Raw genomic sequence first — 72,089 nt, forward strand, 5'->3', positions numbered from 1 at the left:
GTTTATCCCAGGAATGCAAGGATTCTTCAATATACGCAAATAAATCAATGTGATACACCATATTAACAAACTGAAGGAGAAAAACCATATGATCATCTCAATAGATGCAGAAAAAGCTTTCAACAAAATTCAACACCCAATTATGATAAAAACCCTCCAGAAAGTAGGCATAGAGGGAACTTTCCTCAACATATTAAAGGCCATATATGACAAACCCACAGCCAACATAGTCCTCAATGGTGGAAAACTGACACCATTTCCACTAAGATCAGGAACAACCCAAGGTTGCCCACTCTCACCACTATTATTCAACACAGTTTTGGAAGTTTTAGGCACAGCAATCAGAGAAGAAAAAGAAATAAGAGGAATCCAAATTGGAAAAGAAGATGCAAAACTGTCACTCTTTGCAGATGACATGATACTATCCCTAGAGAATCCTAAAGACACTAACAGAAAACTACTAGAACTAATCAATGAATTTGGTAAAATAGCAGGATACAAAATAATGCACAGCAATGTCTTGCATTCCTATACACTAATAATGAAAAATCTGAAAGAGAAATTATCAAAACACTGCCATTTACCATTGCAACAAAAAGAATAAAATACCTAGGAATAAACCTACCTAAGGAGACAAAAGACTTGTATGCAGAAAAGTATAAGACACTGATGAAAAAAATTAAAGATGACACCAACAGATGGAGAAATATACCATGTTCTTGGATTGGAAGAATCAACATTGTGAAAATGACTATACTACCCAAAGCAATCTACAGATTCCCTGTCAAACTACCACTGGCATTTCTCACAGAACTAGAAAAAAAAGTTGCACAATTTGTATGGAGACACAAAAGACCCTGAATAGCCAAAGCAATCCTGAGAAAGAAAAACAGAGCTGGAGGAATCAGGCTCCCTGACTTCACACTATACTACAAAGCTACAGTAATCAAGACAGTATGGTACTGGCACAAATACGGGAATATAGATCTATGGAACAGGATAGAAAGCCCAGAGATAAACCCACACACATATGATCACCTTATTTCTGATAAAGGAGGCAAGAATATACAATGGCAAAAAGAGTCTCTTCGATATGTGGTGCTGGGAAATCTGGACTGCTACATGTAAAAAGAATGATATTAGAACACTCCCTAACATCATACACAAAAATAAACTCAAAATGGATTAACGACCTAAATGTAAGTCAGACAGTATTAACCTCTTAGAGGAAAACATAGGCAGAACACTCTATGACATACATCACAGCAAGATCCTTTTTGACCCACCTCCTAGAGAAAGGGAAGTAAAAACAAAAATAAACAAATGGGGCCTAATGAAACTTAAAAGCTTTTGCACAGCAAAGGAAACCATAAACAAGATGAACAGACAACCGTCAGAATGAGAGAAAATATTTGCAAATGAAGCAACGGACAAAGGATTAATCTCCAAAATTTACAAGCAGCTCATGCAGCTCAATAACAAAAAAACAAACAACCCAATCCAAAAATGGGCAGAAGACCTAAATAGACACTTCTCCAAAGAAGGTATACCGATTGCCAACAAACACATGAAAGGATGCTCGACATCACTAATCATTAGAGAAATGCAAATCAAAGCTACAATGAGGTATCACCTCACACCAGTCAGAATGGCCGTCATCAAAAAATCTACAAACAATAAATGCTAGAGAGGGTGTGGAGAAAAGGGAACCCTCTTGCACTGCTGGTGGGAATGTAAATGGATTCAGCCACTATGGAGCACAGTATGCAGGTTCCTTAAAAAACTAAAAATAAAGCTACCATACGACTCAGCAATCCCACTACTGGGCATATACCCTGAGAAAACCATAATTCATAAAAAGTCATGTACCAAAATGTTCATTGCAGCTCTATTTACAATAGCCAGAACATTGAAGCAACCTAAGTGTCCATCAACAGATGAATGGATAAAGAAGATGTGGCACATATACACAATGGAATATTATTCAGCCACAAAAAGAAATGAAATTGAGTTATTTGTAGTGAGGTGGATGGATCTAGAGTCTGTCATACAGCGTGAAGTATGTCAGAAAGTGAAAAACAAATATCGTATGCTAACAGATATATGTGGAATCTAAAAAAAAAGAAAAAAATGGTTCTGAAGAACCTAGGGGCAGGACAGGAATAAAGACTCAGACGTAGAGAATGGAGTTGAGGACACAGGGAGGAGGAAGTGTAGGCTGGGACGAAGTGAGAGAGTAACATGGACATATATACACTACCAAATGTAAAATAGATAGCTAGTGGGAAGCAGCCGCATAGTACAGGGAGATCAGCTCGGTGCTTTGTGACCACCTGGAGGGGTGGGATAGGGAGGGTGGGGGGAGGTGCAAGAGGGAGGAGATATGGGGATATAGGTATATATATACCTGTTATATAGCCGAAACTATATAGCAGAAACTAACACACCATTGTAAAGCAATATAGCAGAAACTAACACACCATTGTAAAGCAATTATACTCCTAAAGATGTTAAAAAAAAAATAGCAGAAACTAACACACCATTGTAAAGCAATTATACTCCTAAAGATGTTAAAAAAAAAAGAAAGAAAGAAAGAAAGCAGAGAAAAATCAAACCCAGCATCACAAGGGTGATGGTGAATAGAGAAAAATAACACAGGGTTATGGAGGAAGAGAAACAGTACCAAGAAGCCCAATGGCTGGCAACGTCTCCTAGGTGAGTCCTGGACATCTGAAGTTGCTGGCACTTCATGACAACATACAGATCTTCACAGGCACCAGCAATTCATGCATTGGTCCCTGATGAGCAGAGCAAAGAGGGCACAGGTTAGTCCCATGTGAGTGATTCAGAAGGATGCCATGTTCCTTGGGTATGTTGCCAAAATATGTGGAAAGCCTTCTGAGAACCCAGAGCCACTTCTGCACATCTGGGGATGCAAATTAGACTCCCTGAAACCACCAGTACAAACTCACGCCACATCTCGAGAGGCATTGTGGTAGAGTTGGTGGTGCCCTGTGTTATGCTTCAGAGGAGCTGAGTTCAAGCCTCAGGTCTGGTACGTACTAGCTGTGTGACATTTGTTGCCCATTAAACATCTCTAAACCTCAGTTTCCTCATCTATAATAATAATTATTAGCTTTGCATCCTCCTCCTTCACAAGTTTCTTATAAGAATCTAGTGGAATAATAAATGTGAAAGTGCTTTATAAAACTACAGAAGTCTCCACATTGTAAGGTATTATTAGAGATTTTGAAGTCCTGGTCAGGAAAATTGTAAAGTGAGGAACTAGGGATGGTAAACATGCTAAGGGCAAATTTTTTTAACCATGCTCATCTAAAGAAGAACCACAAAAGAATAGATCTATCCCCTTGAATAAGATGGTGCAGACAGAGAGAAAGCTGAACCCTATCATGTTGCCACCTTTTACATCAAGGGGAACAATTTTTAAATATTAAAGAGTAGGGTTAATATTTTTTGAGAAAGAATCAAAGCCCAAGAGAGCTGAGGGAATTATGAGATCTCTTCCCTGGGACTTCATGTTAAACAAATTATTTCTCAGCCCCCCTCCAAAAATAAACTTAGACATTTGATCCTAGGACTAATGTCAGGAGAGCATAGAAGAATCATTTTTGTGTCATTTGGGCCCTCCAGGAATCAGACTCTTGAGATGCAGTTAGGAGTGCAAGAGGTTTAGAGATTTGCAGATGCCTGGGGAGAGGAAGCCGTTTGGGGCAGGGAGTACCTAAAACCACGATGCAGATCTGACAAAGCCTCAGCCAACCTAGCAGGGAGCTCTGGACCACAGATTCCTCATTAAAGGAATTCTGATCGGCAGAGATGGCCAGACCTTACTACTTCCACTATGCTCAGTCATTGGCTAGGGGCTGCCCAGGAAGAGTGTGGCCTCAGCTCAAAAGCTGAGCTGGATCCTGAAGGGCTAACAGTTGGGGAGCATCAGCTAACTGCACTCTTCACGGTTGATCCACACCTTCTTTCATGAAAGGAGATAGAGCAGCGCACCTCCACAGCTGCTACAATATTGAATAAGGGAGATGCCAGAAGACTGAAGATGTTCAGGGTTTTTTTTAAGGTGACCTCTAGAAAGTCTAGGCTGGATACTGAGCAAAACTACTGTTTGTGAGCACTTACAACGGGCAGTGGAGATCAGTAAGGGTCAGTAGGGGTTCACCAAGAAAATCCCGTGATAGCTCATCTCACTGTTTTTTACATTACTAGTCTGGCATACTCACGTCAGGAGAACGCTGGTGATATAGTACCAGATTTCAGTAAGATATTTATCAAAATCTAAGGCTATATCCTTATCATCAAGATGGAAATATGAGAACTGGGTAATAGTTTAGTTGGGCACATTCTGATATTCTAAAGCAATCATATCCATGGAGATCAATTAATAAGACCTATGTTAGCAGTTAATGTTTTAAATTCAAAGATCCAAAACCAGGATTTGTGTCTTCCTCCAACGCCAGCTCATCTTCCTCATTCTCGGCACCTATCAATGGTATTATATTTTCCTAGACAGCCAGATTTGAAAACTCTGAGTTTCCGTGGATTTTTGCTTCTCCCTTATTCTCTTCATTGACTCAGTTTCCAAGTCATGGAGACCATGCTTCTTATTACCCCTCACATTTATCCCTTTGCTTTCATTCCTACTGCCATGTCCTTGGTCTCGGGCACCATTTCTTCAAACCGACTCCATGTCATGCCCAGTGTCCTTCACACATTAATCCATCCCACATCATTCACATTGACCTTCCCTGCCACTCCAAACCACTGGCCTCCTAGCCAAGGCCCCTTCAGTGGGGTCCTTCATTTATGCCTCACCATTTGCCCACGTGTCCCACCCCTGGGATCAAACAAATCAAAATACTTCTTTTATTGTTTCTCCTCCTGGCAGTCGGCTGCCTTGCAGATTTCTTCAGTGCTGAGCCACAGATTTTTTTAATCTTCAGTGTTTCTGAAATTAGGAAGCCCCTTATACTCAAAGTCACAAGAAAACTGTCAGCCTCGGAATTAAAGAAGAAGTTATAAAAGGCTCGTTGCTGCCTGTGACTGAGAATTTTGCAATGTGTAGAAGGGATTAGTTCATCTAATTGTCATTGCAGCTGTATATTAACTTGGATCCCTAATTTTTACTTAAAATGAGGCAGCATATGCTATAAACTGCTCTGGAGGCTTGAGGCAAAAGAGATAAAAAATCTCTGCCCTGGTGGAGTATACATCATGAAAAATTGTTGCTAGGTTCTGAAAAATCTGTCCCAGGGGCTGGTTGACTCTTAAGGAAGCTCTTTAACTTCTAGTGACAAATAACTCAATTATGGGAAAAAGTGAAACTATGGTTCCAACCAAATAAGTCATGCAAGCAAAACCTGATATATTTTGTGTGGCAGAAAAGCATTTGAAGACAGTAACCTGTGTTTTTTTACCCTTGTATTTTCCTCTTTCTGCCCCTCCCATCCCCTACCAATTCAAGCAGACAGTCCCTTTCTCATTCCGTCAGGGGGAGAATGTGGCAAGTTAGAAAGTAAATATGGCCTCTTGGTGGACTAGGAATGCAAGAGTAAGGGAGTGGCAAAACCCCAGAAAGGAAGTGACACTCAAGGTTCATCTAAAGGCGTGGTGGGCGGTCTTGCAGGCTGAAGCATGAGCCCCAAGTAGAGTTTGAAGGGATTAAGAAGCAACTTGGACTAATCGTAACAGGCCCCATGGCGGGCAGTGGTACCAAACATCTCCACCCAGTGGCTGAATGTTGAGTAAATCTCACCGAACCACAATGAAATTCCAGAAGAGAAGGGAAGAACTCAAGAAATAACCATGCTAAGACTTCCCACCAATCCAGAATGGAAGGCTCAAAATAAAAATTAGGATGAATTATAAAATGTAAAGGTACGTCTTCACATCTGAACGTATAGACTGAAAATCTTACCTGCTATACTTGCCATATCACTAAAGGTACCAAAGAGACTAAGAATCATGAGAACATTATGAAAAGCAGCAAGTCCCCTGAAATGAGCAACTCAGTATACGTTCAGACTCTGAATGTGAAAAACACAACCAAAATTTGGTCATGATTCAAAAATGGGAAGTAGCATATATTTAAAGTTATAGGGATAATTTAGAGCACTTTTTAATGGATACTTGATATAGTGTTTCTTATATTTTTCCTCTAAAACGCTGCTATTTAAATTGATGGTAGATCTTACAATTCATGGCATTTTGGAAGTGAGGAAAAAAATCTGGTTTCCATCATTTTCAGGAGTTTCAGCTGTCAAAATCCTACCCGTCAGCAACCAAAGTGTCAAAAATAAGGGATTTGTTAAATAAATTGTATGACATCTATATAATGGAATGCAGTACTTATAAATGGTCTCATGGAAGAATATTTAATGACATGAGAAAAAGTTAAAGTTAACTAAGTTTTTAAAAAAACCTCGTGTGTATGTGTGTGTGTGTGTGTGTGTGTGTGTGTGTGTGTGTGTGATCTACAGGTCTGCCTCCAAGGTGCCTCTCAAGCCCTCCAACCTTTAATGTTGTCCTTCAACCTAATAGCCAAATGGCACACCTGAGATCTCATCTCATACAACTCTTATGGGAGGTCTATCAGGTCCTCATATGGGCGACCAATCATTCGAGTTTTCCCAAGATTAAGGGGTTACCTGAGATTCCAGGACTAACACCAACAGCCCTGGGCAAACTGGAACAGTTAGTAACTTTAGTCAGTGCCATTCCTACAACGTGTTGCTGTACTGTCCATGAGCAACTTGCCTGGGCTCTTAGCTCCCCTGCTGCTGAGATCACCTGCAGGACCTAAATTAAAACCTTGAGGTAACAGTAAGTACAATATATATTTTGTTAAATCACATTGAATCTGGAACACCATTTGCAGCACTTTCCCCAGGGATCTGTACTTAGCCCTGTACCTTTTTTTCAGTATTTCTGTACTTTTTATCAATGCAAAAGACCCCGTTAAGAAGACGAAAGACAAGTTACCACCTGGGAGAAAATATTTGCAAGCCACATAACCAACACAGAACTAGTATCTAGAATACATAAAGAATTCTCACAACTCCACGATAAAAAAAAAAAAAGCATGACGTTTGACTGAGGAGCATATACAGCTAGCTAATAAGCACATGCTTAACCATCAGAGAACTGCCCGTACCCTGCTCTTCCCATCAATCTTTAGCAAAACTCCCCAATTCTCCTGAGACCATGCCCAGTTTTTTTTCCTTCTCCCAACCCAAGCCTGCCTTCCCTGATTTGGTCCTCTCTACATATTCCTAAATTAGCACTGCCATCTGCTCCATGCTATGGACCTTTTCTTGGTGTCATGAGGAAGGCCATCCTGGGGCAGTCATATCCCACCAAGTCAGGCCGGCCACTGAGAAGGGAGGTCAGGCAGTAAAGGAAGAGGGACTTTCAGGCAAGGAGGAGAGGGACAGACACAGCTGGGTGCAGGCAGAAGGATCTTTCTGGTCCTCCCCTTATCATGCCAGAGGCCACCGGGTCCTTTCCCCTCCTTTCTTCTCAGATTGCGTTTGTCTGTTCCCTAAGGAGTAAAAAGCCTTCACCTTTCAAATCAGTATCAAATGTGTCCCTTAATGGCCGGCAAAATGACTTCTAGTTATTTCACAGCCAAATATGGCTGGTTAAGGGACAGGCCAAATTATCTACCGCAGGGGGCCGGGGAGGGGCTGGTGTGCGTGTGTTTGTGTGTGTGTGTGTGTGATCCATAGGGACAGATACACCCAGAATTAAAACAGTGGAGGGCGGAGACCTTCAAGATCCTTTGACACTCCCAGGTGGAAACCAGGTCGGACATACATCCTGCATGGACCTTTCCTGCCCAGCCAGGATATCCTGTGTTTGTCAAAAAGACTGCACAGGGAGGCCCTGGCCATTGTCCTTCCCGAAATCTGCTAGTCAGCCCCTCCCGAGGCTGCAGCAGCCGCCCCAGGGCAGAGGAAGAGTAACTCTGGAAACGGTGTTATCAGCATCCTCCATGGACTTCCTCACCTCCTCCCCAGCCTCGTTAGCCCCAAGCTCCTTAGCATCCTCAAACAGAAACCTGGGAAGCTGGGATGGGGTCAGCGCCCTGAAGCCAGCCCTCTCTCTTTTGCCAAGACCTGCCTCTGCACAGCCCTAAGTGGGCAGCCAAGGGCTGCAGCTGGAGTCCCGAGCCCATGATGGAGCCGCGGCTGGGGCCTGAAGCTGCAGCCCTCCACCCGGGCTGGCCAGCCCTGCTGCTGTGGGTCTCAGGCCTGAGCTACTCTGTCTCCTCGCCGGCTTCTCCCTCTCCTACTCTGGTGCCCCGAGTCAGAACCAGCTACAATTTTGGAAGGACTTTCCTCGGTCTTGATAAATGTAATGCCTGCATCGGGACATCTATTTGCAAGAAGTTCTTTAAAGAAGAAATAAGGTCAGAATCTCAATCAGATAACTCTGAGGGGCAAAATTCTGTTCCCTTCATGTGATGATGTCCAGGAGTTTCTTGAAATCAAGTCAGGATGTAATTTATGAATTTATGGGTGGGAGCTGAAGCAAAGCCATTTAATCATAGTGGGAATGAGTTAAAGTTGGGATGGGAAGGGGGTAAGGTGTGAAGCCAAATTCCAGTTCTAAATGCTAAATCCAAAGTTTCCTTTGGAAATGGGAGCTTAAAGTTTTAAAGTTTTCTATGAATGGCGTAGCCTGGGACTATTGAGTTTACCAAGTTCATTTCTCTTAGTGGGAAGGAAATAAAATTTATAGACAGCTTACTATGTGACAGACAATTTAAAGCTGTTTTTATTTTCTCCTCACAACAATCCTGGCAGTTAGTGTTTTGCACTCATGATTCAGATAGTGAACTGAGACCTAGCAAGGTTCAGTGACTTGCCCAAGGTCACCACCTCATAAGTGGCAGATCTGGAATTCAAACCGAGGCAGTTTGCTCCAAAGTTTCTGAACAAGTTTTCTGCTATGAGATGTTGCCTTGATCAGAGGAAAACCTAAGTTCAGTAAATCTCAATGCACCTGGCTCTCACCAAAGAATAGTACCACACTCTGGAATTCAGGCCTGCCAACGCAGTCAATGTGTTGGCCTTTACTTGGCCTTTACTATGGCCAAGACCCAGCACGTGCTGTAATGGCATTGCTATAACTCTGGTCATTGCCCTCCGGGATATCAGGAAAGGGGAACGGTGTTACAAATAACAATAAGGCTTGATCTGATGCAGGCCAGAAGTGAAGTGTAAGGGACCTCGGGGAGGTCCAGGGAGAGGATATTAATTCCAAATGGGGACTGGAGAAAGGCTTCTCCAGGGGAAGGTGTTCTGAGCAAGACCTTGAAGGATGAGCTGAAATTTAGTGGGAGGAGAGGGGCTTAAGTTAGAAGGATCAGCTTGAGCAAAGGCCCAGCGGTGTGGGAAGAGGTGAGAAGTCTTAGTGGCTGGAGCATGGGGCACATGTGGAGGCATGGCAGCAGGAGGAGGTTGGAAGGGTCAGATGGGGCCAGGGGCCTTGAATGCCATACCAAGGAATTGGGACTTAACCTGTGAGCCAGTGGTCTCCAGCCTTTTCAATAGACCCTTTGTAATAGGCCTCTTCTCTTATGCCTTCCCCCAAGGCCCTGCCTCTGGCTTGTAAGATTTGATGACTAAGCAGAAGGCATTCATTTACGATAATTTTATTTCCAATCTGTATTAACCAAAGACATATTTGAGTATTCTACTAAGTTACTAAACAGAAATAACAAATAGAAAATACCAACAAAAAGAACTTCTTTTGTGAGATGGTAGATGTTATAGGGAGTGGATGTGAACTTTTCCTATTAGACATATTTAAAAAATTTTTATTGGAGTATAGTTGATTTACAATGTTGTGTTAGTTTCAGGTGTACAGCAAAGTGAATCAGTTATACATATACATATATCCACTCTTTTTTAGATTCTTTTCCCATATAGGTCATTACAGAGTATTGAGTTCCCTGTGGTATACAATAGGTCCTTATTAGTTATCTATTTTATATATAGTAGTGTGTACATGTCCTATTAGACCATTTTTTAAGGCATTTTGAATGTTAAAAAGTTGAAAGACCTCCAACTGAGGAAGCTGTACAGCAGGCAATGGTGAGGATGTTAAGTAGGGTGGGGACAAGATGAGGCCTGTATTTTGGAAAGATCTTCTGGAAAGCAGTGTGCAGAACAGCCTGGTGATGCTGGCAGGGGCTGTCAGACCAGTTCTCCTAGTCCAAGAGAAAGATCATTGGGAACAAAGCAGGGCAGGAAGGATGCAAGTCAGTTCAGCTAGAGAATCATTTTGTTGATCAACTCGATGTGACAGGAAATGAAGATGTTGGAAATGAACTCAAGATTTCCCACCTAAGAAATGGGATGGAGAGGACCAAAAACACAGGGGAAGTGGCACTGATTCCTTGGAGAAAGAAGGCAGTAAGAATATGGACATATTTTAAGATAAGAGGGAGGGAAATTAAGGGATTCAACTGAGGAAGAGCTCCAGATTCATATCCTCCTCCAGATAAATAAACAAGAGTGTATGAATATTACAGTCGGCTCTTCAAGTGGAAAGAAATGAGGTTTTTCTCATCAGTCAGGTAATGACCATATTCAGGAAGCATTTCCCCAAACAGGTTTGTGTTCCAGTTGAGTTCAGGATATTACTTCAGCTCCCTCAGAATTCATTTTCCACGTGCGCCCGCCTGAAAGGGAAGTGTGCAGATCCAAGCAGGGAAACACCAGGCGGGGCAGGTTGAGGTTTGGAATGCTTCACGTTGAGAAATCACATCCTCAGCGCAAGGAAGCAGCGAGAGGTAGTGAGTGGCTCTGGGAACGTGGACTTGTTATAGCCTTTTCTCTACATTGTAAATAGTATTTTCCTTATTTTAAAAGTGATATCTTTTTATTTTAGAATTTTCAGGAAATATTGATTAAAGAAAGCACAAAATAAAAATCACAGACAATTCCTCAAAATGTTTAGTTAACATTTTGGTATATGATCCTTACCACCTTTTTTCTAAGTATGGATTAAAATTTTTTCAACAAAAATGTGATCATATTATGCATACTCTTTTGGAAACTTTTATTTAACCATGTATCGGAACACCTTTCCACATTAACTATTCTTCTCCACAATTTGATTTTTAGTGGTTTCATGGTATTCGATTGCATCAAACAACCATAATTTATTTAACTAATCAACTATTGTGGGGTAACAAGGGTTTTTTTTTTCACTTTTCATTATTATAAACAGTGCTATGTTGAAGATCCCTGTGGCTAGACTTTTATGCACATCAGTGATTAATTCCTGTAACAAATTCCTAAAGGTGAAATTTCTGGGTCAAAAAATACAGTGAATTTTTAGGATTATGAGATATATATATATATCTCTGATATATATATATGATATATATATATGAGATATATATATATATCTCCAAGTATATTGGAGATATATATATCTCCAAATGGAGACTTCTACCTATAGAGTTTACTTTTTGCACACTCAGAAGTGTTTACTATTACTATTATTTTTATTATGGATTTCTTCTCAGTTGAGCCCTTTTTGCAGGCTTCTTGCCCATTTGTATTTCTTCTTTGCTAAATTGTCTACAAGTTCACATCCTTTGCCTCTCTTTCCAATGGTGTGTTTGCTCATCGTTTTTGTTCATCTCCAAACATTTCTCCACTTTTAAAACTGGTCATAATGCTACCTTAGGAGAAAGCCCATCCAAAACTTTCAGATGTTAGGCTGAAATGCTATAGCCAGGCAAGCATTAGAACTCCAGTCCTGGTCCTCAATAAGGATTGGACAATGCTTGTTGTTCAGCAACAAACAGAGGGTGAGCTCCCCGGGCTGGCTGGGTAGGCTGAAGACACATGACTGGTGGAAGGATGTCACCTTTCCTTCTTTCCCTATCTTTTCTTTGGCAAGAATGGTAATCATGAATCTGATGCTTCCCATACACAACCAATGATCTTTGACCATTAGAATGTTTTCAGTACCAGTTTTCCATGCATTACATGTTGACTTTCAAATCATGAATGAAAAAGTTAAGGGAAGCTAGAAAAATGAGTCAACCTGATTTACATATTCTTCCTACTGAATATATCCTTATATATAAAATTCTAAGTGACCACCCCAACTGGCAAGTTCTACCAGGATCTGATTGATCAGTATTTGCATACGTGCGAGTAACAGGTAAGGTGAAAGTGTGGGGTATGGGGTACTTAATGGCAGTATTTCTGATCAGAATCACTCCTAAGGATTCCTCGGCTCTTACGAGGATGGACGTCTTACCTTGCCTTCCTTACTGTACCCAAATGGCCTTACATCCTCACCCCCCATTCCCAAAGTCTTCAAGAATGTTTAAATACTTCTGAGTGGTGGAGGACTCACAGCAAAATAAGTAAATCATTAAACTTTATTTTGCCTTCCCTTCTCCCTTGCCCTTGTCTTTCTCCTTCACCTCAGAAGGTGATAGTAATTACTGCTTTAACTCACTTCCTCAAATGAATTCAGAGATCTTGAGAGCTTCGGGGCCCCAGAGCTTAAGGCAAAAATATCCATCTACACATTCAATCCTCCATACATGCACCCATCCATCCATCCATTCACCCATTCATCCAAGCACCCCTCTAGGCATTCTTCCACCCAACCTTCTCTCTGTGCATCCCATTCATCCATCCCTCCATGTATTCCTCTACTCACTTAACCATCTGTTCATTCAAATACCCATCCAACCATCCATCCATCCAACTAAAATCATTGGGTACTAACTTGGAACCAAGCACTCTGCTAGGCACTTAGTTACAAAGTTGAAGGAGGCCCAGTCCTGGCCCTGAAGGAAGACAGAGACATGAACCAATGATTAAAGCAGAGTATGAGGACTATACACAATGTCCTACACAGGATGTCATGGGAGCATGTGGGAGGGAACCTATCTCAGACTGGGGGGATGAGGGAGTGAGAATCAGAAGAGATGATACCTGTCTGGGGTTTAATGGGTCCGGTAGGGATTATCCAGGGAGGAAAGAGAAAGTGTCTCAGATAAAGGGATCAGCATATAACAAGATGAGTGGAGGCTCAGAGGCCCAAAACAGTATAGCTTAGCCAAGGATGGTCAGTGGTTTGGTGAGACCAACGCAAGCTTGTGAGGGGAGCAGCAGGAGATGGGCTTAGGAAGAGCCTTGTGAAGTATGAACTGTATCCTGAGAGCTTTGGAAAGATGCTGGATATTTTAAGTGTCCTGAGGGGTAGAGGAGAGGGAAGAGAGGCACGAAATATTTAGGGAGGCGTGGCTACAAACTTAGTGTTTAACTGGATGCAAACACAAGAAATATACATTCTCGTTCCAATGTTGTCACTCTCCCCTACACCCCCAGCCTGCTCTCCATGTTGAGGAGCTTGCAGGGATGGGACCACATGACATTTATTCTTCCTTCCAGCTCTGGGAAACTATGGTCTTGCTTGTCCATCTTTTAACCCAGTGAGGAACTCAGCCAGGCTCACTACAAACATGCCCATGATGTCAGTTCAGAAGGAAGATTAGAACTCTGCCTCTATTTTGTGGTTTTCCAAATTCTAGGATATTAACATTTTAGTGAATAAACAGCAGGGCCCATTTTCTCACTGACATTCTTCAGTTTAATAAAGTAGGTAATCAAAGTTGTAAGAATATTCATTTGTTTCCCATTCAGCATCCTAAAGTTATTACCATTTGGAAAGGGGGAGAAGTGTGGCCTATAAACCTGTTTATTTGTCCTCAATTGGTCCTCATGGGACACCTCAAGCCATGGCTGGACATGCACCGGGATCCACTACAGTCACCTGCCAAGTCAGTGCTGTCCTTTCAGTAGAGCCTCCTGAGAAGGTGGGGACAGAAAAAGAGGACAATGAGGTTATCCCACAGGGTAGGGCATCCGTCTCCATGCCATCCCCACAAACTGGGAGACAGAGACCCCTGAGATCTGTCCTCCCCTGCCACTAATTTTCTATGATTATTCAGACAAGTCATCTTCAATTTTCTCATCCTCAAAATATAATGGACAAAGTGAGAGAGTGGCATGGACATATATACACTACCAAGTGTAAAATAGATAGCTAGTGGGAAGCAGCCGCATAGCACAGGGAGATCAGCTCGGTGCTTTGTGACCACCTAGAGGGGTGGGATAGGGAGGGTGGGAGGGAGGGAGACGCAAGAGGGAAGAGATATGGGAACATATGTATAGCTGATTCACTTTGTTATACAGCAGAAACTAACACACCATTGCAAAGCAATTATACTCCAATAAAGATGTTTAAAAAAATAGATAACCAACAAAGACCTACTGTATAGCGCAGAGAACTAATAACCTATAAGGAAAAAGAATCTGGAAAAGAATTAAATATATATATATATATACACACACACACACATATATATATATATATATATAAAATGGAAGGGGGACAGGGACAAAATCATCTTTAAGGACCCTGCTAGCTATAACTCCTAATAATGTTACCCGTCTGTTACCAAGCACAAATTCATAAAATAGATGATAGAGGACTAAGTAGCAGCAAAGTGGTTTAGAGTACAAGCTCTGGAGCCCTGAAGGTTACTTCCTCCAGTTCCTGGCTGTGTGACTTGTAGCAAATCACTGAACTTCTCTGTGCCTCAGTTTCCTCATCTGCATGGTAATAGCAGTGCTGACCTCATAGGTTTGTTGAAAGGTTTAACTGACTTAATGCACATACAGAGTTCAGCAAAGTGACTGCTAAAGTGATTCATAATGTGTATCGCTGTTATTGTTATCAAAGAGAGCCACCTAGTTGTAAATCCTTAGTCACAGGCCCTTGGGGAGGGGTGGTTTGAACCCCCATGAACAAGAGTAGCTACAGGAAACAGGCCTGCCTCGGAGGCCTAGGCCCTTCCTTATTCTCCCAGTGGGGAGGATCATTTCCCATGGTTGTCCTAAAAATTCCAATAGAGTTGATTCCTTGCAAGTTTTCGGTGTCTGGTCTTTCTAAACAGATCTGTGGCAATGTCCTTGAATGGAATTCTTTGTGCCTACTTCCACTGCAGTTTGAATGGTCCTGCATTGCAGAAGGTACTTACTGACAGTTTCTTAGAGCACCTTCTTTGAAAAGCTTTCAGTCTAAGAGTCTTAGTTACCCTAAGAGGGTAACTGTATCATATAAGTGAGAAAACAATACAATGTAGGGTTTGGAGCTAGTTCCTCCAAAACTCATTATCATGAGGTCGCCCAGTAATGCCCAATAATAAGAATTTAAAGATTCTTATTGAAATTAAATTAAAAGCAACAAGGTCCTACTGTATAGCACAGGGAACTATATTCAATATCCTGTGATGAACCATAATAGAAAAGAATATGGAAAAGAATGTATATACACGTATAACTGAATCACTTTGCTGTACAACAGAAATTAACACAACATTGTAAACCAACTATACTACAATAAAATAAATTAAAAAAATAAATTAAATGTATAACATATAAGCCTAATTTTCATTTGCAGTATAACCCTCAATTATTAATAATAATGAAGAGACACATTTTCTTAGTACTTTTTCATACATTAATCAGAAGGAGATTGAACATTCTTCCCTGATGGAACTGTCGGCACACAGATGGAGGAATGACTGGAGAAAAGGGTCAAGGTGGTGCCTAGAAAATCAGCAAATGGTAATAGGCCAGTGCCTCTCCCCTGGGGAGGATTCCATTGTGTGGAATCACACCTCCTGGATCCCACATAGCTTTGAATTTGGTGACCCTTTAGCAGCCACTGTTCCCTGACACTTGGTTGGTACTGATAACTTATCTGTGGACTGAGAGCAAAATTGATGGGGCTTTTTGGGGTTGGATATGAAGAGGCAGTGCCCTCCCCAGTTCAGGACCAGAAGCCTCTTCACGAACTGTGGTTTCAAGACCCAGCCGTTGTTCACAGAGTGGGCCTTTGCTAGAACCAGTGCAGCGAAGCAGGAAGATCATGGGTTTTTCTAACAGGCAGCCCTGAGTTTGCATCCCTGCTTAGCAACATATTATCTGAACTTGCAAGGCACTTAAGCTCCGCAAGCCTCAGTTTCCACATCTGTAAAGTGGGGATGGGTTATTAGGAGAATCAAAGGTACCAGCATATGTAAAGCTGCTGCCTTCATGTGGAGTAGAAGTTCAGAAAGCCATGGCTAGCCCTTCTGTGCCATTTGGATGAAAAAGATAAAAGTTTGGTTTCGGTATGCAGATCCCTCACCTTTTCTGACATCACATATACACTTCCCTAAGTTTGAGGAAACACAAATAGTCCTCTCACAGGAGAGCTTGGAGCTTCCCAGTCTAAGGAGAAGAAATGGATCAGAGCAGATGTTCTCCCCCATCTCCCTGTCCCCGGGCTCTGCTGGCTCTGGCAGTGTGGCTCGTCCCTGCTTAGTCCCTGTTCCCTCTCTCCAGCTCCCAGGCTGATCCCCAAAGGGCTATTCTTCCAGGTTTGACAACTGGCTGGCCTCACGCCTTGGACTGATTCCCGACGACTTGCCTTCTTACCCTGTAAATTACTCGGATGATTTCAAAACCTGGCGCCCCGTGGAGATCTCAAGGCTGGTCAGCAAACACCAAAACGAGATCTCGGACAGGAGAATCTGTGCCTCCGCAGCTGCCCCAAAGACCTGCAGCATTGAGCGCGTTCTGCGGAAAACAGGGAGGTTCCAGAAATGGCTGCAGGCCAAGCGCCTCACACCGGACCTGGTGCAGGTGAGAGTACTGGCCCTGGGGGTGGGGAGAGGGTGCAGAATCCGTTCCCAGCTCACATCTCAGTCTGGGCAAAAGGAACTGTAGTCTGTCTAAAGTGGGACAAAACAATGTCATGTAACAGCATGGCTTGTGACAAGACAGGAACTAAACAGGTTTAGTTATAGGGACCCTTCCCATTGTCATTCTCCATTCTCTCTGATATGACTCTCAGCGACTCTTTGGAAAACAGTTCCCAGCTCCCACCTCTGGTCTGAAGGACGGATGACCCTCACCAGCCTTGCCCCCACCCCACCACAATGTTTGCCAACCCCTAAACGGTGACCGTTCTTAGAAGCTCCCATATGCATCCCGTTTCATGATCCAGAGACCCCACTTTGAAAATCAGCTTCCTCTTTGATCTCCCACCATGAAGAAGAACCAAACCTGAGTCACTGCAAAAGCAGACTCTGATAACACAGCTCCCTCCTCCCATCTGAGAGCTCCTACCCACTCCCACGAGTAGGCTGCCTTCAGAACTTCAGCACGTTGCCAGTGCCATCTTATCCTGCATTTGTCCCCTCCTGCACTATCGCCCCTGTATCGTGTTTTTCATCCGGACCAGCACAGTCATGTAACTCCACACACATCCAGCTGGCCCCTTGGGGCAGAAGATGCTGCCTCAAAGGATTGAGGAGCCGCTCACCTTCAGCAAAGATGAGAGAGGAGAGGCTCACCTCAGTCTCCCTGTCATGATGAGGCTGGAGGATTTAGCATCCCTCAGGGGCATGCCAAGTCTGTTTCTTGGACTCTCCAGGCCATTAGCCCTTTCATATGGGCACATAAGGCTGCCTGGGTAACTTCTGAGCACTAACAGACCTTCCTTTTGGTCTCTTTGAGATGAGCAACCCAGAACAAAGCAGAATCACTGGTCCCTGCATATCTCGACCACGTGGCAAGACCATGTGGCTTTACTCTAAAGTCGTGTGGAAACTGCCTTGAAATCAAGAGGCATCGAGCTGCTGGTGACATGGCCATCATCTGATATTGAGCTTTCCAATGTGGTCCTTTTGTACTCTGCACTTTATGAATCTCACTGGCATGGAGTGGGGAGAAAATAAGCCAGAGGAAGTCAAACTATGGCCAGGTTGGGGAGGTGGTGGCAGGACCCAACCTAAGGGTCTTGGAGTTGGTGTGGGAAACTGGAAGTGGAGGCTCAGGTGGGAAGAACCTTATGGGAGCTTCTCAACACTGGGCAGAACCAGAAGACAGAGGACAGATATCAAAGCCCACACCATGGTACACACCCTAGGTGCAATGCCCCTGTGCCTCTCTTTCTGCAGACAGAGCCTCCATGCACTGGCCTGGGTACCCACCATCTGCCATTCTCAGGCTGACCACAGCTAATACTGAGGCATGGGAAGGACTAATATGAGACCTCCTCTGCTTTGCCTCAAATACGTGCTCAGGAGCAAATAGAAGGCCCCAGGAAGAGCAAAACAAGATATACAAGGGTTTGTTTCAGAACCCCTTGAAAATCCCATCACTTCTTCCTGCACCCATTGCTGTCTGGTCCCACGCTGACAGGCACATTTCCCCCAAGGCACCGGCCCTGGATACCTCCACCTGGGACCTAGCAAATGTACCAAAGGACAGAACATCCTGGTGCACAAGATACACTTGAGATTCCACAGAAAGTGGCTAAACTGGCCTTGGGCTTTGAACTAAGGAAGACTCCCTCTTTCCTTCATTTTCTAGACACTTCCATAATACAGTGGGGATTATCCCAGGAGGCCTAGGAAGTCCAAAGCAACCTGCCCAGTACATTTAATGCCATCTACCTTGATGAGTATAGACATTGTGGTAGGGGCAAAGGATCCCTGGGGTCTGGAAACTGTGGTTGAGTCCTGACTCTGCCACTAACAGCTGTGGCAGAACATGAAGGAGCTCAGAGACCCAGGAAGAGCAGAGAGCTTCTGGTTCCTGTTCATCCATGTGACAAAGATGAATCAGACACAAGCTCTGCCCCCCAGGATCATGTGGCCCAATGGTGAGGACAGACAAGAACACAAACCACCACAAAGTGCTGTAGTGGATGTTATGATAACAGCCTATATGGGGACAAAGGACAGACTATTGACTTGGATCCTTCACTCACTGACCAGTTGACATTGCATTTAAGTCTAGGACTTCCCCACTCTGCCCTGACATTCGTCCTCCAAAACTGTGCTGGGGGGAGGTGTCTGGATCATCTCAAAGGCCCTCCCAGTTCTGACATTCTTTGATTTCACATGACTCTACTTCATTTAGTTAAGAAATCCTAATTGCATGCCTACTATCACCAGACACTGTGCTGGGTGCCTTGATTCCCTGTTTCTCAAAAGGCAGCAAATAGTGCCTGCTTTACCAGATTCATTCATACTAGTGAGCTTATAGATATGAAGATGTTTTAGAAAAAGTCCATCACCATAGATACGTATGGCAGTGTTGTTGTAATAAGTGGGTCCCTTTCTTCAATTTCTTGTGCTAAAACTTGCTCTACCAATTTTGTCATCGTGCATTAACATACAGCTAAACAAGCTTTCCTTCTTTCCTTTTCTTTTTTTAACATCTTTATTAGAGTATAATTGCTTTACAATGTTGTGTTAGTTTCTGCTGTATAACAAAGTGAATCTGCTATATGTATACATATATCCCCATATCCCCTCCCACTTGCGTCTCCCTCCCACCCTTCCTATCCCACCCTTCTAGGTGGTCACAAAGCACCGAGCTGATCTCCCTGTGCTATGCAGTTGCTTCCCACTAGCTATCTATTTTACATTTGGTAGCGTATATATGCCCACGCCACTCTCTCACTTTGTCCCGGCTTACCCGTCCCCCTCCCCGTATCCTCAAGTCCATTCTCTATGTCTACCTCTTTAATCCTGTCCTGCCCCTAGATTCTTCAAAACCTTTTTTTTTTTTTAGATTCCATATATATGTGTTAGCATACAGTATTTGTCTTTCTCTTTCTGACTTACTTCACTCTGTATGACAGTCTCTAGGTTCATCCACCTCACTACAAATAACTCAATTTCGTTTCTTTTTATGGCTGAGTAATATTCCATTGTATATATGTGCCACATCTTCTTTATCCTTTCATCTGTCGATGGACACTTAGGTTGCTTCCATGTCCTGGCGATTGTAAATAGAGCTGCAATGAACATTGTGGTACATGACTCTTTGAATTATGGTTTTCTCAGGGTATATGCCCAGTAGTGGGATTGCTGGGTCAAATGGTAGTTCTATTTTTAGATTTTTAAGGAACCTCCATACTGTTCTCCATAGTGGCTGTACCAATTTATATTCCCACCAACAGTGCAAGAGGGTCCCCCTTTCTCCACACCCTCTCCAACATTTACTGTTTGTAGATTTTTTGATGATGACCATTCTGACTGGTGTAAGGTGATACCACATTGTGGTTTTGATTTGCATTTCTCTAATTATTAGTGATGTTGAGCATCCCTTCATGTGTTTGTTGGCAATCTGTATATTTTCTTTGGAGAAATGTTTGTTTAGGTCTTCTGCCCATTTTTCAATTGGGTTGTTTGTTTTTTTGATATTGAGCTGCATGACCTACTTGTATATTTGGAGGTTAATCCTTTGTCAGTTGCTTCATTTGCAAATATTTTCTCCCATTCTGAGGGTTGTCTTTTCGTCCTGTTTATGGTTTCCCTTGCTGTGCAAAACTTAAGTTTCATTAGGTCCCATTTGTTTATTTTTGTTTTTATTTCCATTTCTCTAGGAGGTGGGTCAAAAAAGGTCTTGCTGTGATGTATGTCATAGAGTGTTCTGCCTATGTTTCTTCTAAGAGTTTTATAGTGTCTGGCCTTACATTTAGGTCTTTAATCCATTTGAGTTTATTTTTGTATACGTTGTTAGGGAGTGTTCTAATTTCATTGTTTTACATGCAGTTGTCCAGTTTTCCCTGCACCACTTATTGAAGAGGCTGTCTTTTCTCCATCGTGTATTCTTGCCTCCTTTATCCACGATAACGTGACCATATGTGCGTGGGTTTATCTCTGGGTTTTCTATCCTGTTCTGTTGATCTATATTTCTATTTTTGTGCCAGTATCATACTGTCTTGATTACTGTAGCTTTGTAGTATAGGCTGAAGTCAGGGAGCCTGATTCCCCAGCTCTGTTTTTCTTTCTCAAGATTGCTTTGGCTATTCAGGGTCTTTTGTGTTTCCATACAAATTGTGAAATTTTTTTGTTCTAGTTCTGTGAAAAATGCCAGTGGTAGCTTGATAGGGACAGCATTGAATCTGTAGATTGCTTTGGGTAGTATAGTCATTTTCACAATGTTGATTCTTCCAATCCAGGAACATGATATATCTCTCCATATCTTTGTATCACCTTTAATTTCTTTCATAAGCGCCTTAAAGTTTTCTGCATACAGGTCTTTTGTCTCCTTAGGTAGGTTTATTCCTAGGTATTTTATTCTTTTTGTTGCAATGGTAAATGGGAGTGTTTCCCTAATTTCTATTTTAGATTTTTCATCATTAGTGTATAGGAATGCAAGAGATTTCTGTGCATTAATTTTGTATCCTGCTACTTTACCAAATTCATTGATTAGCTCTAGTAGTTTTCTGGTAGCATCTTTGGGATTCTCTAGGTATAGGATCACGTCATCTGCAAACAGTGACAGTTTTACTTCTTCTTTGTTGATTTAGATTCCTTTTATTTCTTTTTCTTCTCTAACTGCTGTGGCTAAAACTTCCAAAACTATGTTGAATAATAGTGGTGAGAGTGGGCAACCTTGTCTTGTACCTGATCTTAGTGGAAATGGTTTCACTTTTTTCACCATTGAGAACGAGGTTGGCTGTGGGTTTCTCATATATGGCCTTTATTATGTTAAGGTAAGTTCCCTCTATGCCTACTTTCTGCAGGGTTTTTATCATAATTGGGTGTTGAATTTTGTTGAAAGCTTTTTCTGCATCTATTGAGATGATCATATGGTTTTTCTCCTTCAGTTTGTTAATATGGTGTATCACATTGATTTATTTGCGTATATTGAAGAATCCTTGCATTCCTGGGATAAACCCCACTTGGTCATGGTGTATGATTCTTTTAATGTTCTGTTGGATTCTGTTTGCTAGTATTTTGTTGAGGACTTTTGCACCTATGTTTGTCAGTGATATTGACCTGTAGTTTTCTTTTTTTGTGACATCTTTGTCTGGTTTTGGTATCAGGGTGATGTTGGCCTCATAGAATGAGTTTGGGAGTGTTCCTCCCTCTGCTATATTCTGGAAGAGTTTGAGAAGGATAGGTGTTAGCTCATCTCTAAATGTTTGGTAGAAGTCACCTGTGGAGCCATCTGGTCCTGGGCTTTTGTTTGTTGGAAGATTTTTAATCACAGTTTCAATTTCAGTGCTTGGGATTGTTCTGTTTATATTTTCTATTTCTTCCTGATTCAGTCTCAGAAGGTTGTGCTTTTCTAAGAATTTGTCCATTTCGTCCAGGTTGTCCATTTTATTGGCATATAGTTGCTTGTAGTAGTCTCTCATGATCCTTTGTATTTCTGCAGTGTTGTTGTTACTTCTCCTTTTTCATTTCTAATTCTATCGATTTGAGTCTTCTCCCTTTTTTTCTTGATGACTCTGGCTAATGGTTTATCAATTTTGTTTATCTTCTCAAAGAACCAGCTTTTAGTTTTATTGATCTTTGCTATTGTTTCCTTCATTTCTTTTTCATTTATTTCTGATCTGATCTTTATGATTTCTTTCCTTCTGCTAACCTTGGGTTTTTTTGTTCTTCTTTCTCTAATTGCTTTAGGTGTAAAATTAGGTTGTTTATTTGAGATGTTTCTTGTTTCTTGAGGTAGGATTGTATTGCTATAAACTTCCCTCTTAGAACTGCTTTTGTAGCTTCCCATAGGTTTTGGGTCGTCGTGTTTTCTTTGTCATTTGTTTCTAGGTATTTTTTGATTTCCTCTTTGATTGCTTCAGTGATCTCTTGGTTATTAAGTAGTATATGTTTAGCCTTCATGTGTTTGTATTTCTTACAGATTTTTTTCCTGTAATTAATATCTAGTCTCATAGCGTTCTTGTCAAGAAAGATACTTGATATGATTTCAATTTCCTTAAATTTCCCAAGGCTTGATTTGTGACCCAAGATATGATCTATCCTGAAGAATGTTCCATGAGCACTTGAGAAGAAAGAGTATTCTGTTGTTTTTGGATGGAATGTCCTATAAATATCAATTAAGTCCATCTTGTTTAATGTATCATTTACAGCTTGTGTTTCCTTATTTATTTTCATTTTGGATGATCTGTCCATTGGTGAAAGTGGGATGTTAAAGTCTCCTATTATGACTGTGTTATTGTCGATTTCTCCTTTTATGGCTGTTAGCATTTGCCTTTATGTGTTGAGGTGCTCCTATGTTGGGTGCATAAATATTTACAATTGTTATATCTTCTTCTTGGATTGATCCCTTGATCATTATGTAGTGTCCTTTGTCTCTTGTAATAGTGTCTATTTTAACGTCTATTCTGTGTGATATGAGAATTGTTACTCAGCTTTCTTTGATTTCCATTTTGCATGGAGTATCTTTTTCCATCCCCTCCCTTTCAGTCTGTATGTGTCCCTAGGTCTGAAGTAGGTCTCTTGTAGGCAGCATATATACAGGTCTTGTTTTTGTATCCGTTCACCCAGTCTATGTCTTTTGGTTGAAGCATTTAATCCATTTACATTTAAGCTAATTATCAATATGTATGTTCCTATTACCATTTTCCTAATTGTTTGGGGTTTGTTTTTCTACGTCTTTTCCTTCTCTTGTGTTTCCTGACTAGAGAAGTTCCTTTAGCATTTGGTTTGGTGGTGCTAAAGCTGGTTTGGTGGTGCTGAGCTCTCTCAGCTTTTGCTTGTCTGTAAAGGTTTTAATTTCTTCGTCGAATCTGAATGAGATCCTTGCTGTAGAGTAATCTTGGTTGTAGGTTTTTCCCTTTCATCACTTTAAATATGTCCTGCCAGTCCCTTCTGGCTTGCAGAGTTTCTGCTGAAAGATCAGCTGTTAACCTTAGGAGATTCCCTTGTATGTTATTTGTTGTTTTTCCCTTGCTGCTTTTAATATTTTTTCTTTGTATTTAATTTTTGATAGTTTGATTAATATGTGTCTTGGCATGTTTCTCCTTGGATTTATCCTGTATGGGTCTCTCTAGGCTTCTTGGACTTGATTGACTATTTCCTTTCTCGTGTTTGGGAAATTTTCAACTATAATCTCTTCAAATATTTTCTCAGACCATTTCTTTCTCTCTTCTTCTTCTGGGACCCCTATAATTTGAATGTTGGTGCATTTAATATTGTCCCAGAGGTCTCTGAGACTGTCCTCAATTCTCTTCATTCTTTTTTCTTTATTTTGCTCTGTGGTAGTTATTTCCACTATTTTATCTTCCAGGTCACTTATCCGTTCTTCTGCCTCAGTTATTCTGCTATTGATCCGTTCTAGTGAATTTTAAATTTCATTTATTGTGTTGTTCATCATTCTATGTTTGCTCTTTAGTTCTTCTAGGTCCTTGTTAAATGTTTCCTGTATTTTCTCCATTCTGTTCCCAAGATTTTGGATCATCTTTACTATCATTACTCTGAATTCTTTTTCAGGTAGACTGCCTATTTCCTCTTCATTTGTTTGGTCTGGTGGGTTTTTACCTTGCTCCTTCATCTGCTGTGTTTTCTCTGTGTTCTCATTTTGCTTAACTTACTGTGTTTGGGGTCTGCTTTTCGCAGGCTGCAGTTTTGTAGTTCCCATTGTTTTTGGTGTCTGCCCACAGTGGGTGAGGTTGGTTCGGTGGCTTGTGTAGAATTCCTGGTGGAGGGGACTGGTGCCTGTGTTCTGGTGGGTGGCACTGAAACTTGTCTTTCTGGTGGGCAGGGCCATGTCCAGTGGTGTGTTTTGGGGTGTCTGTGAACTTAGTACTATTTTAGGCAGCCTCTCTGCTAATGGGTGGGGTTGTGTTCCTGTCTTGCCAGTTGTTTGGCATGGGGCATCCAGCACTGGAGCTTACTGGCTGTTGGGTGGAGCTGGGTCTTAGCGTTGAGATGGAGAGCTCTGGGAGAGCTCTTGGCGATTGATATTACATGGGGCTGGGAGGTCTCTGGTGGTCCAATGTCCTGAACTCAGTTCTCTCACCTCAGAGGCTCATGCCTGACATGAGGCCGGAGTATCTAGACCTTGTCAGCCACATGGCTCAGAAGAAAAGGGAGAAAAAAAGAAAGAAAAAATATAATAATGATAAATTTAAAAAATTTTAATTAAAAAAATTATTTAAATATAAAATAATAATAATAAAGAAGAGAGCAACCAAACCAATAAACAAATCCACCAATGATAACAAGTGCTAAACGCTAAACTAAGATAAATATAAATCAGAGACAAATCAGTCATAGACAGCAAACCCCAAGTCTACAGTTGCTCCCAAAGTCCACAGCCTCAATTTTGGGATGATTCGTTGTCTATTCAGGTATTCCACAGATGCAGGGTACATCAGGTTGATAGTGGGAATTTAATATGCTGCTCCTGAGGTTGCATGGAGAAGTTTCCCTTTCTCTTCTTTGTTTGCCCAGCTCCTGGGGTTCAGCTTTGGTTTTGACCCCACCTCTGCGTGTAGGTCGCCCTCAGGCATCTGTTCCCGCCCAGACAGGACGGGGTTAAAGCAGCAGCTGATTAGGGGGCTCTTGCTCATTCAGGTGGCAGGGGAGGGAGGGGTATTGTAGTTATAATTGGAATGCAGGGTGAGCCTGCTGTGGCAGAGGCCAGCATGATGTTGCAACAGCCTGAGGCACACCGTGTTCTCTCCCGGGGAATTTGTCCATGGATCATGGGACCCTGGCAATGGCGGGCTGCACAGGCTCCTAGGGATGGTGGGGGGTGTGGCCAGTGCTTGCACTCAGGATTCTTGGTGGCTGCAGCAGCAGCGTTAGCGTTTCATGCCCGTCTCTGGTGTCCAAGCTGATAGCCGTGACTCACGCCCATTACTGGAGCTTGTTTAGGCAGTGCTCTGAATCCCCTCTCCTTGCGCACCCTGAAACAATGTTCTCTTGCCCCTTCAGCAGCTCCAGACTTTTCCCCGGACTCCCTCCCGGCTAGCCGTGGTGCACTGGCCCCTTCAGGCTGTGTTCACGCAGCCAACCCCAGTCCTCTCCCTGCGATCAGACCTCCGAAGCCCGAGCCTCAACTCCCAGCCCCGCCCGCCCCCGGCGGGTGAGCAGACAAGCCTCTCAGGCTGGTGAGTGCCGGTCGGCACCGATCCTCTGTGCGGGAATCTCTCCGCTTTGCCCTCCGCACCCCGGTTGCTGTGCTCTCCCCCGAGGCTCCGAAGCTCCCCCCCTTCACCACCCGCAGTCTCCGCCCGCGAAGCGGCTTCCTAGTGTGTGGAAACCTTTCCTCCTTCACAGCTCCCTCCCACTGGTGCAGGACCCGTCCCTATTCTTTTGTCTCTGTTTATTCTCTTTTCTTTTGCCCTACCCAGGTACGTGGGGGGTTTCTTGCCTTTTGGGAGGTCTGAGGTCTTCTGCCAGCGTTCAGTAGGTGTTCTATAGGAGTTGTTCCACGTGTAGATGTATTTCTGGTGTATCTGTGGGGAGGAAGGTGATCTCCATGTCTTACTCCTCCGCCGTCTTGAAGGTACTCCTTTTCCTTTTTTCTACTAAAAAGGCATCCATTAACAGCACCTTGTTTAGACACAGCCAAAATCATAACCATTTTCTTTCTTTTCGTTTTTTTGAGGGGGGGATCTCCTAGTCCATCTTTTCATCCCCACCAGAGAGTTTTCCTTTCCTTATAAAAACCAGAAAAATTTCAGTAGCCATTTTATAAACTCTGGACAAACCCATGCTTCTTTCATCCACCACCTCAAGGTCATTGCCATCCAATTATGGCACTGTCTCTTCACCCTCCTGTCCTTTCCAGAGACCCTTTGCCCTTAGGATCCCACAGCAAGCACAAGGTGCTCTGTATCCTTTCCCTCCCAGACCTTATCCAGGCAGTACCCAAATTCCTGCTCTTTTCTTCTTAGCAAAACTCACCTATCAAGTGCTTTCAAATAGACCCAGCATCACCAAAGGTGGGGAGAAAAGAAAGTCACCCATCCAATCAAGAGAGATGAAAACAAGTGTTCAAACAAAAACTTGTATACATTGACTGTCGGTCCGGCTTATGAATAAAGAAAGTCAACTTGGATGAGAAGCCCCAGTGATTACTAACAGAATCTGAGCCAGCCAGTTCATGGCTTCCCCTCCTGCATGACCAAGTGCAGCTTTGTATTAAGGACACTCTCTTGAGCCACAGGCAATACACTGTAGCAAGGGGCTGCCAAGGAAGTGGGACAGGACCAGGAATCAGCAAGAGGGTGAAACAATGCAGTGTGTGTGCGTGTGTGTGTGTGTGTGTGTGTGTGTAACACGCTAATAAAACTGTGACTTTTCTCCTCTAAAAGCTGTGTCGTTCTAATGGGAATATCTCACAGCCTAAATTACTAGCCCACAAATAGAACCACAGCCAAGAACAGCACCCAGGGTTTGTCATGATGTGCTTGTTCGCAAAACCACAAAGAAGGCTTCCTCTGCTATTACGCCAGGCACAAAGAGGCAACCCCCCTCAGAAGCACGTGGCTAATCAGAGGAAAACACATCTCCTCCATCGTGTCCCCCTCCCATCCCCTCAACTGCCAGCTGCTATTGACATTGTTCTATACACAGATCCCATTTCTTCCTCAATTGGGAACCGGCTTGATGACCATGGAGATTTTCCTCCCACTAGATGGTGGTATAGAGTGTTCAGGGAGCTTTGTTTAAACCAGGATGCCTGGCAATTTTACTTCCTTGGTCTCATTCACATAAATACAATAAGGGAAATAAGCAAAGTAACCAAAATGCATGCTAACCATTATATCAGAATATAATTTTAGAGGTAACTGCTAAACGAATAATAAAATTCCCCTTTGGTTTGAATTTAATTCAAAAATATTTAAGGGGTGTTTGCAGGACATATGCTATGCCCTAGGAGGGTATAAGGCTGTCAAGACAAGGTCCCTGCACTCTGAGAGATGACACCCCAATGGGGGAGACAGACCAGATTTGATTAGTTCTGATACAAGACAGGTTATGATAAAGTGTTTGAATGAAGATGGAAATTTTATATTGTAGTCACAGCTAGTTTTCAGACTATAAATATTTTAATCCTTCACAAACTACCAGGTCAAAGACCCTTCCAAAAAGTTGCATTCATTTTTTTACAAAAATGACATGGCTATATTGATGCCGAAAGGAGAACAGCTGATGGGTAGATGTACCATTTTCATACTTATCTAACTGACATGGAAATCAAAGCTGAAATGGAAGAGGAAATTTAAGCAACTAAAAGCGCCGTCACACAGAGCAATATTCGCAGGACATCAGCGCACACTCTCTGGCTGAACGGCCTTCGGAAAGCAGGGCCCCTTTGTGACTATGAGATCGCGAGACTTGGCTCTCCGCGACCGTGGGGATGTAGTAGTGCTTCTTTTTTGTTGCCCATGCGAGTTTCTGGAGGCAACCCACCAACCCAGAGTCCACTTTCTCCTTTCCATCATATAATTGTTGAGAGTTGAAACAAATAAGACTTTGAATCACGGGATATGTTTAGACTTAAAACCACCGAGACTTCGTCACCTCAGCATTTGTGGCAAAGGGATCCTTTGGAAGAAGACAGTGGCTAAATTATGAATCTACAGGTCTCCATTGTATCCTACGCTCATAGAAAAATGACTCATAGATCACCCAGCCTGTCCTCGAAAATGACTCCTAAATTATTCTTGATGGATCTCACGAGTGAAAAGGAGACAATGAAAGGTTTCCCCAGCCTTGACACAGACAAGTTGGAAAAGAAAAAGGAGGCAAGAGAAGACTCAGGGAAGGTATACATGAGATGAGTTGCCAGTGGTTCCTTCTCAATGAGTCTCAAATGCAGAACAGAGGCAGCTCCCAGCCAAAGCATTACTGAAGCCTGGGCAGTCACCAGGATGGACCATCTAGAGCAGACTTAGCCTTCACAGGGCTCTCCACTTTCCCTGAACTTAGATGTTAGCCAACCAAGCACCTTCTTAAATAAATCAAGCCACCCTTTGTTCTTTGATTTCTTTCCTTGCTATCTCGCTATCCCTATCGTGATGTACTCTGGGACAAATGCTTTTGCTATAGCATGACTTGGCTCAGAGTCCTGGGGTTTGGCTATGCCTCTACGTGTGTCCACATAATATGCAGTAAGCAGAGGTTAAGCTATATGGTATATATATCTATAAAGATATTCACTTGAAAAAATTAATGATAGAAATAATTGATATATTGGTCACATTCTAAAAACTGTTTATTAGGCCACAAAAACATTCAATACATTTTATTTATTTATTTTTGGCTGCGTTGCGTCTTCGTTTCTGTGCGAGGGCTTTCTCTAGTTGCGGGGAGCGGGGACCACTCTTCATCGCGGTGCGCGGGCCTCTCACTATCGCGGTCTCTCTTGTTACGGAGCACAAGCTCCAGACGCGCAGGCTCAGTAGTTGTGTCTCACGGGCCTAGTTGCTCCACGGCATGTGGGATCCTCCCAGACCAGGGCTCGAACCCGTGTCCCCTGCATTGGCAGGCTGATTCTCAACCACTGCGCCACCAGGGAAGCCCCTCAATGCATTTTAAAAAGTAGAGATACCGAAGGCTTTTTTCTCTGATTAAAAGGCAATAAAATCAGACATAAACAATAATGAAACGGGGAAGCCCCAAAACCTACCAAACCTGGCATTTAAAAACATTATCTTTTGAACCACAGAGCAAAAAACTGAAATAGTAATCATATCAAGAAAATAACAATGATTAAAAACTCTACATATCCCTAATCTATGATTTGCTTTGCCAAATCACTGCTCAGAGGATAACTGGAAGCCAATCCAGTGTTGTGTCAGGCAGCTCTCAATACAAATTTGGTCATTAATGGGGAGGAATAAGACAAAAAACATAAAACTGGGGATCTGCATGTCAATTTGGTCCTAACATGAGACAGCAGACCACAGAGCAATAGGTCAATTTGTTAAAGATCAAAATAGATTACTACCCACTGAACCACACATATGTCATAGATTCTTGGAGTTCACAGAACCTCGAAAGCCCACCAGTTCAAATTCTCACACTATTTCCATTCTTTGTCCTACCATACAGTGACAGGAAACTCACTACCTTCAGAAACAACATGTTCCTTCTTTGAACCAAACGGATCATTAGGAAATGCATCTCAAATCTGTCTTCTTGTAGCTTTCACTAATTTTAACTATTAAGTTATTTCTACTCCTTGGTGTTAAACGTAACATTTCCCCCTCCCATACATTCACCTCCTAAATCCTGGTTTTGCAATCTAAACATTCCCAATTCTCTTTGCTATCTTGGTCATTCCCCTCCTACTGGTACATGTGAAAAGTTGTGTCAGCCAAAACCCCTTCTGCAGCTAGATTTTAGTTTTCAAGAACAGAACCTTTTATTTATCCCGTTAAGTATGATCTTCTCAGATTAAATCCATTACTCCAGCCTGTCACCTTGATTGTGTTACTTACAGTCACTACCAACCCAACTACATATCACGTTCAATTTTGATGAACACGACTTTTATCTAGGTCCTAGTCATTAATAAAAATATTAAATAGAACAGGACCAAAGAGAAAGCCTTCTTACTCTATGTGGATGAATCCGTTCACTGTTAGGTAAACTCAGTTAACCAATTACTAATCATCTTAATTTTCTATGCCATCAAAATCTTAATTCACAGTCTCCTTTAAGAGTTATCATGAGGGACTTCCCTGATAACCACTTCCCAGTGGTTAAGAATCTGCCTGCCAATGAAGGGGACACGGGTTCGATCCCTGGGGCAGGAAGATCCCACATGCCACGGAGCAACTAAGGCCATGTGCCACAACTACTGAGCCTGCAGTCTAGAGCCCACGAGCCACAACTACAGAGCCCACGAGCCACAACTACTGAAACCCATGCGCTTAGAACCCATGCTCCGCTACAAGAGAAGCCACCGCAATGAGAAGCCCACGCGCACCGCAACGAAGAGTAGCCCCCACTCACTGAAACTAGAGGAAAGCCTGCACACAGCAATGAAGACCCAATCCAGACAAAAAAAAAAAAAAGAGTTACCCTAAGACTTACCATTGAATTCCTCACTAAAGTCTATATATTCTAAGTCTATTGCATTTCTATGGTTAAAAATCAAATAACCATGTCAAAGAAAAAATAGTCTAGAATGATTCAGTTAAATGAATCCTCAGTAACTACTTAAGATCATCACTTCCTCTTCTAGAGGTGCACAAATCATCCTATTAATACCCTGTCTTAGAATATTTCCTATGATCCAGTAATTTGTAAAATCTACCCTTTTGCTCCTTTGAATATCAGAAATGGATTTTCATGCCTTTTCTGTTCTCTGCATTCACTGCCCAAGATTCAGTGATATTGTTTGCAAGGTCTCTGTGAATCTTCCAGGTGGGAAAACTCATTCCAAACAATGGAAGCTTCCTTTACGCATTTTGGCTTCCCATACCTGTTCGCCACCGTTTTGCTCCACCCTTTTCAGATCAAAATCCCAATACCTGTCAAAGAAGACAAGCAAACATTAAGAATGAAAATTGGGGGCTTCCCTGGTGGCGCAGTGGTTGAGAATCTGCCTGCCAATGCAGGGGACACAGGTTTGAGCCCTGGTCTGGGAAGATCCCACATGCTGCGTAGCAACTGGGCCCGTGAGCCACAACTACTGAGCCTACGTGTCTGGAGCCTGTGCTCCACAACAAGAGAGGCCGCGACAGTGAGAGGCCCACACACCGCAATGAAGAGTGGCTCCTGCTTGCCGCAACTAGAGAAAGCCCTCACGCAGAAACGAAGACCCAACACAGCCATAAATAAATAAATTTTAAAATTCACGACATATGTCAATATTTAAAAAGGAAAAAGAATGAAAATTGGGCCTTTATTTTGTTACCCACCAAGATTCTCCCCATGGCCCTACTCAAAACGTCTTTAGTTTCTTTTCACTCTATTCTTTGTAAAATAGAGTTCTTTTCAAAGTTTTTCAAAGTGTAAGTTACATATTTAAATGCACAAATCTAACATGCAGAGCTAGATAAATTTTTATACATGTATTCATTCATGTAACCACCATCCACATCAATATACTGAACACTTCCAGCCCCTCAGAAGGCTCTTTCATGTGCCCTCCCTAAAAAGACTGCCTCTAGGGTGACCAACCATCTGAATTTCTTGAGACTATCCCTGTTTTAGCACTGAAAGTCCCACATCCTGGGAAACCCCTCAGTCCCAGGCAAACTGGAGCAGTTGATCTCCTCACCCCCTCCCAATGGTAACCACTATTTCGACCTAAATCACCATAAATTACTTTTATTTGGTTTTGAACTGCATTTAAATGGAATCACACAGTATGTCCTCAACATGTTATGCTACTTAACCATGTTGTTGCATGACCAGTAGTTTGTTTTTTCATTGCAGTAGAATATTCCACGATGTGTGTGATGATGTCACAATTTATTCATCCTATCATTGATGAACAAACATCCTTATTTATGTCAGTTGGTGAACGTAAGCATACAGAAGTGAAGTTTCTGGGTTATAACTGTACCTATGGACAGATTTAGTCAATACTGCCAAACAGTTTTCCAAAGTAGTTGTACTGATTTCCTCCTATAAGCAACGAAAGAGTTCTGTTGTTCCACATTTTTATCAACACTTGATACTGTTAGTCTTTTATTTTAGTCATCTTGGTGGGTGTCTAGCAATATCTCATTGTGTGGTTTGAATTTGTATTTTTCTCATAACTTACAATATAAGGGCCCTTTTCATATATTTATTGGCTGTTTTGATTCCATCTTTTGTAAAGTCCTGGCATAACCTGTTTGTCCATTTTTTATTGGGTTGTCTGTCTCACTGATTTGTAAAAGTTACACTTATATTCTGGATATGAGTTCTTTGTTGGATATATGTATTACAAATATCTTCTCCCAGCCCATGGCTTGCCCTTTCACTGTCTTAATGGTATCTCTTGATAAACTGACATTCTTAATTTCAATGAAGTCCAGTTTATCAATTATTTTCTTTTAAATATCTCTATTATCCCATGGTCACAAAGGTATCCCCCTGTTTACTTCTAGAAGCTTTCATGTATTCTCTCTCATACATAGCTCACTAATCTTATGTTCTGCTGTGCCCAGTTTGGTGTTAAATCCAGTAGTAACTTCTTAATTTCAGATATTGCATTTTGTATTCCTAAATGTCAACTTAATTTTTTTTGTGGATTCCAATTCTCTGTTGAAATTCTCTCCCTTTCATTAATTTTGCCTGTCTTTTCTTCTATTCTCTTGAAATCTTAATCACAGTTACTTTGAATTCTATACTTGCTAATTCTAAAATCCAGATTATCTCTGATTCTACTTCTGCTTTTGTTGGTTGTTTTCTTTTTTCTTGATTATCAATTAGTTTTTCTTGCTTCTGCACATTTTTTGGTAATTTTTAACTGTATGCTGGATTTTAAGGATAACACATGGTAGAGGTTCGAAATTACATTGTCTTCTCCTAAAGATGGTTGAGTTTTGCTCTAGCAGCCAACGAAATTGCTCACCTGAATCCAGGGTTTCTCAGTCTTGTGACTATTGACATCTGGGGCTGGATCATTCTTTGTTAGGGGATTGGGATGGGGGCTGTCCTGTGCATTTGTTAAGATGCTTAGCGCATCCCCCAGCCTTCATCCCCTAGATGCCAGTAGCATCACAACCCCCAACTGTGACAACCCAAACTGTTTCCAGATGTTGTCCAAAATGTCCTCTGCGGGGCAAAATTGCCCCCAGTCTAGAACCACTGCCTTAATCCTGTTGAGGCTGGGATTAAGACTTTGTTAGTGCAGGTCTCTTTCAGTTTTGCCCTTACTCCCAGGACATGGTCCTTGCTGGTAGGACCTGAGCCTTACCACTGGAATGTGGACTTTCTGAGGTCCAATCAAAAGCCCAGGGTGCTCACTAAGATGTCTAGCCCAGACCCCCATCTCTGCAGTGCTATGTGGCCTCTGAAATCTCTGCTCAGTGATATAGCCTTCTAACGTGGTTCTCTGCTAGGGCTCTAGAGTCCCACCCTGTTCTTATGCAGCTTAGAAGTTGGCCAAAGATCTGAGGGAAACTTTCACATATATTTTGGGCGCTCCTTCTCTGTGGCTTTTCCTTTATAGGACCCTGCCCCCCAAATCCCAGCTACTCAGGCAGCCCCAAGTCCTAATTGCTGTTTCCTTTACCCAGCAAGACCCTGCACTGCAGCTTGGAAAATGTCCTTGGGGGAAAAGACAGTGTGAATGTGGGGCTCAGCTCATGTGCATCCTTTCACTCAAGGGTTGTTGCCCTATGTGGGTGGTGGTCCAACTCCCACAAGCAGTTGTTTTATATGTTTTGTGTGGATTTATAGCTATTTGCATCAGAAGGGTAAGACTGATACCAGTTACTCTGTTATGGCCAGCACTAGAAATCTCAAAATGATCTACTGTCCAGGAGAGAAAAAAACTGGTGCTATTGCATTCATATATGCAAATCCTAAATATAGCTATGAAAGCCATCTTTCTTGCTTTTGAAACTCTCACCTTATTCTAAAAGGCTTTGGCATTTTGGATACTATTTCAACGCTGAAGAAAGTGTGGGGAATACCTGTGGCTTTCAGCCCAGCACATATGAAAGGAATCAAGCCTGCAATGAGAGCCAGAGGAGAATCTGACTTAATAACACACTTACAGCAGACCAGAAAAACACTTTCTATAGAGTACATGGCATTGTTTTCTTTCTTTCTTTCCTTCCTTTCTTTCTTTTTCTTTCTTTCCTTCTCTCCTTCCTTCCCTCCTCCCTCCCTTCCTCCTTCCTTCCTTCCTTCTTTCCTTCCTTCCTTCCTTCCATCCTTCCTTCCTTCCTTCCTTCCTTCCTTCCTTCCTTCCTTCCTCTCTCTCTCCCTCTCTCTCTTTCTTTTTTTGACTCTCCAACCAGACAGGGAACTACTTGAGGGGAGGCACTGCATCTTATTCATCAATGTCTTCCCACACACATGTCTGACATTGTGTAGACACTTCATAAATCTTTGGGAAATAGAGGAGTGATTGAATGAGTGAATGAATAGGACATCATTCACCACTCACTATTCATGGCTTCAGGGTGACTCTTGATCCACACCTGTGCTAACTCCCTGGTCATCTCTAGAGGCTGTCAGATTTCAGAGTCTCTGAAAGTCCCATCTTTCCCCAAGAGAGCATCTTTACTGGCATGACTCAGGTGTTAACAAGCTTGAAAGTCCCATGGTTTCTACTCCTTGGAATATGACTCTTGATACCAGAAATGTCTACCTAATTTGGGTGAGAGGGATGGTGACACAGTTATCCATTAGCTTCTCCAGGGCTTGATCTCTCCATAGTTATCTTGGAAGAGAGATGGCTGAGGCATTTTGACCCAGGTCAGGGGAGGAAGAAATAGATGGGGGGCTTCTTGCTCAGGAGGAGGAGGGGTGATTCCCCCAAGGGCTTGCCTGGTAAGCTGGCCCAAGCACTTCTGAGCACAGCACCTCAAAGGGAAGATAAGACACCAAAAGGAAAGGTGAAAAGCAAGAACCAATTGCCCTTCCTCCACTTTCTCTAGGTAAGCACTGCCTCCTACCAAGAGACTTCTGGGAAGGTCAGTGATTCAGGCTAACCTGGCATCTAGGGCCTCCCAAATGGCATTGGCTGTGGTGGAGACTTTCTATACAACATCATGTATTCAGATTCAGTAGGTGGTTATTTGCCTGTGACACTTTCCAGTTCTGGGGACAAGACAGTGGACAGCATATATGCCATTGTTTGGGGGGGGGGCGTCTCTAGAATATAAATGACTTTTTTCTTCTGTTTTTCTTTTCTTTTTTGGGGGGGGCCACTCCGCATGGCTTGTGGGATATCACTTCCCCGACTAAGGATCGAACCCGGGCTCCGGCAGTGAAAGCATGGATTCCTAACCACTGGACCGCCACGGAATTCCCTACAAATGACTTTTTAATTAACCAACCAATCTAACTGCCTTCTAGCATCTTGAGATTGGCACCTTCTTTTCACCCTAAAATTATAGTCCTTTCCTCACAGTTCTGGGTCTAAAGAACCCTATATGTGAAGCTATCTGATTTTTATAGGATCAGATGGCTACAGTCATGGGGCTTACCTAATTCTTGATATTCATCATCCTTGGGTCCATCTGATCTCTCTGTCCTCCTTGAAGTCCTGCCCATTACCCAATGGTGAACAATCTAGGGCTTCCCCTTTTAGTTGACTGTTTCACCTTAATACCTCAAGCCCTCACAGCTCAGGAGGCCATCATATTGTCTGAGCACGTTTTCCTGCAAGAGTTCCCCCATGACAGACCTCCTTCCCTTGACACAGACCTCCTGGCTGTGCACAGAGAACACCTTCAGCCAAGTCCTTCTCCTATGCAGCACCCTCAACTCTTCCCATCAATTGTCTCCTTGCCTCTCACCTTTCCTTTCTCAGACACATCCTCAACCTGGCTACCTGCGACACTCTCAAAATAACAGATCTTTCCCTTCGCAGTTCAATGTTTAACTTTTTTTTTGGGGGGGGGGGCATGCCTCACGGCTTGCGGGATCTTAGTTCCCCAACCAGGGATTGAACCCGGGACCTGACAGTGAAAGCGCCAATTCCTAACCACTGGACCACCAGGGAATTCCCTTCTTTTTATGATTAAATAACATACACTTATTATAAAAATTTATAAAGTATATTTTTTAAAAACGCATAAGGGGCTTCCCTGGTGGTGCAGTAGTTGAGCGTCTGCCTGCCGATGCAGGGGACACGGGTTCATGCCCCGGTCCGGGAGGATCCCACGTGCCGCAGAGCAGCTGGGCCCGTGAGCCATGGCCGCTGAGCCTGCGCGTCCGGAGCCTGTGCTCTGCAACGGGAGAGGCCGCAACAGTGAGAGGCCCGTGTACTCCAAAAAAAAAATCATAAGGAAGTGGGGGAAAAATTGCTTTCTAAGCCACCACCCGGAGGCAATCACCGTTAACACACTGGTGTTTTTACTTCTAGTCTTTTTTCTAGTCAGATTTAACTTAAGAAAAAATAAGTTATATGTTTCATGTTGCATATTTCTCTATGGCTTAATGTTATATCACATACTATTCCCCATATCATTAAAATTCTTTATAAGCCGCATTTCATCACGTGGGTAGACCATAATGTTATTCACTAGTGTTTATATCATTTGATGTCATTATTATAAATAATACTTTGATGACCATCTTTCTGCAACATCTTTGCCTGAACTTTATATTATATTCTTTTTTTAACATCTTTATTGTAGTATAATTACTTTATAATGGTGTGTTAGTTTCTGCTTTATAACAAAGTGAATCAGTTATACATATACATATGTTCCCATATCTCTTCCCTCTTGCATCTCCCTCCCTCCCACCCTCCCTATCCCACCCCTCCAGGCGGTCACAAAGCACCAAGCTGATCTCCCTGTGCTATGTTCTTGAGACAAATTTCCTTTTCAAAACTACCACGTACTGACTACTTTCTATGGGCCAGGGGCATTTCATACACATTTGTCACAGTTAATCTTCACAATCTATGAGATATCCTTGTTCTCATTTTACAGACGGGGAATCTGAGGCTTAGGGAGATTTATTTACCTGGCCCAAGATCACCTGGCTAGAAAAGGTTGGAACTGGGATTTGAACAAAGGTCTATCTCCTGATTCCAGAAGTCATACCCTTAAGTACTATGCTTTGCTGCTTCCTTACTTTCTGTGGTGGAATTACTGGGTCTAAGGGTATGAACATTTTAAAATCTTTTTAATCTTTTTAAATCTTTTAAATTACCAAACTGAATTGAACTCCCATCAGCAGTTTTTGAGGGTGTTCGTGGCATCTTCAGGGCCAATAAGCTTTGCCTCTAAGATTATGTATGATATCTGTAGAATAAAACCTAAATTCCTAAATATGCTTTTCAAGAGCCTCACAGTTTGGTCCCAACTTTCTTTCCTGATGATTCCATTGGCCAGATATGGCCTTTAAGTCTGTTCCTTGCTTTTGCTCAATTCTGATCCTTCAGCTTGAAATGCATTGACGTTAGAGGTCCACCTGACAAAATCCTACTCATTCTTCAAGACCATGTTCATGCCACCTCGTCTGTGAAGCCTTCCTGGATTCCCCTACTGCTCTCTCCTCTGTATTCTCACAGCACTTTGTTTACACCTCTTGTAGCATTTGTGTCATCTTGCCCTGTACTGAACTTTGTAGTATAAATGTCACTCTGCTCCACCAGAGTACCAGTTTTTTGGAGGTCAGGACCCTCTCTTATTTAAATGTGTGACTCCCGTGCTTAGCACAATGCCTTATATAAAGTAGGGGCTTGATAAATTTTTGTTTAATAAATGATTTGCAACAGCCTCGGGGGAGTTTTGACAAGTTTCCTAACCCACATGAGTGGTTAGGACAGTATATGTGAGTTGGGGGAAGACTCCCCAAATTCCTTTTGGTTCTCCCTGCAATGCAGTCCAAAGACCCATTGAGTCTAGTGACCGACCTTAGTCTGGATGGCTAGCACTTCCTTGTCAGGATAAATACTCAGCTCTGGCCATTCTGGGCTTTGCAGCCTCTCTCTCCAGGGCCTCTTGTTCTACTTTCTCATACCCATTCTCTAGGAAGTGGCTGCTTTTCTCTCTCTCCTAACCCTACCCTCCATCCCAGAAAGGACCTGGTAGACGGTACCCTGTGAAGATACCCAGGGTGCAGGGGAGTGAGGGCACCAAAGGTGGGGGAAATAGGGGTTGGGGTTGGCAACAGAAAGGAGGCTCAGCCAACCAGGACCTAACCAGACAGTCCATCACTGGCTCCCATCTGACAGAGAGCTCCTCACCCACAACCCTGGCCCAGAGTGGCCTATCCGAGCCTGTGCCTCTATCCAGGCTTTCCTCAGAACGACAAATCGCCACTCCTCAAATACATACTTAGGGTGGTTGGGGTCCAGTGAGATACTTCAGTAAGGTCGCAGAAAAGTCACCAAGAGAGAAGCAAAGGAGCCAAAGGTGATGAGGTAGGTTTGGAATGTGTCGACATGACCAGGCTGAACTACATTTCCCAGACTTCCCTTCCCTTACGTTTCCAGTTAGAGAGATTCTGTTGGGAGTTTGGGAGGGCGGAAGGGCAACAGTGGCCATTTTGTGGCTCACACACGGTATTGCTTGTCTGCTCTGCCTTCCCCTGGGCTCCTGCTTCATCTTCTCTGGCTCCCAGGCTAGGGTTAGCTTCATGCCAAAGGGCCCCAGCTTCTTCAGGTCTCCACACCATCAAGCTCAGAGGCAATAAGAACTGACATGGGTTTCAGTCCATTGTCATGAGCTCCATCTTGTGCTTGTGGGTTCCATGTTGTCCTTGATCTTCCCCCATTTTGCGTCTGTCTTCCCTTCTCAACTGCCTGCCTATGGACTTCAAGCTCCAGCATCATATGGGAGATCAACAGCCTTACAGAGACTACTTAACCTGCTTGTACAATTGTATAAGTTCAAATCCTGTTTTTTAAAAAAATCTAGTGATTCTGCTTCTCTGATTGAACCCTGGCTGATACAGGTGGTACAACCTCAACAGAGGGGGTGGGGATAAAAAGAAGCCTGGTAGTCCCTCCCCTCAGGCAAACTCGAGGCTGGTTTGAAGGTTTTCCTGACAATCAGAATTCGTTCTGAGCCTCCTGGACCACAGGACCTTTGCAGAAGCTACTGAGTTTCATTGGGAGTTTCCGCAACTTTGCATGCACAAATGAGCTGTCACAAGCACTTGGCTTCCTGTCTTTTGATTTAAAAAGAAAGAAAGAGAGAAAGAAAAAAAAACAGCAGCCTATAAAATGAAATGGCCCAGTGGAGAATTATGACCAACCTTGGCATACCTGAATCAAAATGACAGACCATGAAATAACGTGTTTTACTCTGTGTCAGCTGCCCTGCCTGTCCCAACTATCAGCTGAATTGCCTGCCACAATGATTATTTCATCTGCCGCAGTGAAAATCTTGGAGCAGCCCACAAATGCTTCAATGGCAAAGCCTCTGGGGCCCCTGAATGGAGGAAGATGGATGACGGATGAGGTGGGAAGAAAGAGATAGACTCCAATAGGAGGAGAAAGCTAGTCGCCACTTCCACCAGCAGGGTCACCCAAGATGTTGACTACCCCATGGAAGAAGGGTCCAGGATCACCACCAAGTGAGCCTCTGACTGCTAAAGGTTTGACAGTATGGGGCACAGGTAGGCAAGGGGAGGTAGCCCTGACCAGGGCATATCTTCCAGGGAATAAAAGAAGAGTGTCCTGGGCAAAGCCATGAAAATGAGAATAAGATGTAATTGTGGGAAGTGGTAAGTGTCATGCTCCCTGATTACAGTACGGGTCAAGAGCAGTGGGTAGACGTTGCAATGGTAGGACTGGGGCAGGGGGGTGGGGGGCTAAATTTTATTCTATAAGACAGTGGTTCTCACACTTGAGCGGACATCAGAATCCCCTGGAGGGCTGGTTAACACTGGCACTGCTGAGTCGCAGCCCCAGAGCTTCTGACTGTGCAGGTCTGAGGCAGAATCTGAGAATTTACATTTCTGAAGAAAAGTGACTTGAAGACTGTGGATCTTTCCACAAATGGGACCTAAAAGTGGTATGCGGGGTGGATGGGCAAGGGAGTGAGGTCAGTGAGGCTGTGTAGCGAAAGTAGGACAAGGCCCCCAAAACACAGCTTCTGGTGAAGGAAGTAGGGAGGAGAGGCTGAGTTTCAATGCAAGAAAGCAGCACAGTCTGGCCTGGGATTCAGGCCTGGGTTCAAATCCTGACTCCACCACTAAGGAGGGTTCCTCAGTGGAAGATAAGTCGTAGTCAGAAACCTGTTGGGTGAGCACTGATCCGAGAGGGAAGTCAACCAAGTGATCCTCAGTGGCCTGGCCACCTGCCCACAGGCTGCTGGAGACCACGGGCTGGGTGCCCTTTTCCCCAGACCCCAAAGCCAACTCCTGACCCTCGGATTTTCCTGTCTGGGTGCCCAATCTTACCAACCACTATGTCTATTTGGCCACTCCAAATAGGGGACAAGACACTCATTCCCCAACCCTTCTCTCTGAAGTTACTGAGCTCCCTGACTAGGGTTTCCTGGGGTTCCCAACTGTTTTTTTTCCAAATTTAAAGACAGTCCTGGGTCAACATAGTCATGATGTGGAGTACATTTGTTTGACCCTCCAAAGGCAACCTTATTTCCTACTCAGAGATCCATTTTATTGTGAAATTTGAGGAGGGGGCATTTTACCATTGACCCCCATTGACCCTTGGAACTGACAACACTACCTTGTGTTCACAAAGCCCTCCACAGTGTGTAAAGCACAGTGAGATGTTTATCACGCATCCAGGAAAGTAGTATCAGGTACCTACAACGTCCAGAGGGCCAGCTAGAGCCAGGCAACCGAGTGACGTACCTGGTGTAACCAACCATCTACCATAATGCCCACGTGAGAGATGAGGAAACGGCCTCAGAAAGGGAAAGGGACTTGCCTAAAGGCACACCTCCAGGCCAGCTAAGCCCCGGGGGAGCACAAGCTGGGGGAGAGGTGACTGATGACACAAATGGACACAACACAATGCTAGAGATCACAATGATGACAGCACAACTTGACATAGGGAATCAAAGCCTAGAGAGACCAGCCGTTAAGATAAGGAAGTTGAAAATAGCTCCAGATATTCTAACCTGGAAGACTGGGAGAATGGTAAGGTCACTTACAGAAGTGGGAAAATTGGGAAAGGTGCTATCTTTGGGACAAATAATAGCAAATACTCATAGAGCCCTTCCCATGTATGTTTTGCCGAAAGCCTTACTTTAGGTTTCAAGGTTCTTAGGATTCGCTGGCAAAATAATCACTCTACACTCAGTTAAACAAGAATTTAGAGAGAGTTTATTGAATTAACAAAGATTACAGTATACTAATTAAGAAAAGAATAGTATAACTAACTAAGAAAGAATAGTAAAGACAGAGGTTTATACATCACCGAATTGGGGAAGCACCTACATCCAGCTCCAAGAAGCGCTGGGAGGTGCCTTGAACAGCAATCTGGAGTCCCAGCTGGGAAGGTCCCCGGTGGTGCTTCCACCCCACGGGTGACGTTTGTCACTGAAGGAGTCCAGCTTTTAGCACCAGGCCGCAGGCTGATAACAGTCAGCCTACGTGCAAGTTTGTAGCTCTGGTTGTTGTCATAAATGCCTTGGTCTTAACTCGTAAGTCTTGGAACGTTCTTTTTTTTTCCCCCTTTTTTTTTTTTTACATCTTTATTAGAGTATAATTGCTTTACAATGGTGTGTTAGTTTCTGCTGTATAACAAAGTGAATCAGTTACACATATACATATGTTCCCATATCTCTTCCCTCTTGCGTCTCCCTCCCTCCCACCCTCCCTATCCCACCCCTCCAGGCGGTCACAAAGCACCGAGCTGATCTCCCTGTGCTATGCGGCTGCTTCCCACTAGCTATCTACCTTACGTTTGGTAGTGTATATATGTCCATGCCTCTCTCTCGCTTTGTCACAGCTCACCCTTCCCCCTCCCCGTGTCCTCAAGTCCATGCTCTAGTAGGTCTCTGTCTTTATTCCCGTCTTACCCCTAGGTTCTTCACGACATTTTTTTTCTTAGATTCCATATATATGTGTTAGCATACGGTATTTGGAATGTTCTTGATCCCTGGGGGCTGGCCAGGCCCTCAAGGTGCAAGAAGTCCCGTAACTTACTCCTTGTCTTATCTAGTGGTTTACAGTGTATGCTGGCGCCACCCCTGCTGGCCTGGGTGTAGCTCAGCAGTTTGGCATGCAGCCTGCTTTAGTGTCATTGTCCCGTCAGAGAGAGGCCTAGCGCCACCTCTGAAGCCTGAATAAGGCTGCTTTACTAGCTACCCCAACAATGTACCAGACACTTTCCCCGTAGATTTGACCGTCCCAACACCCTGATGAGGTGGGTACCACAATTATTAGGGTAACCATACATTCAGGTTTGCTTGAGACAGTTCCAACATACGCCAGCTGTCCCGATTTAATTATTAATATCATCCCTTTCACTCTCAAAACTATCCAGGTTTAGAAGATAAGTCACAGAGTCCCCTTATTATTATTATATTATCCCTCAGTTACACACGAGGAAACTAAGGCACAGATCAATTCAAGAGCTTGCCCCAGGTCAGGCTGTTGTTAAGAGACAGAGCTGGGATTTGAAGCCAGCTAGCTTGCCTCTAAAGGACAGGCTTGTAACTACTTTGTCATACTGCCTCTCGAAGTTGGTATTGAATCCAGTTTTTCACCTTTGCAGCTGGGGGGTGAAGGCTGCCCACCTATCCAGGCAAAGACCCCACCCCAAGCCAATGAATTCCAAGATGGAATGGAGGCAGGCAGTGGCCTGGAGAGGTTAGACGTGAAGGAGATCCACCAGGAGGCGCTGGTAGAGGTAGGAGAAAGGGTAAACCACATAACTCCACCCGTTCAGGGGGGAATCTTCATTACTTCTCAACTGGGAGACCTCCCCATCGATTTAAACAGAACTTCTCAAACATTCTATCAGGGCTCAACCCAGAAACTCTGCGGAGTATCAAGAATCTAAACAAACAGAAACCCCGCCCAAAGAAAGGATGTCACAGAGCTAGAGGCTCTGTTTCATGTGGCAATGGGAGCTCTGTCAGAGACAGGCCTTCCGGTGCGAGGGAAACATTTTATATCCCTCACCCCGCCCAACCAAGTCTGTTTAGTTTTTGATTTAATGTTGTTTTAACATCTAGTCAATGCTGCAGGGTATATTATCCACTCTGAGATGATCCAAGGCAAACTCCAAATTCTGGCCCCACTCTTGGCTGACTTCCTGTCCCTGCTTCTACCCTTTGTGACTAACTTTCCATCAGTGACTAAGTTGCAGGGAACCTAAATTGCTCAGCCGAGGCGAACGGTACCAGAGGGAAACTTCCCAGTGGGGCAAGGGGCCTGTCATAAGGCTACAATATCTTATGGTACCTCGTAACAGCGGCTGAGATGAGCTGCATCATAAAGTAACATAAAAGACTGAGATTTATGAGGACATTTTTGGATGTCTGAACTTTGAAAATTACCCAGAGGGTTTCTCCAAAATAATCACTGTGGTGGCCAGCATTTGTAGAATGAAAAGTTAACAAACCACATTGAGTCTGGGTTTCAGATTAAAAAAAAAAAATCAGAAAGAACTTTAATAAAAGAGGGGAAAAAATCCATCTACTGAAGTTGGAAAAGAACCGTGAGCTGTTTCTCTTAATAACATAAACCAAACAGGGATTTTCATGGTTTTGAATACAATGCAGCTTGAAGACATATTTGGGAACTTTGCGGTTAATTATCCACAACTGATACAGTTATTGAATCGTCATTGTTCTAATTAGAACACACTGATTAACTAGGATACATAATTAACCTAAACCCTGCTTCACAAGCATATTTAACAACTAAATCATGTGAAAAGTGTTGAGGTGTGCAACCAGAAAGAACTCACAGGTTTATTAGCACTAGAACTTTCTCTTCTCCCTGGGTGCTAGGAGAGCTTGATAAAAGTAAATTCACTCAAAGTAAAAACTCATTTGTTCAAGATTTCCCTCAGCTTTCCAAATTGAGCTGGCCAGGGCAACCTTCTTAGCGGAAAAGCTAACTTCCAATCTTTTTTTTTCTTCTGGCATCACTACATGTGTGTATTCGCACATCCCCACATAGAACAATGGTGGCCTCTGTGGGCAGTAACATGAACTTTTTTTTTTTACTTTCACACTGTACAGTTCCATAGTATTTGAATATCTCACAATGAACACGCCCATGATGGCCAACTTTGGAAACGTCTATCCTCTTGGTGCATGGAAAAAAGTACACGGGCTAACCATTCTCTACAGTCAGTGTGGGCACCGCCTGTGTCCTGATCCATTGATGGGGAAGATGGTGGTAGCCCTTGGAAAGGGTAAGGAGGGGAATAAAGTGACTGGAGTTAGCACATCTGCTGTCTTTAGAGGTGTGCCGTAATTTGCAAACATAATTTTTATTTGCCTAATTTTTATGTTCTTTAAAGCCTTAGAACAAAAGAACAGATTCTATCTGAGAAGTGAAAATTAATTCTCATTTCAGCATGAAGCTCTTCATTAGTTGGATATGTCCTTGGAAGGAAGGTCAGATTCCTGAATCAAACCGTGCCTTGTTAGCACTGTGACCTCAGCTTGCTGACTTCCAGTCTTAAAGGAAAGCCGACTTCTTAGATTTCTCTTTCTAAGAGCAGCTAGTGTTCTTTCTTCTACATATTTTTTTTCATCAGAAAAAGTGTATTCAGTGATGGTAAATCTTTGCTTTGATTTTCTTAAATAATATAGGCTATATTCTCTGTGGTGTGCAATGTACCCTTGTAGCTTATTTTATACCTAATAGTTTGTACCTTTTAATCCCCTACCCTTATATTGCCCTTCCCTCCTTCCCTCTCCCCACTGGTAACTGCTAGTTTGTTCTCTATATCTGTGAGTCTCCTTCTTTTTTGTTATATTCACTAGTTTGTTGTGTTTTTTTAATTCCACATATAAGTGATAAATCATATAATATTTGTCTTTCTCTGTTTGATTTATTTCACTTAGCATAATGCCCTCCAGGTTCATCCATGTTGCTGCAAATGGCAAAATTTCTTTCTTTTTTATGGCTGAGTAGTAATCCAGTGTGTGTGTGTGTGTGTGTGTGTGTATACTACTTCTTTATCCATTCATCTGTTGATGGACATTTAGGTTGCTTCATAAATGTTTGCCTTTTGAGTAGCATTTGCTTTGTGGAAACAGCTGAAAGTCATCCAGAACCAAGTGGGATCATTAATATGGGAAATGAACTTGAGGATAATGTGCACTAATAAGCAGCATGATCTTTAACAAGTCACCTCCCTTTCCTGGTCCCTACCTTAGTATTCTCATCTGGAAAATGGGAGCATTTTACTAGATCACTTGATAATGCAGTCTACCATTTGCATTGGCCAGCACGAGCTGCGAAATTTAATGTCACTGCATTTTCCACAAACTGTTTAAGCTTTTTTAAAATCAATCACTTTAAATTTCCAGGAGAGTCACAGGGCAAGAGAAAACTAAAAGCTAAAAGTCCCTGTGTATGCCGGGATAATGTCTGTGAAAGGCTTGCCATATGGCCTGACACTTAGAACTTCCAGAAAGTGTTACCCTCCTTTCCCCAACTGTGTCCTGCCAACCATGGTTTCAAATAGTGATCACCACAGAGGCTTCTGCGTCAGCCCTCCACATGCAGCTCCCTTGCCACCCTCCGGAATTCACCAACACACAGGACCACTGGGAATGGGCTGTGTGTGCCCCACGTTCTGTGATGGCAGGCGGTCAAACCCCAGCCGAGATGCTGTCTCCCTGCTGCCATCTTCCACTTCCAATGGGACCCTCAAGCTGGACAGATCTCACCCATGGCATGGAACTTAAGAAGGACTAGGGCAATTCCGGGTAGGTTACTGAAGACCCACATGAATTCTAAGTTGTGGTCTGCTCTGAGGAAAGCCCCCTCCTGCTCTCTTGAACTCTCTTATCTCTCTCTGGCTTCTAGGGAGGAACAACAAGCACAGTTCTCTCCATCAGAGTCACAGAATCATATGTCTAGACAATTTAACTTTCACGCCTCTGTTCCGGTAAGAACACTTTAAATGGGGACACCACTGATTGCTGGTGATTTTTTTGAGAAAACACATGACAGGATGTGGATAAAAGCCAACCGAAGGTCAAACAGCTCATTGGGGAAGTTACTTCTCGTGTACTCAGATTTCACTAGAAGCTTCAAAAGTGAAAGCAAAGCTAGATTTCCATCTCAGTTGCTGTTGTTTCCGCACAGAACAAGTGCTTTTCCCTTGGCACCAGTGTATGTGTGTGTATATATTATATATATGTAATGTACATATGGTATTATGATAATATATTACACAAAAATACAATATTAATAATTTATTAACCAATATTAATAAATATAGTATAAATGTTAATATAATAAATTTTATATAAAATAATAATATGCAATATAATTATATATAACATATAATACTATATGATATATATGTATGTGTGTATATATGTATGTATACATATGTGTGTGTGTGTGTATATATATATATATATATATATATATATATATATATATATAACAGATTTATTTCAAGGAATTGGCTTATGAGATTGGGGGACTGGCAAGTCCAAAATCCATAGGACAGGCCAGCAGGCTGGAGAACCTTGTGCAGGACCTGATGTTATAGTCCACAGGTGGAATTTCTTCCTCCTCAGGGAAACCTTAGTTTTGCTCTTAAGGCCTTTCAACTTCTTGGATCGGACCCATCCACATTATCAAAGATAATCTCCTTTACTAAGTCAACTGACTGTAGATGTTAACCATCTCTACAAAATACCTTCACAGCAACACCTAGATTAGTGTTTGATTGAACAACTGGGCACCATAGCCTAGCCAAGTTGACACATAAAACTGACCATCACAATGATGTACCCATTAAATTTCATTGACTGCTTTATAAACTATTAGAGATTGAGGTGGAGAAGCGTGACAATCTCTCTCAGTACCACCGTGCACTGAAGACCCCTGTGAGGTGACAGTGCAGCAGAGCAAAAGCCCAGTCACTTGCACCACACCGTGAAGACCTTGACCCACTGGCTGGTTCCCTAGGGATGTCACCAGACAGGAAATGCAAGGATGAGGAAACCGGGCATGAGAGAGGGAGGGGCAACAGAAGGCCAGTGTTTGGTTTTCCTTTTGTCTTTCATTGGAAGATGGTGAGTTAGCCCTGTTGCCCATGTATAGAGAAGGGAGTAGTGATTTGGAAACTCCAGAGCAATGGGCAATCCCCAGAAAGTGTGTATTTCCAATAAAATAATGAATCATTATTTTATTGGAAATGTTTGGTTTCCTAATTCTGTTTGCCATTGGCCAATATCACTGTGGGCTTGCACTTGGCCAGCACAAACCAAACAGGAGTAGATGCAGCCCCACTCTGTGAGTGGGACCTTGGGAAGCAGCTGCCTCCACCATAAAGGGAGATTGGGGTACCAGATGGGTTTAGAGCCTCTTCCAGCTATAGTTCTAGAGACGGCCCAGAACCTTCTCAGCAAATATACCAGTTATTTATTGCTGAGTAACAAACCACTTCAAAACCAGGGGCTTAAAACAACAGGAATCATCAGTTTTGCTCACAAATATTCAATCTGGGCAGGGCTTGGTAGGAAGGCTCACGAGGCTCCACGTGGCATCAGCTGGGGTGGTTCAATACAGCACTGGAGGACCCATTCCCAAAATGGCCAAGTCATGTGTCTGGCAAGTTGGAGGTTGACTGTCAACTAGGCACTCATCTGGGTGAGAGCTAAGGGTCTTGCTTTCTCTCCATGTAGCCTGGGTTTCTTTACAGCATGCTGGCTGGGTACAAGAGAGAGCCAAGTAGAAGCTGTATCTCCTTTCATGGCCAAGGCTCAGAAGTCATACAGCATCACTCCCATAAGCATTCCAGTCACTAGAGTCAACAAAGCCAGTCCATACTCTAGGGGAAGGGAATTAGACTCCACCCTCGATGGGAGGAGTGTCAAAGAGTTTGTCAACATGTTTTAAAATCACCTCCACAAATGATACCTCTGGTGTCCACCCTCATGTTGGGTACTAGCTCTGACACCTCCTTTTTCCTTGGCCCCCTCCCCCATTCAGCCGATCACCAAGACTTGTAGATTCTACTACCCTCAAATCTTTTCATTCTCTCATCTCACACCTGGACCATTGCATCTTCTTAACTGATCTTCCTGCCTCCATTCTTTTCTTCTGTGACATTTAGGATTAGACTCAGCTGCATGTGACAAAAAATCCAAGTAACAGTGGCTTAAACAAGATCAAAATATACTTTTCTTTTACATTAAAAAAAACTGATACATAGCTGTCCAGGGCTGATATAGTGGCTCTGGGATTGTCAGAGATCCAGGCTACTTTCATTTTTCTGCTCCACAACCCTTAGCATGCCCTGGTCCAAGATGGCTGCCCAAGCACCAGCCATCACTTCCACATTCCAGTCAGGAAGGAAGAAGGAGTAAAGAAGGATACACCCGCTCCCTTTAAGGACCTTTCTCAGAAATTTCTACTTATATCTCATTGACCAGCACCTAGTCACGTTACCACACCTAGCTGCAAAGGAAGCTGAGAATGGAATCTTTATTCTGGGCAGTCATATGCGTCACTAAGGTTTTTGTACAGCTTGTTGCCTCTGCACAGATACCCTCCCACCCTCTTTGCATGCTGACTCTACCCTTGCTTCAGACCTCCACTTAGACTTCACTGTCTTCCAAGAAGCCTTTGAGGGGCCCACAAATATGTTTTGATTTCTTTTAAAATCGTAAGAAAAACTCGATCTTTTAGATCCAAGAACATGTTTGAATATATAATATTAAGGCATTTGTACCAATGCAGTTGTAAAATATCATTTTTAGTATTTTTTATGGAGGAAGGGGCCCATGAAGGCAAAGGATTTTGGAGGTGCCAGCGCCTCCAAAAGTTCTGGTGTTGCCCTGCTCCTGTGGGCTCCCATATCTCCCTGACCTCACACCAGTCATAGCTCCCTCTGCACCACGTCGTAACTGCTGGGCATTTGATGGTCTCCCCCGCCCGACAGGCCTGGGAGGGCAGTGTCGACTGTGGTCCCCTTTGCATCTGCAGTGCCTCAAATACAGTCTGGTCCTTGGTAGACTCCCTGCAAATGTTGGTGGGTGAGTGAATGAATGAGTGCTCTGAGCTCACCCAGCTACAGGGTTACAACCCCGGTAAAGATAAGGATGCAGGTCCTACCTGGCTCCACCTACCTGCTTCTCACCTGGTGTACTGTCTTAGTACAAATACTAGGTATGTGTGACTTGGGGAACTCAATCTCTCATGACCAAGTGACCTCCCAAAGGCCCCACCTCCTAATACCATCACACTGGGGATTAGGGTTTCAACATATGAATGTGGTGGGGTGTGGGGAAGGCAAACATGTAGTTCATATCAGGTTCAAATCCTGAATCCAGCCCTTCCAACACCTACCTACACTCTGCAGACTTCCAGTTCCTCAGTTGCAAACTGCAGGTGGAGACACAGGGTCTCCAAGGCTCCAGCTGCTTGCTAGGGATGCACTGCCTGCCCAGTGCCTGCCTCCCCTGACCCCAGGACCGCTCAGTCCCTTCTCGACTCCCGCCCTCCCTCACATAGCCTGCCCAGGGCCCTCCCACTACACCCTCCAGGGGTACTGTGCTCCATAACCCCCCCAGACCCCCTCAGGGCCTAGTTGGTCCCCCACAACCCCGCTATCTCCCCCAGTAGCAGGGCCTGCCCGTGCCGGTCCTGCCGGCGCCCACGAGCACTCAGCACAGTTTCCTCCTCCCGGAATCTCTCCCACCTGCTGCAGGGCCTGCCCAGCCCCCTCTTGCGCTGCCCGTCACAGCGACTCCTGGATCGCGTGGTCCGGCGCTATGCGGAGGTGGCTGACGCTGGCAGCATCTTCATGGACCACTTCACGGACCGCGACAAGCTGCGTCTCCTCTACACGCTAGCTGTCAACGCCCATCCCATCCTCCTACAGGTATGCAGGGACCCCCGGCCCCGGAAAGTCCGTCCAGGGAGCGGGTTCACTTCTGGCTCCGAGGGAGCAGGCCCTGGGTTGAGCTGTCTCTGCCATCACTGCACACCTTGGGGCCACCAACCCACATTAGTACCTTTGTGGCATTTAGTAAATATGTGTTGGCTTCTGCAGTGGGGAAGTGCTGTGGTTGCTGCAGAGGAAAGAGGTGTGGGAGCTGGGGTGGAGGGGTGGTGGGGAATGGCCACTTTCACGGCCAGAGGCAGCCCAGAAGGGCTTTGTGGAGGAGGGCAACTTTGACCAGGTGTCTCAAAGATCAGTACGAGGGGCTTCCCTGGTGGCGCAGTGGTTGAGAGTCCGCCTGCCGATGCAGGGGACACGGGTTCGTGCCCTGGCCGGGAAGATCCCACATGCCGCGGAGCAGCTGGGCCCGTGAGCCATGGCCGCTGAGGCTGCGTGTCCGGAGCCTGTGCTCCGCAACGGGAGAGGCCACAGCGGTGAGAGGCCCACGTACAGCAAAAAAAAAAAAAAGAGGGGGCAGGAGACGAAGAGAGGGAGGAGAAAGAGGCAAAGAAGAAGGTGCAGGAAGGGGAGGGAGTGGAGGAGGAGGAAGCCCCACAACAGTTAATAATAATTAGTATTGTTATTAATTATATTATATTATAATTATTTATAATATTATATCTACTTTAATAACTATAATAATTATATCGAGATTATATTTTAATTATCTGTAGTATTGTGTTAATATTAATCATTCTAATTAATAATTATATTGGTTATTATGATTATTTAAAAATTAATATAATTATTATTTTAATATTATTTATACTATATTATTTTGTTCTAATTATTTATAATATATTTAATTCTAATTGTTTATATTATTAAAATTATTTATGAGATATTATATAATATATAATTACTTTTTTTTTTTTTTTTTGCGTTACGCGGGCCTCTCACTGTTGTGGCCTCTCCCATCGCGGAGCACAGGCTCCGGACGCGCAGGCTCAGAGGCCATGGCTCACGGGCCCAGCCGCTCCACGGCATGTGAGATCTTCCCGGACCGGGGCACGAACCCATGTCCCCTGCATCAGCAGGCGGACTCTCAACCACTGCGCCACCAGGGAAGCCCCATATTATTTTTATATATAATATATTAACTATATATTATTGGCCAAAGGTATGATGGCTAAGTACATAATAACAACTCATTTCTTGAGCACTAGCTATGTGCCAGGCACTGTGTTGAATGTTTTACATCATTATCTCATTTAATGCTCACAACTCGACAACCCCACAGGAATATTATTATTGTCCCCTCTTCCAGATGAGGTAAGTGGAGCCCAGAGCTGTGAAGTGACTTGGCCACAGTCCGTTAGCCAGTGTCAGCAATGGAACCCAAACCCAGAGCTGTCTGACTTCAGGGTCCACGCTCTTCCTGCTAAAAGCTGCCTACTAACGTTGGCATTTGAAATCCTAGAGGAGAAGAAGGAATTGCTGGTTTTCCTTCACGTTCAGAGGCCTTCTTCTCCAATTGTCCTACACTTAGTGGCCAAGGCAGGTGACCTGGCTGCTTCCAGCCCTGGCTCCTGAGAGGTCTGGGCTGGGAGTCTCCATCCACCCTGAGCTCCGCCCAGGAAGGGCGTGGCGTCGATCTGCCCCCAACCCCGGGATGACTCGTGGCCGCACATTTAGACATCGCCAGGGGGCCGGGGGCCTCTCTGCATGGCACACAGTGGAGAGGCCCCAGTGGGCGGGGCGGGGACAAGAAAAGGTTCTTCACAACATGGTGAGCGGGTTAAAATGGCAGAAGGCCACAGAAAATCATCAGAAAGGGGGATGACTTTGTTTTTTTAAGAAGGAAAATGAGGGAAAAAAGTGTTGATATTTATAGTTTCTGTCATTTCTCCCATAAAGAAACACCATTCTAGATATAGCTGCCTCAGTAAATAGTCAAAAAAAAAAAAGCTAGGATATTCCCTCCACTCTTTTTTTTAAATTGAGATATAGTTAATTTACAATATTGTGTTAGTTTCAAGTATACAGCAAAGTGATTCAGTTTTATATATATATTCTTTTCAGATCCTTTTCCCTTATAGGTTATTACAAAATATTCAGTAGAGTTCCCTGTGCTATACCGTAGGTCCTTGTTGTTTATCTATTTTATATATAGTAGTGTGTATATGTTAATCCAAAACTCCTGGAGCTCTTACAAGGAGACAGAGGAAACTGGGTAGAGCTGTGTGCTTCCCTAGACCAGTGTTAGGCTGTCAGAACGTTCCAGTCAGTTGGGGAGTCTCTGTGAGTGTGTAATTACCCCAACCAGGCAGATTTGCCCAGGACCACGCCCAGGGCCAGTGCAGCAGTTCCCAAAACTTGAGTCACCCAAGGGTCACCTTCATAATTTTTGCCCTATTCCAGAATCTACTGCCTGCACTGTTATTTTTTTAAATATTTTCTTTAAATCAGCCTTAAGTTGACCCTCTTTTTTTCCCCCCCATAACCTCTTCCTAAGCCGTGATGTCTGTGAAATCTGAAATGCTAGTCATATTTCTTCAACTATACAACTCTTCAAATAAACACATTTCCCTGAAGCCTGAATACCCTCTAAAATTGTAGCAAGGGCATCGGCATTCTCTTACCTCACTTGGGGCAACTTTGTTGAAATGCAATCTACAATATGGAAAGAAGAGCTCCCTTTTCTGAATCCCTCCATCAACAATGGAATAAAAAAGTGGTGGGGGGAGGGACGGGGGGAGCAAGGTATTGCCATGTTCCAAGAGGTATAAACAAGGTTAAGGGATGCTTTGCTGACGTGTCTTGAGACGTTGGGTACCTGAGTAAGGCTGATATTTCTGTCTGCTCTTGGAGAGAGAGAGAGAGAATGAGAGAGAGGGAGGGAGGGAGGGAGGGAGGGGGAGAGAGAGAGAGGGAGGGAACTGTCTCAGGAGGTTTTTCTCTCTAGTCCTCTAATGCCTCCTCCTCTCGCTTGGCAGATCTTCCCGGGCGCCGAGGGATGGCCACTGCCCAGGTACCTGGGCTCCTGCGGCAGATTTCTGGTCAGCACTAGCACCAGCCCGCTGCAGGAATTCTATGGTGCACCCGCAGACCAGGCGGCCGACCTGGCCTACCAGCTCCTGGGTGTCCTGGAGTCCCTGAGAAGCAACGATTTGAACTACTTCTTCTACTTCACCCACGTGGATGTGGACATGTTTGGCATCTTCAACAACGGGCATCTGTTCATCCGGGATGCCAGCGCACTGGGCGTCATCGACAGGCAGGAAGGTACCCAGCATGGGCCTGGCTGAGCAGCTGTCAGAGGGGAAGCCAGGGTGACAGGCGCTAGGGAGGGGTGACAACGGGGCCTGGGGGTGGGGTGTGGCTCACACCACTGGGCCTCGCCAGTCTCCCTGTGTCATAGTGAGAGCAGCCCAAGTTTGGGACGGGAGAGAGTCCCTCTCCCCGTTTTAAGTCTCTGCTCCAGCTCCAAAGGGGAACCGGACTTGACCTTGTCAGTACAGGAGGAGGAGATTTGCACTGTGCTATGGCCCCAGCTTCACCCTCTGAGGGCACTGCCGTTGTCCGATTGGGTCTGTGTGGTGCGGGGACATACATCTCCCCCTCAGAGCCTTTCTCATCAGATGCTTTATCTGAACTATCTGGCTGATTCAGTGGCACATTTCGCAATCCATCTGGGCACCTTTGCTTTTTATAAAGTTTTCAAATTGAAAAACATGGCACCGAATGAGGTGTATGAGTGAATCGTGTTTTTGATGATGTGCACAGGCTCATCCAGGGTTCTAGAACCCTTTGAACATCGCAGTCTGTAATGGTGACTAGATATTCTGAGCCCAATAGTAGGACAGAGGATTTTAATTTCCAATTTCTGATTTTGTTTATATGAGAACGCCTACAAAGATAGACCAATTAAACCACGCTTACTCATGTCCTGATTTGCCTTTCTCAAGAAGAATCAAATGAGAAGAAGTGGGGCTGATACCAGAATATTCGGGAATGTGAACCGCTGAATAGCAGTCCCCCTACAACCCACGGAAGGCATATTCTGGATTACCTGTTTTTTCTCCCAACTTTGTGTTTAAAGAGGGCACATGAAACCGGCCCTAGGAATTTCCTGAGCTCCCTAATTCAGTCATAATAATGGGAGAATCACGATATGCATGAGAACCTTGCAATTAGAAGCCCAAGTTCTGGTAGGAAGAAGTGCGTTTTCCATCCCCAGGCCTCATCTTTATTTTTTTTAATTTTTTGGGTGGCATGCAGGCTCTTACTTCCCCGACGAGGGATCAAATCCGTGCCCCCTGCAGTGGAAGCACAGAGTCTTAACCACTGGACCGCCAGGGAAGTCCCAGGCCTCACCTTATTGTAGCCAAGAGAGTTCCCCCCAGGGTCTCATCAGGTGCCATTGTGTCCCTGAGCCCTAAATCTCCTGGTGACAGGAGATGCTAGGAGTCTGAACCACTTTGCCCAGCAATTCTCATTAGTGATGCCTTCCCGCAAGGAGAACAGGTTGTAGGGTGTGTGATGTCTTCCATTCTCTTGTAGGCAGCCAAGCGGCCTCCAGGGCGGGAGAGAATAAAGACATCTTCAGCTGCCTGGTCTCTGGCTGCCAGACCGAGCTGCCCTCCTGCGACACCATCCCTGAGAAGCAGAGCCTGGTGCTGGTGTGTGGCCAGGTGCTGCCCCCACTTCTCCAGGCCAAGTTCCCGTCCCCGCTGCAGGAGGAGATAGACGCCGAGCTCGCTCGCTGTGGGGAGGGAACCCGGCCAGACCCCGAGGTCCTCCAAGCCGCCAGCCGGCTGAAGGACATCTTGAGGCCCCTGAGAACCTGTGACCCCAGATTTGCCTACCGCTACCCAGACTGCAAGTATAATGATAAGTTCTGAGGGGCTGGAGCCTTGCTGGCCTCCGGGGACCACATGCTTGAACTTCCGCTGCCCGCTCGCTTGCTGCACGGTTGAAAGAAGCTGCTCCCTTTTAGACACTGGGAGAAAGGTACCTTTGTTTCCCAGGGAGAAAGGAACATGCCAAACATCAGAGGGCAGTCATGCCATCGGGTGGCATGATTACCCCCACTGGCTGGGTCACCGTGGAAGAGCCCAAGGGTGGGCATCGGAAGAACCAGGTGTGGATGCTCACTCGGCCTCTTTGAGCCTCATTTTTCTCTCTTCTCCACCAGACTCTTGAGTTAGTGCAAAAACACAGAGATATGAAGGGCCAGGGACACGTGCTCCCTCCCCCCAGCCCAGGTGGTTACAAAGAATGTTCCAGAAGCATGCATGGCCAGGGCAAATGTGACAGAGCCGTGGAGGTCAAAAGGCTGGCACGGAGGGAAGACTGTACCCCTGCCCTAGCCCTCCTGCTACGCTCCCCGCGCTGCCACAGGGTGAGGAGACTGCAGGACAAGGGGACACGTGGACGGAAGGCCCTTCTGTCCCAGAAGTGTCCAGAGAGGCACTTCATGGTGTGGGAAGGAGCCAGGGGTAAGAAGAGAAGAGGGCTGGGCTGGGGGCCAATGTGTTTGTCCAGGTCCTCTGAGAACCAGGTGTCAAGACAGGATTAAATGGGCAAGGATTGTATCAACATTAAGGAAGATGCCTGGTGGGGGGGGGGGAGGAAAGGAGGAGGGAGCCAGAGAAGGCTGGGAGAGCCATCAGGCCGGGCTGTAAGGTTGACCCCTCCCTCCCCCAAGCAAGGGCAAGAAGGTCAGGTTGGGGCATCCCAGACTGCCATCTGCACAACCAAAAGAAGCTTCAGCGAGACCGTCAGGGTGTCCTCGAGGCAAAGCCAGCCATCAGAGGAGCTTCGCAAGAATGGAGAGCCCTTATATTCCTGTGGCAGGGAACAGCCCGTGGGAAGCGTGGCCTCAGCCCAACCGCAAAGATGGATTTCAAAGCACAGCGCAGGGCGCTTAGCCAGTTCTGCTCCCTGGGGCAGAAGGTCTGTGAGTTCGAAGATTCTCATTGTAGCCACAGCGGGGAACCAGGGCCAGCTCTCTCCACACCGTGGCCTCCAGGGCAGGACTCTTAAGTAGTCTGAGAATTTTCATTCAAACTTGGCCTTACAGGTCATTCTAAAAATAGTTTTTCAAGGTCAGCCAACGGAATATATTTTATTCAGCAGTTTGCTTTATGTCTTTAAAATGTTTAGCCACGTGGTATGTGGGTCTCCGTGCATACTCCTGCCCGGGCCCCTCAAACATTAGTGGGGCTTCCTTGGACCTTTGCCCAGCCTCCCTGCCTGCCCTCCACCCCCCAGGCACCTCTCAGTCGGCTTCCTCTTTTCTACCTCTGAATCACCACCTTTAAGGTCAGAGTGCCTGGCTTAATAGGCTTCACACTGCAGACGGGGAAACTGAGGCTCAGGGAGGAAGAGTGACTTGCTGGGATAGTTCCAGAACTCCTGCTACCCGTCCAGGCTCCTCTTGCCTTCCCCTTCAGCCTCTGTCCTGCCCAATTCTGGTCCCTCCACTCACATTTAAAGAGTAGCCAAGGAAAGTCCTGTTCGGTGGTACACCGCGGTGCGGTTGGGAGTTCCCTTTTGACTGCTCTGGGCACTACCTCTGGGGCAACTGTAACAGTGAGGATGCCAGGCCAAGCTTCTGGGAGGGCAAGCTTGGGCTGCCTGAGAGTCTTTGAGACAGCTGTTTCCTGGCTTGGTCTGGAGAGCGAGGATTGACCATCCTTCCCAACACCTTGCTTTTTGAGCCCAGTGAAATTGATCTTAGACTTCTGGCCTTCCGAACTCGGAGAGGATAAATTTCTATCGTTTTAAGCCCTCACTGTGGAGTCATTTGTTATAGCAGCCACAGGAAACAAACACATACCCCGAACTCTTAGTGTCTGCTTCCAGAGAACCCAACTTGCAATGCTCCCCAGCTCCAGTCTATTGTGATGGATTCAAAAGCCAGACCCACCAGGAAGGAGTGTGTTATGCGTCCATAACCAGGGCTGGGGCTTGGACGGTTCCGTTCCTCCACTGACTAAGTCCTGGGCATCATTGAAGACCCTGAGTCCTACCTTGACCCAAAGCTTTTCCTGACAGCCCAGCTCCCAGCAAGCCTTTTCTGAATCCTACCTCTGTACCCCTGAACCCCAGGCCCGCACCCATTTGAGTCTAACCTCAAGGGTATTCCAGAGAGATCTGTGCTCCGCCTTCCCATCCAGCTGGGAGCTCCCTGAAGATGCTAGTGGCACAGAGCTCTTTGTATTCCCCGTAGCAACCAGCACAGGGCTAGGCACAGAGCACGTGCTCAGAAAATATTCTTGCTGAGAATAATGACTGTGTTCTTCAATCCTTTTTCTTTTGTGCTCTTCATACACCATGTGCTTTAGACTGATTTATTGTGTCCCCCGCAAAAATTCATAGGCTGAGATCCTAACCCCCAATGTGATGGTATTTGGAGGTCATGGGGGTGGAGCCCTCATGAATGCCCTCATAAAAGAGACCCCAGACAGCTCCCTCACTCCTTCCGCCATGTGAGGACACAGCAAGAAGGTCCTGGCTATGAACCAAGAAGCTTGCTCTCTCCAGACACTGAGTCTGCCAGCCCCATGATTTTGGACTTCCTGACCACCGGAACTGTGAGAAATAATTGCTGCTTATAAGCCACCCAGTCTGTGGTATTGTTACAGCAGCCCAAACGGACAAAGACACCATGTTGAACATATACAAGGCGCAGCCATGTCCTCGAGAATAGCTCTTTCCCCTCAACAGCCAGGAAACAAGTGAGTCAACACTCAAGAGACCTAGCCATCGTACTATGTTCTCATCCCCCTGGAATCTAATTGGAGGCATTATTTTTTCTGCGTTTTGCCAGCTACTGTCTTTCTGCCTGCAGGACCGGCTGCATAATTTGTGGGACCCCCTGCAAAATGAACACGTGGGGCCTCCTGTCACTGAGAATTGCAAGATAGGGCCAGCAGAGTGTTAAACTAAGTGCAGGCCCCGTACGACTGTACGTTGATGCCCACGAAGCCAGCCCTGGGTGCCTGCGAATACTAATTAACCTCTGTGTAGAGGGTTCTTGGAGTTTACTGGGGTCTCACTTGATCTCCACAACCAAGGGGAGTATCTGTGGAGCCAGAGGTGATATAAAATATTTAATAACCATCATGGCAAAGGAACTGACATAGGAGAACAGACTCCATTGGCTTCAGCTGTCAGCTCAGCATCCCCACAGCCCTGCGGGCAAGTCCTACTTTTCAAACAAGGAAACTGATTCAAGCGATTTGCTCAAAGTGACAATTTTTAGGTCTCCTGCTTTCCTAGTCCTCCCCTGTAGCATCTAACTTCTGCCTATAAGTGATTGCATGAGCCTGAATGTTTCCTCTAGAGCTAAAATAAATACTTTGTTGGATTTGTATTCATTTTGAAAAGGTCTAGAGCCCTGGAATCAGACAGACCTGGCTTCAAATCGTGACTCTGCTGGTTACTGTGTAACCCTGGGCAAGCTGCTTAACCTCTCTGAGTCTCTCTTTCCTCACTCATAAAAAGATGAGGAAAAGATTTACCCTTGCAGGGTTATTATCCTATTTAAATAATACACTGTTTCTCAAGAGCCTGGCACATACGGGCGTTCTATATTTAATGGTAAATGTAGGGCAAGAGCAGAGGGCTTCCTGGCAGAAAGGGCTCCTCACACAGCCAAGGTGAGTGCTGCAGCCTCTCTGGAGGGACGCTGATCTCTGTCCCAAAGCTCTGCTCCAGACCAAAGGAACCACCAGGCTGCCGCAGGCTGCCGGACAGTCTGACTGGGGCCATTTTTCTTCCCTCCCGCTCTCCAGACTCTGGGATGATCATGAATGGCAGCCGGGCAGCCACTACACTCGCCTCCACAGCCTAGGTCTCCACCAGGCTCAGGAGGGAATCCTCCTTGAGCAGGTAACGTTGGGATCCTTGGGAAGTCCACCCGCGCTTAGTATCCGAGAGGTTCAAGTATCCCTCTTGGCCCATTGAAAGCTCACAGCTCACTGCCTGTGTGTGGTGATGTGGCTTTCCTGCCCACTTCAGGCCTGTTGCTCACATATATTGACACAGCTGAGCTCACGTGCACACAAGTATAGTCAGATCGGTCTGCAGCTCTTCACGTCATTTTTAAAAAATGGTTGCATCTGCGGACTGTGCGGGATGGTCAACACCCAGGCTGAGGGCCCTGATTTGCAGATGTAATGACCCTCTAAGAAGGCAACTTAGAGGAATAGGCCAGCAAAGGGGAGCTGAGCAACCAGTGACCCGCCCATTGGAGCTCTTTGTAGAAGCAGACAAGGAGAGAGAGCACCCCCAGCCCACTAGGGTGAGCAGGGCATCGTTTCAAGTCTGAGCTGCCTGTGGCAGCGCAGAGGGATCAGCGGCTCTGGAAGCAGACTCGTCTGCTTTCAGATCTTGTGCCAGCCTCTCTCACCAAAATTAGTACATCAAAGTTATTGATTGCAGCGTTGTTTGTCATTGCAAATACAGAAAACAACTTCAGTGCCCATACATGGGAGAGTGGTTGAATATACTGCAGTACATCCACACAAAGGAGTGCTATGCAGTTCTACAAATGAATAGGGAAGGTCTCTAGGAACTGACATGGGATGATTTGCAAGATATAGTATGACGTGAGGGAAAAAAAAGCTCACAAGGGTATTTATAGGATGCTACCTTTCATGTAAGAAAGAAGAAGATATAAGAAAACACTTATGTATCCGTTCACCTGTGATGCAAAAAAAGATATACACACATACACACATATGTATGTGTGTGTGTATATGCATGTGTGGGTGTATAGATACATAGATCTAAAGAATAAACCAGGGGGCTTCCCTGGTGGCACAGTAGTTGAGAGTCCGCCTGCCGATTCAGGGGACGCGGGTTCGCGCCCCGGTCCGGGAAGATCCCACATGCCGCGGAGCGGCTGGGCCCGTGAGCCATGGCCACTGAGCCTGCGCGTCTGGAGCCTGTGCTCCACAACGGGAGAGGCCACAACAGTGAGAGGCCCGCGTACCACAAAAAAAAAATTTAAAAATAAATAAAGAATAAACCAGAAGCTAATGAGATTGGTTCCCTACAGGGGGTGGGTGTCAATGCAGTGGAAAGAAGAGAGGAATGGGAGTGGGGCAGCAGGGATGAGGGGGGAGTGAAACTTTTCTGAGCATGCCTTTTTGTATAACTCTGACTCTTAGAACCATGGGAATACCTCACACAACCCACAAATAAATAGTTAAGATCAACCAGGAGGTGGGTTGAACTAAAATGAAATACAAAGAATAACAGATGGACCCAACTGTATTACAAATGAATAAAATAACTACACAGAGGAACTAACTTAAGTAACTTGGAAACTAAGCCTTTTGACTACATAGTATAAGACGAAAAACATCAAGAAGTGTACACACACTTTAAAACGGTTAATTTTATGGTATGTGAATTTTACCTCAATTTAAAAAGAGAGAGGAAAGAAAGAACCATCCACAAAATCTGTGCTCTAGTCAGTAAATATTTTTCTCATGAAGATCTGGATTAGCAATTCCGAAACTAAGTTTTGAGCAAGTAGGTAAATATGTTGTGGATGGTGAGAGACGGGCTTCTCATGGCTCGAGAAAGGAGTTACAAGTCAAGAAAGAGGGAATTTTGTGTTCCTTCCAATTTTGAAGTCTGATGTTAGACTGGAACTGGAGGTATCACTATGAACTCAGGCTTTCTTTTTTTTTAAATTTTTATTAGAGTATAGCTGCTTTACAACACTGTGTTAGTTTCTACGGTACAGCAAACTGATTCAGCTATACACATACAGATATCCCCTCCCTTTTGGACTTCCCTCCCATTTAGGTTATCACAGGGCACTAGGTGAGTTCCCTGTGCTATACAGCATGTTCCGCTCAGTTGTCTATTTTATACATGGTACCAATAGTGTATATGTTTCAATCCCAGTGTCCCAATTCCTCCCACCCCACCCCTTTCCCCCTTGGTATCCATACATTTGTTCTCTACGTCTGTGTCTCTATTTCTGCTTTGCAACTAAGATCATCTATACCATTTTTCTAGATTCCACATATATGCGTTATTATACGATATTTGCTTTTCTCTTTCTGACTTACTTCACTCTGTATGACACTCTCTAAGGATTTCTCATATGTATGCACAATGCCCAAATAGCAGTCAGTGCTCACAAACGGTCCTCAATGGCAGACAGACATCAGAACCAATTGGCAAAATGCCCAAATAGCACTTCGTGCTCAAAAGAGGAGTTTGTCCGGGTGCACACTGGTGGACTTGGTCAGTCTTGGAGCTCATCAACTCATCCAGATGTATGTTTCCATCCCACCGCTCACATCACTAAGATGTGAGTGTACAGAAATATATTTCTTAGCTCTGTCTCTGAGAGGGTCTATAAGCAGTGACACCCCAGTACCTAGTGCCTGGGTCTTGGTTTCTTCAGTAAAAGAAACCAGAGCTCTTTGGAGAAATGGCTGATTCCAAGACTAGACAAGGAAAGTACAAGATGAGCCTGGAATACTCTTGTGTTGCCAGAAAGGAAGGGGCTCCCAGGAGGCAAATTTGGGACAATTTGTATATCAAATAAATAATGGTAGTAATAACACATAGAATAAAATCAATTCTTATGAGACCATACTGATATAAATAAATAAACAGATAAGTAAAGAAATGGAGGAGGCAAGAGCTCTTCCTTATGGTAGAATTCTAATTAGTAAATGTAGAAGAAATGATGGGAATGGAAAATCACCACTTGGCAAACACCACAGTAATAATTCTTGCAGGCAGGTATCACCAGTGAGGCTAAAACTAGTAGATCATAGTATGAGAAGCAGGATGTTTGCATCCTCTCAAAGTTATCTCGCCACAACACACTCATAATTACAAAGGGAAAAATAGTAAATTTATGCTGAAGACACCTGGCAGACACAACTTCTACCAAGTGATCAAGGTCAACGTCACTAGTCATAAGTCACATAGACATCAGGTATCCTCTGATATGATGCACTGAGAGGGGCACCGCATCACTTTGGTGGTATTCTTGCCCCAAAGGCCAAACCTCAATTGAATCATGAGATAACATCAGACATATTGAGGGACAACCTACCACTAGCCATGAGAGACCAAGAAAGACTAAGGAATTGTCACAGATTGGAGGAGACTAAGGAGACATGAGAACTACATACAATGTGGGGTCTTCAGTTGGATCCTGGAGCAGAAAAAGGATATCAGTGGTGTCAATACCCACCAGCCCAAACTCACCAGCAACACTGCTGTAGTTGCACAAGATGGAGTTATTGCTCATCAAAACAAGGGAGAGCGCACATCATGGAGCAACGTGAGGTGTCTCAGTAAGAGGGGGTTAGAAAGGACTTTGTAGAAGATTTGGGCTCTTTAGGTGATTTGGGGGAGGGTTCAAGGAAGCAGGGCTTTGCTCTAGATTGAATGCTATCAGGAAGAGGGGTAAATCCATGATTGCACATCTCAATAGATCTTATCTATAAAGCAGGAGGAATGAAGCAAGGTAATGCCATAGTTAGGAAAGCAGCAGTCACTCACAGTAGCCAGGATAGGGGGATGTTTGGTCATTTTTGTTTAAACAATGTTCATGTCGTTGTTTTTGTTCAGACCTTAGTAGACTTCTTTTGTCTTGGTTCATTGTGGTCACAGAGTGGTCTTGTTTAATGCTAGTGATCTGAGAAATTGTTTAGGTTCAAGGAGAACACAAAGGCCCAGCTGCGAGGCCCAGGCCAGCTCTGAGCAACACCAAGAGGAAGGCCTGACGATGCCAGGCCGGTTCCCAGCTACAATGGTCCACGTTTCTCTTTCTCAGTGGGACAACTGTTGAAATTCCAATAAGATCTATTAGATCAGTACACAGTATTTTATGGAAGCTCCCACATGCCGCGGAGCAACTAAAAACCCGTGCACCACAGCTACTGAGCCTGTGCTCTAGAGCCCGCGAGCCACAACTACTGAGCCTGCGTGCTGCAGTCACTGAGCCCACGCACCCTAGAGCCCGTGCTCCGCATCGAAGAGTAGCCCCTGCTCGCCACAACTAGAGGAAGCCTGCGTGCAGCAACGAAGACCCAACACAGCCAAAAATAAATTAATTTTTAAAAATAAATAAATTAATTAATTAAATAAAATTATTCCAAAATAAAAAGTCAAAAAAGCAACTCAGTGCATGAAGCAGAAATTGTTCAGCACCAGGTAAAGAAGCTGGCTTGCATATTGGGGCTGTGCTATATAAAACAAAAGACATAAAACAAAACACAAAAGCATTATATGTGTGACAAGATGGCCCTGACTAAGAAAAACACATGGAAACTGAGTTGGATTAAAAGGAAGATTCAGATGTGTATAACTCAGTCACTTTGCTGTATGGCAGTGATTGGCACAGCATTGTAAATCAACTCGACTTCAACTTTAAAAAATAAATAAAAATAAATAAATAAATAAAATTAAGATTCAGGTCTGCCATCTAGGGCTCACTCCAGGGTGATGCTCATTGAGTAGAAGAACCACTGCACCATTTCCTTTGTTCAATTTGCCCGAGTGAATATGCCTGTACTAGAACCAGGGTTACCCCTACCACACTGGAAGGCAGTAGAGACTTGGGGCTCACACACTCACTTCTGATTCCTTCCTTTCTACCTACAAACCATGGTGCCTCATGTAGAGAGTTGAAATCCCCCTTCACACACCCTCACCCAAACCCCGCCCCCGACCTGCCCCCAGCCATTTAGCTGAATCCAGCTTACCACCTCATGCCCCTACCTGGAGCTTCTCTCTGAAAAAATCATTCTTTAGGGCGAATTGTGCCAAATGTGAGTTAATATTTCCTTCGTCAAAATAACACATTTGTGTGCGTGTGTGTGTTTTTAAAATAATCCTACCCAAGGCAGGCAAAATTTCAGGAAAAGAGGCAAGTCATGGAAACTTGGTGAAAATATAATCCTATCGAAAAGCAATCTGGCAATGTTCATCAAGAGCCTCAAAAAGAATTGCACACTCTACCCAATAATTTCACTTCTGGGACGCTATTCAAAGGAAGTAATCAAGAATGCAGAGCGAGTTATGCACAGACTGACTGTTAAAAATCATGGATTGAACACTTGTAACCCCTACTAAAATGAGAGTAAGTGGAATTTTTAATAGGTATAAACTACCACATGGGGAAATGAGAGAGGAGAAAATAGAAACAAAATTTTGAAAGCTGGAAAGCAAATAACTTAGCAGGACCAAAAGAACTGAATCCTAAGCTGGCAACAAAGGACGCTGAGAACCATCCCAATTCACATCACAGAATCTCTCAAAACGTTGAAGAATTTATGGCTCTAGATCCCTCAAGAAATTAGGGAGAAGGCTGAAATAAGGATGACGCTATTTTAAGAAGGAATTGGATGCCAGTTTTCCCCCATCCTCCAACCCTTCACAGCCGGGTAATGGCCAGGTGATGGCCCTCCAAGATCCAACAGATCGGAAGCTCCTTCCCTGGAGGGAGTCAATCCAAGGGTTTTCAGGGACAGCACAGAGACTAGGGCAGCAGGTCACCCTGAAAACTGGGGGATTAAGCGTATGTATGCACAGTGGCTGTGCACTTCCCCCCAAGGCAGGAGAACTGACAAGTGAGCCTCCTGGGAAAAGGCTAAAAAATCCCAACATCAGAAGTCCCTCAACCACCCCCCACCCCCGCCACATAAGGTCACAGCTGGCAGACCCCACTGACTGTCTAGAGCATCCAGTCATCTTTTTAGTTCCTCACTCCTTTCTATTTTTTTCTAACACTATTTTAAAATCATTTAAGGCTTTCAGAAAAGTTGAAAGAAAAGTACAAATAACTCCCATATACCCTGTATTCACATTCCCGTGTTAAATTTTTTCCTGTGTTTGCTTTATCATTTTCTCCCTCTCCATCTCTCTCTCTCTCTCTCCCCCACCACCCCTCTCCTCCATTTTTTTCTGAACCCTTTTAGAGTAAATTGCAGATGTGCCCCTAAATGCTTCAGAGTTTATATCCTAAAAATAAAATAAAGGCTTACATAATAACCACAGCACAATTCTGAAAATCAGGGGATTAACACTGATACAACACTGTTATCTACCTACAGGCCTTATTCAAATTTTGCCAATTTCTCCAATATTGTCCTTCATAGAAAAACTTTTTTCTGGCCCAGGATCAATTCTGGATCATATATTGCATTTAGTTGGCATGTGTCTCTAGTCTCCTTTAATCTGGAACAGTTTCTCAGCCTGTGTGTTTCATCACTTTGACATCTTTAAAGAGGAAAGGCTGGTTATTTTGTAGAATTTCCATCAATCTGGATTTGTCTGTTGTTCCCTCATGACTCAGTTTAGTTTTTTTTATTTTGGGCAGGAATGCCTCAGAAGTGATGCTGTGCTCTCTTCATTGCAGTCTATCAGAAAATACATGAGGTCAGTTTGTCCCATTTTTGGTGACATTCACTTGGTTAAGGTGAGGTCTGCCAGATTTCTCCACTGTACATTTACTCTGTAATTGGAGAGGAAATACTTTGAGACTATGTAAATGTCCTGTATTCATCAAACTCACACTCACTAATTTTAGCATCCACTGATGATTCTTGCCTGAATCAATTATTACTGTGATGGTTGCCAAATGGTGATTTTTAAATGTTTATTATTCCTTTTACATTTATTAGCTGGCATTCTAGTGTAAAAAAACCTTTTCTTCCCTCCTACTTACTTATTAATACATTTATATAAATACATATGGACTCGGAGATTCTTATTTTATTCAATGGTTATAATTTATTATTATCATTTCTTTGGGTGATCCAAATTTTCCCAGGTTTGGCCAGTGGAAAAATTCCCAGGAAGTCAAACAAAAAGTCAGACTAAAAATGAGAGAAAAAATTTAATTACAGAATTAGTTCAGGAGGTCTTATCGAATAATAAGACTTCCAAAGAGGATACACACACACACATAGACAGACACACAGACACCACACAGTGACATAGGCACACACACAAAGGCATATATAGAGACACAGACACATACACCCAAACACAGATACAGACACAAACATGGACACACACACACAGATACACAAATAGAAACATACACAGACAGACAGACACACACACACAGGAGGAAATCATCAACAACAAAATTAAATTTCCCAGAATGAAAGGACATTAGTGTTTACATTGGAAGAACTTTTGGAGTGCCCATTACAAAGGATGACTGTTCAGAGCTCTAGGGACAAAGGAAAGACCCTACAAGTTTCCGGAGGCTGGGGAGCGGGACGGATGATCACATATGAAGGGTCAAGAGTCAGAACAGCCTTGTATTTCTTAACAACATTAGAAGCCAGTAGAGAATGACTTCCAACTTCTGAAAGAAAACTATTTCCCACCTTCAATTCTCTATCCAAACAATCAGTCAGTTCTATATCTATTCAAACTACCAATCTTAGACACCCAAATTTTCAGAAGTTTTCATTTTCAAGCACTCTGTCTTAGGACACTATTGGAGGATATGTTCTACCAAAAGGGGACTGTAGACCAAGATAAAGGAGACCTGAGATATAGGAAACAAGGGATCCAGTATGGGAGAAAGGTGAAGAGGTCCCTGGATGATGGCAAAGGGTGGTCCCAGGAGACAGCTGTGCACCAGGCATAGGGCCGTGTAGTCCACAGGGGAGCAGGTCGGAAGGCTTCAAGAGCCATACCTTTGGGAAGATGCAACTCATACAAACCTGATACATCTGAATGTTTTGAGAGAAGATTTAGACCATCGGATTTGAATTAACAATGAATACATAGAAAACCAAGCAAAGGACTTAACAACACAATTAAGAACTTCTGAGAAAATAAAAAGTTATGCAGGAAAGGAAAAGTGAGCATTGTATACTACATGGCTCAGCTTTGAATGGCATTTATATAGACATAGGAATCAAAACTGTTAAAGTAACCAGATTAGGCCCAAGATGGAGTCACTCATGCTAAGCCACATGCCAGCAAGCCAAAATTTAAAGAAGTTTCTATGCTCGGCTCTCCCGGAAAAGGAAGGCCTAGGTCAGCCAATCAGCGCTTGCCTGCTCTGCACAAGATACCTCACCTGGTCCAACACTTCCCTTTTCACCATATAACCCATCAGCAAATGCCCAGTGTGACTTCCTTGTTCTGCTCACTTTGGTCCATAAAAATCTCTCACCTTGTACAGCTCTGCAGAGTTCCTTCCTATCTGCTAGATTGGATGCTGCCATAATTCATGAATCACTGAATAAAAGCCTACTAGATCAGCACATTGTCTGTCGAAATTTTTCTTTTAACAATACTACATATTAACTTAGCCAGAATGATGATATATTCATATTGGGAGTATGGGAAGAGTGTGCATGGGAGGGGAGGGCTAGGAAGAACAAAAATAAAGCAAAACAAGTCTGTATCTTCCATAGCAGAGATTCAACAGATAATGCCTACAACAGAAAAATCAAGAAGTCTCCATTCAAACCTGTTATTTACAGAAGTGGTAGTAAGTAGACAAAAGAATTAGCTAAAAGATATTGTTAGCCGTTTGGCAAGGCAAATGAGGGGAAAAGGTGGGGGGAAGCTGGTTTTTTTAACAATCCCTGCAGCAATATATGACTCTCCAAACTATATACGTCTATAACTTTGCCAAAAATTTTTTTTCTAAAGCAACACTAGAAGACTTTAAATAGAAGAAACAGAAGACTTATGCATTGAAATTATAATCACACCATTATTTTAAATAGCAGAGAGCTGTATATAATTTAAATTCCCGAGAGTGGAGAAATGCCTATGTATTTAGGGTTGCACCCACACAATTATATACGCAAGTACATTAAAATACCATTTACAGAGAAGTTATAATGCCATGACCCCAATGCTAAGTGAAACTAACAGATAAAAAAAATGTTCTATATGTGTTGAGTTTTTCTGTTCCTGTTTTTTGTTTTTGTTTCTTTTCTTTCTTTTTCTTTTTCAGTAAATAAAGTTTTGCACAGAAATAAGACTGCAAGTAAAGATAACAAAATATTAACAGTGGTTGGATTCAGATAAAGGGCTTTGGATTCTTTAGAAAATGATTTCTATTTTTCTGTATTTAATAAATATTCTTTTTGAACTTTAAAAATATTTTAATAACAATATTAAGTATGTGTTCACTATACAAAAATTGAAAGCATTAACATGGACCAAGAATAAAAGAAAAGGCATCCAGATGTTTTGTTTTGTTTTGTTTTGTTTTGCTGTACGCGGGCCTCTCACTGTTGTGGCCTCTCCCGTTGCGGAGCACAGGCTCCAGACGCACAGGCTCAGTGGCCATGGCTCACGGGCCCAGCCGCTCCGCGGCACATGGGATCTTCCCAGACTGGGGCACGAACCCGTGTCCCCTGCATCGGCAGGCGGACTCTCAACCACTGCGCCACCAGGGAAGCCCCAGATGTATTTTTTTATTATGAAAAAATGCAGACATTTTTAAAGAGCGGAGATTTCTCCCTCATGCATGCCCAGTGGCCTGGGACCAGCCATGCCCAAGACAGTCTGGCCAACTAGGACTTGACCAAGGCCTCTGAGTCTTGGTCTTGACTTTGAGACAGACTTCATTTGCAGCGCCAAGATTGCTTTTTAAAAAAAAAAACCGAGATAAAACCTTATTGAAAAAAAATCTGAAGCTGTTTTGATGTTTATTTTCCAGTTAAGTCCCAGGAACTAAAAAGAAACCCACACAAAGTTTCAGAAGAATTTCAGAAACTGGGTGACTAACAATGAAAGTTGGAAAAACTCATTTTCACATTGACCATCCCTTTTGTTTTATATGCTTCAGTGCTAAATCCGCAGCCTGCTTTCTCTCAGTTTCCATTTGAGTTGTGCGTTGCTCCTTAGAGCTGTGAGTTGTGCGGGGAATCATAGTTTATATTGCCCTCATGTACTCATAGAAAATGGGGAGTAATATTTTTACATTAAAAAATTTTTGTTACGGTTGCACGTGCATAATTTCGGGCTACTGTTACACCAAAGAGTAATCCACAATAGAGCTTTTCGTGGATAGATGCATGAAAATTACATGTTGAAGACGGAGGGAGAGAGAGAGAAATCCAACTTGTCGTCCCACTGTTGGGACCCATGGGAGGAAAGAAAGGGAAGCAGGGGCCACTCTAGGCTGAGTGAAAGGGGACAAGCGACTCTGCTCATGAAGAAAGCGGCTCAGCGTAGACAGAACAAGCAAGTGAGGCCACGGTGTTGGTGGGAGAGGCCCTCTGAGAACAGGAGGAAACTCCAGCACAGAACTGGGCAGCAGCTTTGGGAGGCACTCTGGCCCTTCAGTAAAGCAGTCTTAGTCTCCAACCACTATTCCTTTGCCATTTTCTTTCTCCCCCCCCACCCCCGGCTGTGTTAGGTCTTTGTTGCTGCACGTGGGCTTTCTCTAGTTGCGGTGAGCGGGGGCTACTTTTCGTTGCAGTGCGCGGTCTTCTCACTGCGGTGGCTTCTCTTGTTGCGGAGCACGGGCTCTAGGCACGTGGGCTTCAGTAGTTGCGGCACGCGGGCTCAGTAGTTGTGGCACATGGGCTTAGTTGCTCCACGGCATGTGGGATCTTCCCAGACCAGGGCTCAAACCCGTGTCCCCTGCACTGGCAGGCGAATTCTTAACCACTGTGTCACCAGGGAAGTCCTTGCCTTTTTTTTTTTAAGTTGCCATTTTTCTTCCTGTTTGGCAGCAAATCTGTGGGATTAACGCCCACTCTGTCACACTCTGGAAACTGTCTCAACTGGCTCTGTGACGTTCCTGAAGCAGCTGCCAAAAGGTTAAGAGGCTGTGAATAGGGTTGGCAAAAGCTCGTGCAATTTTTAGCAAATTATCTGTCTTCCCAGAAAGACAATGCCATAATTTGTTTCTGGAGGCTGAGGAATCCCTGGCCCAGTAGAGCCAGCCCCTGCACCCAGACCAAATCAGGCCTCCCCTCTTGGGCCGACTCCACACAGACGCCCCTAGGAAGCAGCCCGGAACACTGGCTCCATTCACGGGGCCACGCTGCAGCTGCCTGCTCCCTTCCGCAGAGGACGTGCCTACGTGGCTCTTCCAACTAGCCGCCTTTCGTGTTCTGCTGGTTTGATGATTCCGTTCCTCACTTCCCACCCTTTCTTTCTTATTATTTTAATTGAGGTATGACTTAGACATCTAAGAGGCGTACCTCTTCAGTGTACCGTTTGATGAATTTTCATATCTCTACACCCACATGAGCACCATCATTACCCAAGAAACGTTCTCCGTGTAACTTCCCATTCACTACTGTGCCCCTTCCCACCTGCAACAAAGGTCATCATAATTCCAGATGGTCCCACCATAGATTCGTTTGGCCTGTTCTTGAAGTTCACCTAAATTGCACAGTGTGTACTCTTTTGCATCCGGTTTCTTTCACTCAACATGTTTTTGAGGTTTATCCATGTCGTGTATCTGTTCTTCATTCCTTTTTATTGCTGAGTAGAACTCCATCGTGTGGAGATATCATCTATCGTTGATCCATTCATCCACTGAGGGACATTTGAGTTGTTGCCAGTTTGGAGCTATTAGAAATAAAGCCGTTGTGAATGTTCTTGTACGTGTCTTCGTGGGACATATGTACACTCCCCATTTTACTGAAGAATCCATTTCTCCTAGAGAAGACCAAGGCAGTTTGGTCTGGGTCCAAAGCCCTCATCGAGACCAACTAGACATTGGAGGGATGGCCAGAGGCCCGGCTCACAGATAGATTTAGAGCATCAAAGAACTGCCCCAATTTTTCCCAATCAAGGAAGCCATCCAATGCTTCTAACTGTCCAAAGGCAGGTGTGTCTGATGGCAATGAAATGCAATAGCAATGGGAGCCGTGACTGGGCTCAAGTTTTTATTTTTAATTAAAATTTTGTGCTTGGCTGAATTTCTTCAGATTCTGGCAAGTCTAACGTAAATGACGTGGACACTACCTGTGGGGTTTGAACCCACCTCTTCATAGATGGCCCTGTCTTATCCATTCATCCCTTAGCTGTACTATGGCACTCAGGAGAGGGTATTAGCGATGGGTCTGGAATAAAGACTACTGATTCCACCCCATACCATGGAGACCAAGGAAACTGATCTGGTCTCCTTTGCAGAATCTATGATGCTAAAGAGGGTTCCCCAAAGTTGCGATGATATCTGACTGTTTGCCCTACCCCCATTTCCACTCCTTAAGGGTAACTTCACAGATTTGTTGAACGTTTACTGTGTGCCAGGAACAAATCATTTTGTCATTTGCATGTTTGTTTCTTGCTTGCATTTACTTCTCATATAAACCCTGAGAGGTAAATATTATATTATTCTTTTCATGGGTGAGGAAACCATGACTTAGAGAAGATAAGTGTCTTAGGTTGGTGCCGCCATAACAAACTACCACAGATTGGGTGGCTTAAATAACAGAAATTTATGGTCTCACAGTTCTGGAGGCTGGAAGCCCAAGATCAGAGTGCCAGCATGATTAGGTTCTGGAGAGAACTCTCTTCGTGGTTGTAGACAGTGTCTTTTTGCCATGTCCCCACACGGCAGGGAGAGGGAGCAAGTTCTCT

General features: G+C 44.1%; 1 protein-coding gene across 3 annotated transcripts; it reads left to right on the forward strand.

The window, feature by feature from the left end:
* Window positions 1–8,093: 8,093 nt before the first annotated feature.
* On the forward strand, window positions 8,094–58,870 carry DIPK2B (divergent protein kinase domain 2B). 3 transcript variants are annotated; one of them, XM_060292897.1, is made up of 6 exons: window positions 8,094–8,437; window positions 16,502–16,766; window positions 43,182–43,316; window positions 50,328–50,501; window positions 53,498–53,786; window positions 55,065–58,870. In XM_060292897.1, the coding sequence occupies exons 1-6, from the start codon at window positions 8,202–8,204 to the stop codon at window positions 55,403–55,405; spliced, it is 1,440 nt and encodes a 479-aa protein (XP_060148880.1). In that variant the 5' UTR covers window positions 8,094–8,201; the 3' UTR covers window positions 55,406–58,870. The 3 variants fall into 3 exon arrangements, with proteins under 3 accessions (XP_060148880.1, XP_030690846.1, XP_060148881.1); XM_030834986.2 differs by lacking the exon at window positions 43,182–43,316; XM_060292898.1 differs by lacking the exons at window positions 43,182–43,316; window positions 50,328–50,501.
* The last annotated feature ends 13,219 nt before the right edge of the window (window positions 58,871–72,089 follow it).

The sequence above is a fragment of the Globicephala melas genome, chromosome X (genome assembly GCF_963455315.2).
Source record: "Globicephala melas chromosome X, mGloMel1.2, whole genome shotgun sequence".
NCBI classification, from domain to species: Eukaryota; Metazoa; Chordata; class Mammalia; order Artiodactyla; family Delphinidae; genus Globicephala; species Globicephala melas.

Excerpts from the sequence above, each read along its gene's own strand:
- DIPK2B (XM_060292897.1), top strand. The coding sequence starts at position 8,202 with ATGATGGAGCCGCGGCTGGGGCCTGAAGCTGCAGCCCTCCACCCGGGC. Across the intron at positions 16,767-43,181 it reads TCACACCGGACCTGGTGCAG|CTGGGGGGTGAAGGCTGCCC; the intron begins GTGAGAGTACTG and ends TCACCTTTGCAG. Across the intron at positions 43,317-50,327 it reads ACCAGGAGGCGCTGGTAGAG|GGCCTGCCCAGCCCCCTCTT; the intron begins GTAGGAGAAAGG and ends CACCTGCTGCAG.